General features: G+C 48.5%; 3 protein-coding genes across 12 annotated transcripts in view; 2 read left to right on the top strand and 1 right to left on the bottom strand.

Annotated features, from left to right (window-relative positions):
* The window catches only part of CFAP57 (cilia and flagella associated protein 57), a 146218-nt gene extending 136224 nt beyond the window's left edge, over nucleotides 1–9994 (top strand). For 3 of the 5 annotated variants that reach the window (XM_043491334.1, XM_043491336.1, XM_043491338.1), the window contains exons 20-21: nucleotides 6931–7063; nucleotides 8779–9971. In XM_043491334.1, coding sequence (XP_043347269.1) covers nucleotides 6931–7063; nucleotides 8779–8990 — 345 coding nt within the window. In that variant the 3' untranslated portion in view covers nucleotides 8991–9971. Of the gene's footprint in view, nucleotides 1–6930; nucleotides 7064–8778 lie in introns of all 5 variants that reach the window. The other 2 variants (XM_038412189.1, XM_043491337.1) reach the window with 2 other exon arrangements.
* An 11914-nt stretch (nucleotides 9995–21908) lies between these two features.
* Nucleotides 21909–32208, top strand: TMEM125 (transmembrane protein 125). Of its 3 annotated transcripts, XR_006273923.1 has the most exons (3): nucleotides 28214–28848; nucleotides 29017–30776; nucleotides 31397–32208. XR_006273923.1 is itself a non-coding variant. In XM_038412205.2 (2 exons), the coding sequence occupies exon 2, from the start codon at nucleotides 29410–29412 to the stop codon at nucleotides 30070–30072; it is 663 nt and encodes a 220-aa protein (XP_038268133.1). In that variant the 5' UTR covers nucleotides 21909–22394; nucleotides 29017–29409; the 3' UTR covers nucleotides 30073–32208. The 3 variants fall into 3 exon arrangements, 2 of the variants coding, with proteins under 2 accessions (XP_038268133.1, XP_038268132.1); XM_038412205.2 differs by lacking the exon at nucleotides 28214–28848 and adding an exon at nucleotides 21909–22394 and having other exon boundaries at nucleotides 29017–32208; XM_038412204.2 differs by having other exon boundaries at nucleotides 28071–28848; nucleotides 29017–32208.
* Nucleotides 32209–41494: 9286 nt separating this feature from the next.
* On the bottom strand, nucleotides 41495–69904 carry LOC119860602 (E3 ubiquitin-protein ligase TRIM56-like). Of its 4 annotated transcripts, none has more exons than XM_043491331.1 (2): nucleotides 69749–69904; nucleotides 41495–44793 (listed from the first exon to the last, which is right to left on the bottom strand). In XM_043491331.1, exons 1-2 carry the CDS (start codon nucleotides 69766–69768, stop codon nucleotides 42717–42719), a joined length of 2097 nt encoding a protein of 698 aa, XP_043347266.1. In that variant the 5' UTR covers nucleotides 69769–69904; the 3' UTR covers nucleotides 41495–42716. The 4 variants fall into 4 exon arrangements, with proteins under 4 accessions (XP_043347266.1, XP_043347268.1, XP_038270437.1 ...); XM_043491333.1 differs by lacking the exon at nucleotides 69749–69904 and adding an exon at nucleotides 67054–67073; XM_038414509.2 differs by lacking the exon at nucleotides 69749–69904 and adding an exon at nucleotides 45893–46014.
* Nucleotides 69905–70572: the final 668 nt, after the last annotated feature.

The following is a 70572-nucleotide window of genomic DNA, read 5'->3' as shown; positions in this document are numbered from 1 at the left end:
CCCTCTGTTAAGGTCCATCTGTCTGTAACTTCAGCATACTGTGTTCCTGTAAACAATAAATCAGTGTTTGTTCATGTTGTAGTTAAGAAATTCTTTAAAGATCTTAATAATCTGTATCCACTGGTGAGAGACCCTGTACCTTCTTCGGCTCTAATTTATTTTTTATACAATGGATGCAAAACCCATTTGAACTCGTACAGGATTGCACATTTTTCCATTTACCTATTATAAAAGCTTTCTTTAATAGATAGTGCCCTCAGCAAGATGAATAAGCAAGTGTTAATGGCAGAGCCACCTTTTTACTGTCCTTTATAAAGACAAAATAACATTGCATCCTCACCTGAGGCTTTTGCTTACGGTGGTATCTGATTTTTATATTAATCGATTAATTTATTGGTGTTTTTTGCCAAACCTCATACCTATGTGGGTGAGGCTAAACTGCATATATTAGATGCCAGAAGGGTTTTAGCATGCTATTTGGACAGAACTAATCATTTCAGACAATCACCTAATAAGGTCATCTCTAATAAGGAAAGAAACAAAGGCCGAGCTGTTATTGTTCAAACTCTATTTAAATGAGTGAGACTCTATATTAAAGAAGTATATACACTAATGACTATCCCACTTCCTGAAGCAGTTAGAGCACGCTCTTCTACAGCAAAGGCATTCTCAATGGTTTTTACTAAACACATTCCTCTAGTGGAGATTCGTATAGCAGCTCCATGGAGTTCAGTTCAGATGTTTACTAAGCACTATCTGTTAGACTTAGAGTCTAGATCAAATGCTAAGTTTTGTTCACAATCACTGAGGGGAGCGGTGAGGGAGTTATGTGAGTGCTCCAACAGGCACTGCTAGCTAAGGTTCTGCTGTCCAGCTGCACTGGTCAGAGCATCCCAGGAGTGTGAATATGCAGAATCCATCTCAAAGAGCTCTGGTTAAAGGTAAATAACCTTCAATTTATAATAAAACAAATAGCATTTGTGATTTCCATGGTAGCAAAGTTTCACAAGCCTGAATACCAAGCTATACTAACTCTATAGTGTTTATTTAGGAACCAGATATGCCAACAAAGAAATCACTGTAAAAATAAGCAAGGATTCCAATCCCATACATGCCACTCTGTGTTCAAGAGAACTTGCCGGCTTTCTGCATCCAGATTTTCTCAGGATGTTCAGTAACAGCTGGTGAATTTGTCCCTTGGTTGCAAAATCTTGTTTATGAGGAATCTTTGTGCTGTCTAAAACAAAATAAACCTAGGGCCAATGGGACCAAATTCCTCATGTCCTCCTAAGTTAGAGTGTCCAGTGCCCCATAGCAGCAATTTGAGAGACACTACCTCCTTAGCGCACCCCTGCCACTTGATCTTCTTCCTCAGACTTCACTCTTCCCCCACCCCATAGCACTTTCCCCACTATCACTTCAACCTGCTTCCTCAGGTTCCATATAACCCAGTCCCTTTCCTTGTGGCCCTTCTCCATTCCATTAACTCCTTTGTTTTTAGCCCTTTTATAGTAGTCCTCCTGCAGCCCCAGGCAGCTTTCTTATCTTTCCAGGCACTATTGCTATTTCCTTTTCCCCTGTCTGGAGAAAGCTAGAGGTTTTCTTCTGGCACAGGAAGAAATCACTTCATACAGTACCCTGTGCCCCTCCTGACAGATATACAGTGAAAGATGGTGCTGATCCAGATGGCATCCCAGTTCAGTAAGTCTTATCTCTGTATCAGAAAAATTGGTTGAAATGATAATTAAAAACAGAATAGTAAAACATCTGGAAGATCATGATATGATAGGGTCTAACCAGCTTGATCTCTGCAAAGGAAAATGTCTCATTAGTCTATTAGAATTCATAGATTTTAAGGCCAGAAGGGACTGTTATGATCATCTAGTCTGACCTTCTGCATAACACAGGCCACAGAGCCTCATGCAGTAACTTCTGGTTGAGTTAGAGCAGATCTTTTAGAAAGATTGAGGCTTGATTTAAAGTCTTCAAGTGATGGGGAAGCCACCCACATCCCTACACAAGTTGTTCCAAAGGTTAATTACCCTGACAGTTAAAAAATTGTGCTGTATTTTTAGTCTGAATATGTCTAACTTCAGCTTTGTACTTGGAGCTCTTGTTCAGTTGTTTGTCCAATTTAACTCCTAATTCCTTTTCAAGATACAGTATGACCTGCATTCTTTGTTCCTAGATGTATGACATTGCATTTGGCTGTATTAAAACACATATTTAAGTGAGCACACCTTGCCAACTGATTCAGATTGTTCTGTACACCTGCCCTGTCCCCATCATTAATGCCACTCTGCCGATCTTTTTGTCATTTGTAAACTTTACTAGCCATGTTTTTATATTTTCTTCCAGATCATTGATAAAGATATTGAATAGCATTATTCCAAGGACAGACTCCTGCAGGATCTCACTAGCAATTATGGTTCATCATTTATAATTACTTTTTGAGATTTATCAATTAACCATTTTTTAATCCATCTCATCTGAACAACATTGCTTTTTATATAGTGCTACTTTGTTCATCAGTATGTCATGTTGGGACAAAGTCAAATGCCTTACAGAAGTCTAAGTATATTATGTAAACACTATTACCTTTTATCAATCAAACTTGTAATCTTATCAAAAAACAATATCAAATTTGCTTGACAACACCTTGGTTTGACTTGATACCGCATGACATTTTGATTAAAAAAACTGGAATGATATCAAATTAACATGGCACACATTAAATGGATTAAAAGCTGGCTAACTGATAGGTCTCAAAATGTAATTGTAAATGGGGAATCATCATCATATGCATGTGTTTGTAATGGGATCCCATTCTTGGCCCTGTGCTATTAATGACCTAGAAGAAAAAACAAAATCATCACTGATAAAGTTTGCAGATGACACAAAAATTAGGGAACTGGTAAATAATGAAGTGGAGAGGTCACTGTTATGGAGCAATCTGAATCACTTGGTAAACTGGGTACAAGCAAACAGTGTTTTAATATGGCTACATGTAAACGTTTACATCTAGGAACAAAGAATATTGGCCATACTTACAGGATGGGGAACTCTGTCCTGGGAAGCAGTGACTCTGAAAAAGATTTGGGGGTCATGATGAATAATCAGATAAATAGAAGCTCCCAGTGTGAGGCTGTGGTCAAAAGAGCTAATGCAATCCTGGGATCCATAAACAGGGGAATCTTGGTAGGAGTAGAGAGGTTATTTTACCTCTGTATTTGGAACTGATCCTGCTGTGGAATACTGTGTCCAGTTTGGTATCCACACGTCAAGAAAGATGTTGATAAATTAGAGAGAGTTCAGAGAAGAGCCACGAGAATGATTAAAATATTAGAAAACATGGTTTATAGTGATGGACTCAAATAGAAGGGTAAGGGCTGACTTGATTATAATCTATGAATAGCTACATGGGAACAAATATTTACTCACTGGCTCTTCAGTCTATCAGAGAAAGGTATAACATGATCCAATGGTTTGAAATTGAAGCTAGTCAAATTCAGACAGGAAATAAGGTGTAAATTTTAACGGTGAGGGTAATTAACCACTGAACCAACTTACCAAGTGTCACGGTGGATTCTCCATTACTGACAATTTTTAGGTCAAGATTTGATGTTTTTCAAAAAGATCTGCTCTAGGAATTATTTTGGGGAAGTTCTCTGGCCTGTGCTATAGAGGAGGTCAGACTAGATTATCACAATGTTCCCTTCTGACCTTGCAAAAAGAAAAGGAGTACTTGTGGCACCTTAGAGACTAACAAATTTATTTGAGCATAAGCTTTCGTGAGCTACACGAAAGCTTATGCTCAAATAAATTCGTTAGTTTCTTTAGGTGCCACAAGTACTCCTTTTCTTTTTGCGAATATAGACTAACACGGCTGCTACTCTGAAACTTCTGACCTTGGAATCTATGAATCTGGGACCTGTTCTCCATGCAGCCATACTGCTTGGATATGTTTATGCCACCAACCTTATTCTTTCTTGATTGTGTCCCAGATCATCCTTTACATCAGTGGTTCTCAAAGCTGGTCCACCGCTTCTTCAGGGAAAGCCCCTGGCGGGCTGGACCGGTTTGTTTACCTGCCACATCTGCAGGTTCGGCCAATTGTGGCTCCCACTGGCCGCAGTTCACTGCTCCAGGCCAATGGGGGCTGTGGGAAGGGCGGCAAGCATGTCCCTTGGCCCACGCCGTTTCCCGCAGCCCCCATTGGCCTGGAGCGGCAAACCACAGCCAGTGGGAGCCGCAATCAGCCGAACCTGCGGACGCAGCAGGTAAACAAACCAGTCTGGCCCACCAGGGGCTTTCTCTGAACAAGCAACGGACCGGCTTTGAGAACCACTGCTTTACATGGTTTTGCCTAAAATGCATGTCAGGCTAACCAGCCCAGTGTTACCTTTGGGCCATTTCTTTTTCTTAAAGATTGGCATGTGGTAGCTTTTTAACCCCTCTCTGGAACTTCCCTAATGTTCTAAGTTTTGATTAAAATCAACACTAATGGTTGATAGAGCTCCTTTGTCAATTCTTTAAATACTCTTGCATGCAAATTATCCAGTCCTGCTGATTTAAAAATGTTTAACTTTAATAGTTGCTTTTTAACATCTTCCCTAGTTAGAGATGGAACAGAAGGTATTCCATTATCAATGTAAGATGTGAATACATCATCCTGCTTCTTTATGAATACAGAATAGAAATATTTATTGAATATTTTTCCTTTTTTGCATCATTCTTGACAAATTTACTGTCCTTGTCTAGCATTAGGCATGTACTATTGCTATTGAATCCTTTGAATGTGTCAATAGAGCAGTGAATAAAGGAGAACTGGCTGACATTTATCTACATTTTCAAAAAGACTTTGACAAAATGCCTTACAAGAGGCTACTAAAGAAACTAAGTAGTCAGGAGGGTAAGAGCTAAAGTATTGTCATTGATCAAAAACTGGCCAAGAGAAGGAAACAAAAGAATAGAAATAATCTATCAGTTTTCCTCATGGCAAAAGGTTAACATCAGGTGTCTCAAGCTTCCATACTAGGTCCTGTGTTAAATATATTTATTAATGAGTTTGAAAGGTGGAGGTGAGTAATAAGGTAGCAAAATTTGCAGATTCTACAATGCTAATTAAGTTAGTCAAGATCAGAGAGAACTATGAGGAACATTAGAGAGACCTAAATAATATAGGTGAGTGAGCAACACAGTGGCAAATGACATTCATTGTTCATAAATGCAAAATAATATAAATTGCCGGGAAAAAATTATTTTTTCGTATACGGGGCATGGTTCTAAATTAACTGTATCAACTCCAGAAAACGACCTGGACCACTGTAGTTGGCTCAATGGAGACCTCTGCTCAATGTATAGCTGTGGTCAAAAAAGCAAAACAGATGTTAGGATAAGAACATAAACATGGTCATACTGGGTCAGACCAAAGGTCCATCTAGCTCAGTATCCTGTCTTCCAACAGTGGCTAATGCCAGGTGCTCCAGAGGGAATGAACAGATCAGGTAACCATCAAGTGATCCATCCCCTGTTCCCCATTCCCAGCTTTTGGCAAACAGAGGCTAGGGACACCAACCCTGCCCATCTTGTCCAATAGCCATTGATGGACCTATCCTTCATGAATTTATCTAGTTCTTTTTTGAACCCTATTATAGTCTTGGTCTTCACAACATCCTCTAGCAAAGAGTTCCACATGTTGATGCATAAGGAATGCAATGATGAATAATAGTACAGAGACTATTATAATGCCTTTATATAAACCAGTGATGCGGACTAATCTGTATACTGTGTGCAGGACTGTCACCCCATCTCAAAAAGAATATTGCAGAATTAGAGGGGGTTCAGTGAAGAGTGATAAGAATGATGAAGGGCCTAGAAAATTCATACCAGAAGAGATTGAAAAGATGGGGTTTGAATTATCTTAGGAGAGGAATAACAGGAGACACAGCAGTATATAAAGTAATGAACAATCTAAAGGAGGTAGATCAGGAACTACAGTTCTCCTTGTTTTGTAACACAACAAGAAGACATTTATTGAAACTACAAAAGATGGCCACTACAAAACTGATAAAAGGAAATACATTTTCTTAGAATGTGTAATTAGACTGGTACTGACTGCCACAGGAAGTTGCTGAGGCCAAGAACTTAGCAAGAATCAGAAAGGGATCAGACATTTATGTGAATAACAAGAATATCCAGAAAGAAAAGGAGTACTTGTGGCACCTTAAAGTCTAACAAATTTATTAGAGCATAAGCTTTCATGAGCTACAGCTCACTTCATCGGATGCATCTGATTTGTTACTTGTTTTGTTATTTGTTGACTAAATTTGTTAGTCTCTAAGGTGCCACAAGTACTCCTTTTCTTTTTGCGAATACAGACTAACACGGCTGCTACTCTGAAACCTAAGAATATCCAGAGTTATTTTTATAACAAAAATGTCATGCTTCAGGACCTAAACCAATCTCTAACTATTGGGGATCCGGATGAGCCCTAATATGGGCGGGAAAATTATCTCATACCTGGCTATTGCAAGGGTTTTTGTGCCTTCCCCTGAAGCATCTGGTACTGCCTACTCACTGAGAAAGATGTCTAAATTAGATGACTCTCAGGTCTGATCCAGTATAGCAATCCCTATGTTTCAGTTACAGCTCTGACCCATATGATACCCAATGTTCCTTCCTCCATGGGTATGGTGCTACCTACTTTTGACCCAGATGTAGGGTGATCAGATAGCAAGTGTAAAAAATTGGGACAGAGGGTTGCGGGGGTATAGGTGTCTATATAAGACAAAGCCCCAACATATTGGGACTGTCCCTATAAAATCGGGACATTGGTCTTCTTAATCGGAAGGTACCTAATGCCCTTTCCCACAGTGATACCATGATACAAATATGTCAATTGAAAATCTGAGTATATTGTTGCTACAGGAAAATGTGAGTCTGATTAAGGAAATTAATGAATTGCGGAGGGAACTGAAGGTGACCCGCACCCACGTGCATGATCTCCAATCAGCACTAGGACTAAACAGAAAAAACAAGAAGCAAGGGATCCCAGACACAGGTGATTATTACAGTTCTCCCTGTATCTCTCCATATTATCAGTTTTCATTTTAAAGCCTCCTGTCTCCCTTTGCCAGCATGTGAGTTTCTCTCCCTTTGGCTGGTATTAGTCATTAAACTCTCTGGTTGACTGGAAGATGCCTATACAATGTACAGTGGTATTCAACTATAGTTCACTTATTAAGCACTTCAGAGCCTTCTCCTTTAGATCTCTCTCCCCTGTGCCAAGAGATGCATGTCCTAGCTCTTTCTTCAAGAGTACATAGAGCCTGGCTAGCTGGTGTGACGGGTTGGATCACAGAAACCCCCTGGGGGTTGCCACCTGATGTGCCAAGACTACTTCTCCTCCCGCTTGCCTGCCCTGTCAGCTTAGGACTTCAGTGCCCTGCCTGGTTTGAGCCAGACCCACAAGCCTGCTGCAAACCAGACCCAGGTCTGAACCACGTCCCCTAACAGCTGCAGGCTTAATAGAAAGCAACTTAGGAAGTGTTCCTGCCTTTAACATTCAGATGTGCAACTCCCAATGGGGTCCAAACCCTAAATAAATCTGTTTTATCCTGTATAAAGCTTATACAGAGTAAACTCATAAAGTGTTTGCCCTCTATAACACTGATAGAGACATATGCACAGCTGTTTGCCCCCCCCCCAAGTATTAATACATACGCTGGGTTAATTAATAAATAAAAAGTGATTTTATTAAATACAGAACGTAGGCTTTAAGTGGTTCCAAGTAGTAACAGACAGAACAAAGTGAATTACCAAGCAAAATGAACTAAAACACACAAATCTAAGCCTATAAAACTGAATAGAGATAAAATCTCACCTCAAAGATGTTTCAATAAGTTTCTTTCACAGACTGGACACCTTTCTAGTCTGGGCACAATCTTTTCCCCTGGTACAGCTCTTGTTCCAGCTCAGGCGGCAGCTAGGGGATCCCTCTTGATGGCTGCCTCACCTTGTTCATTCATCGGATGCTCACAAAAGCTTGTGCTCAAATAAATTTGTTAGTCTCTAAGGTGCTACAAGTACTCCTTTTCTTTTAGGAATGCATCCGATGAAGTGAGCTGTAGCTCACGAAAGCTTATGCTCAAATAAATTTGTTAGTCTCTAAGGTGCCACAGGTACTCCTTTTCTTTTTGCGAATACAGACTAACACGGCTGCTACTCTGAAACCTGTCACCTTGTTCTGTTCCACACACTTATATATCTTTTGCATAAGGTGGGAATCCTTTGTCCCTCTGGGTTCCCACCCCTCCTTCTAGTGGAAAAGCACCAGGTTAAAGATGGATTCCAGTTCAGGTGACATGATCACATGTCACTGTAAGACTTCATTACCCACTTGTCAGCACACACGTATACAGGAAGACTTACAAGTAAAACAGAGCCATCTGCAGTCAATTGTCCTGGTTGATGGGAGCCATCAAGATACCAAACCATCATTAATGGCCCACATTTTGCATAATTACAATAGGCCCTCAGAGTTATATTTCATATTTCTAGTTTCAGATACAAGAGTGATACGTTTATACAAATAGGATGACCACACCCAGTAGATTATAAACTTTGTAATGATACCTTACAAGAGACCTTTTGCATGAAGTATATTCCAGTTACATTATATTCACACTCATTAGCATATTTTCATAAAATCATATAGAGTGCAACGTCTCAGCTGGAACCCTCATTGTTATACACTCTGGCTACTGTTTTCTCTAGTTCCTTTCCGTGAACTGCTGCCCAGTCCCGGTGTGCTGAGGTTGAATGTAGAGGAGGAAACAGAAAGAATCATAGAAATGCAACGGCTGGAAATCAAACGTCTTCGAGACCAAATCCAAGGGCAGGAGCAAGTCATTGCTCTTCGGCCTCTGTCAGGTGGGAGGCTTCCCACGCTGGAGATTGAAAGGAGCCATGAGACACAGCCACAATGATGCAATCTAAGGAAATTCTACAAGATTGCTTTCTACTGACAAGATTAGAAATCCTGGAACCAGATCAGACTATTTTTGCCTGTTCTGTCCTGTAACCTTCCCTGTTAACCAAATACTCCCCCACTAAACACACTCTGTGCCTTAATCTCCTTCCCTCTGAGAAAGACACACCCCAAACACGGACACACACCTTCTCTGTGCTGCAGTCACCTCTCTGAACAGGAGGCTCCCCGCACACACACATACGCTTTGCTGCACTCTCCCTTCTGAACAGAAGCTGAGCTGAGAGGAACGAAAATAATAAACATGCGAATTCAGATAGTGCCATCTGTCTGGTGTGTGTGCAGATGTCTGGGGAAGCAAGGGTCACTGAAAAATTAGATGCCACAGTTCAGAGGGGTTGGATAAATATGGCAAACCGCTTTTGGTTTAGTGTGATATAGTGTTGGCAGGTTCTCCAGAGCCCTTTATTCTGAAATGCTGAATGACTAGTCAATGCACAGTGACATCCACACAGGACATAAGAGAGATGGGAATAAGAACAGTGAAATCTGTTCTAAGTAACTTCCCAAATTACTGGCAAAAATTTATCGCCCTGTAAAGATGGTCTTTAGCTAATGGTCAGACAAAATCAGCCAACAGTCTGTATGGTCTGGTACCTCCTATAAGTGTATCAGCTCACTCACTGCAGAGCAGTCATCACCCACAAAATATGCCGTGAGTCAGGAAAGAGCCCCAGTATCAGCATAGAAAATCTGATCTCAACCCAAGCCTCTTATTTCACCTCTTCTGTTACATTGATCTGCTTATTTCCATGCCTTCCTGCTAACACCTAAAGCTCCCTTTTGTCACAAATATACAGGAAAACCACTCTTGCTTTTTTCAAACTGTTTTTGAAGAGTCAGTTCTCAATGTAACCCCATTTTTTAAAGTTCTGTCACAAACCTAACAATGAATAAAAACCACAAGCTTTCTACATTTTCAGATTTCCTCAGTGCATGATGTCTGACTTTCATTGCCTACACTAGCTGAAGAGCAGTGTGGATTGGAAGGGTGGCAGGTATTTTTATGAGGTTTTGGGGCAAGGTGTTACAGGGGTTTGGAGGAGCTGCATCTGGGAGCCTAGTCAGTGTCCTGAGAGTTAGTGCATAACAATTCAAGACAGGAAATGGAAATGAGAAGAGGCAGGTGCCTCCTAAATACTTGTAATACTAATAATAATATCTTTAAGGATGAATACGATGCCCAAACTGATTTACTTATTAACCTCACTACCTTTTAGAGGAACCATAATCTTTACCAGACCAATACTTCCTTGGATAATTTACTGCAGGTGTGCCTATGGACTAGAATGCTATTCCTGCTAAGGTTGAATGGTTCAGTCAGTGCATAGGCAATAAATAGGGGCCTATCAAATTCACAGTCCATTTTGGTCAATATCACAGTCATAAGAACATAAGAATGGACATACTGGGTCAGACCAAAGGTCCATCCAGCCCAGTATCCCTGTCTACCGACAGTGGCCAATGTCAGGTGCCCCAGAGAAGTGAACCTAACAGGTAATGATCAAGTGATCGCTCTCCTGCCATCCATCTCCACCCTCTGACAAACAGAGGCTAGGGACACCATTCCTTACCCAGCCTGGCTAATAGCCATTAATGGACTTAACCTCCATGAATTTATCCAGTTCTCTTTTAAACCCTGTTATAGTCCTAGCCTTCACAACCTCCTCAGGCAAGGAGTTCCACAGGATGACTATGCACTGAGTGAAGAACTTCCTTTTATTTGTTTAAAACCTGCTACCCATTAATTTAATTTGGTGGATCCTAGTTCTTATATTATGGGAACAAGTAAATAACTTCCTTATTCATTTTCTCCACACCACTCATGATTTTATATACCTCTATCATATTCCCCCTTAGTCTTCTCTTTTCCAAGATGAAAAATCCTAGCCTCTTTAATCTCTTCTCTTATGGGACCGTTCCAAACCCCTAATAATTTTAGTTACCCTTTTCCGAACCTTTTCTAATGCCAGTATATCTTTTTTGAGATGAGGGGACCACATCTGTACACAGAATTCAAGATGTGGGCAATAAGATATTCTGCGTCTTATTCTCTATCCCTTTTTTAATGATTCCTAACATCCCGTTTGCTTTTTTGACTGCCATTGCACACTGTGTGGACATCTTTAGAGAACTATCCACGATGACTCCAAGATCTTTCTCCTGATTAGTTGTAGCTAAATTAGCCCCCATCATATTGTTTGTATAGTTGAGGTTATTTTTTCCAATGTGCATTACTTTACATTTATCCACATTAAATTTCATTTGCCATTTTGTTGCCTAGTCACTTAGTTTTGTGAGATCTTTTTGAAGTTCTTCACAGTCTGCTTTGGTCTTAACTATCTTGAGCAGTTTAGTATCATCTGCAAACTTTGTCACCTCACTGTTTACCCCTTTCTCCAGATCATAGGATTTTAAAAATCACAAATGTCATGATTTTAGCTTTTTAAATCTGGAATTTCACGGTGTTGTAATTGTAGGGGTCCTGACCCAAAAAGGTGTTGTGGAAGGCCCTCAAAGCTATGGGGATTGCAGTACTATTACCCTTACTTCTGCACTGCTGCTGGTGGGGCACTGCCTTCATAGCTGGGTGCCCAGACAACATCTGCCGCTCTCTGGCCACACAGCTCTGTAGGCAGTGCAGAAGTAAGGGTGGCACCCCCTAAAAAACCTTGCAACCCCCCTGCAACTCCCTTTTGGGTCAAGACCTCCCAAAAACACTGGTCTCCCCCGTGAAATCTGGTCTTTTGTGTGTTTTTACCTATACTATACAGATTTCACGGTCCGTGATGTGTTTTTCTGGCTGTGAATTTGGTAGGGCCCTAACAATGAATCTGGCACCTCAATTTTATTGTTCATATTTAACCAGGATAAGACACCAACTTGGAAGATGCCAAAGGAAGAAATAGAACTGGTGCACATTAGCTTGATGGGGTGCTGTCTCCACCACCTAATGTTGTCATCCTGATGCTTCCTGTGTAGGAAGAGGATGTAATTAATCCAATTTGCAAGTACTTTTGAATAGGTATAGTATAGGTAAAAACACACAAAAGACCAGATTTCATGGGGGAGACCAATGTTTCTCTAATTGGAGGTCCTGACCCAAAAGGGAGTTGCAGGGGGGTTGCAAGGTTATTTTGGGGGGGAGGGTCACAATAGTGCCACCCTTACTTCTGCACTGCCTACAGAGTTGTGTGGCCAGAGAGCAGCAGCTGTTGTCTGGGCACCCAGCTCTGAAGGCAGTGCCCCGCCTGCAGCAGCGCAGAAGTAAGGGTGGCAATACCATATCATGTCATGCCACCCTTACCTCTGTGCTGCTGCCTTCAGGGCTGGGTGGCTGGAGAGTGGCGGCTGCTGACTTAAGGTGCTTTTGAAACTAGTTTCTTTCTGACAGTCTTCGGAACATACACATTGCTGGGGCCCACTATGCTGTAGTTCTGCCCTCCCTTTGGCTGGTATAAATGGAGTGATAGAAGAAAATGCCATTTGGGGGGCATCGTTTAGCGAGATTGAATCAAAATCTTTACAAAGAAAAAGGATCTCATCCTCATCATGCTCAGAGTAAGAAGTATTTCCAGCTGAAGAGCTGTCTCACAGTGGTGATGAAGAAACTTAAGGGCATGTCTTATGAGTCAGCCTCTCTGGAAAGATATGATTTCCAAAGGTAATATAAAGCCTACCACATGATTCTGATGTAAACAGTGAACACTCAGGGAAATCAAGACATCGTATTTAGGGTGGGTGTTGGAGTCTGATATTGGGTGGGACTTTGCACCTGACGTGTTTATAGTGTTTATAGTGGAAAGTTTCCTAATATCCAACCTAGACCTCTCCCACTGCAACTTGAGACCATTGCTTCTTGTTCTATCACCTGCCACCACTGGAACAGCCTAGCTCCATCCTCTTTGGAACCCACCTTCAGGTAGTTGAAGGCTGCTATCAAATCCCTCCTCACTCTTCCTTCTGCAGACTAAATAAGCCCAGTTCTCTCAGCCTCTCCTCATTAGTCATGTGCCCCAACCCCCTAATCATTTTCGTTGCCTTCTGCTGGACTCTTTCCAAATTGTCCACATCCTTTCTGTAGTGGGGGACCCAAAACTGGACACTATACTCCAAATGTGGCCTCACCAGTGCCGAATAGAGGGGGAATAATCATTTCCTTTGATCTGCTGGCAGTGCTCCTACTAATGCAGCCCAATATGCCATTAGCCTTCTTGGCAATAAGGGCACACTGTTGACTCATATCCAACTTCTCATCCACTGTAATCCCCAGGTCCTTTTCTGCAGAACTGCTGCTTAGCCAGTTGGTGCCCAGCCTGGAGCGGTGCATGAGATTCTTCCGTCCTAAGAGCAAGACTCTGTACTTGTCCTTGTTGAACCTCATCAGACTTCTTTTGGCCTAATCCTCCAATTTGTCTAGCGTCATCCACCTATCTATCTGTTCCCACAGTTTAGTATCCTCTGCAAACTTGCTGAGGGTGCAATCCATCCCATCATCCAGATCATTAATGAAGCTGTTGAACAAAACCGGCCCCAGGACCAAACCCTGGGGCCCTCCGCTTGATACCGGGTGGCAACCAGACATCGAGCCATTGATCACTACCTGCTGAGCCTGATGATCTAGCCACTTTTCTGTCCACCTTATAGTCCATTCGTCCAATCCAAACTTTAATTTGCTGGCAAGAATACTGTGGAAGACTGTATCAAAAGCTTTGCTAATGGCAAGCTCTATCGCGTCCACCAGAGCCAGTTATCTCGTCATAGAAGGCAATCAGGTTAGTCAGGCATGACTTGCCCTTGGTGAATCCATGTTGACTGTTCCTGATCACCTTCTTCTCCTACAAGTGCTTTAAAATGGATTTGTCAGAGTTTATGTTCCTTTCTATTTTCCTCATTAAGATATAACTTCCACTTTTTAAAGGATGCCTTTTTGCCTGTCACTGCCTCTTATACTTTGTTGTTCAGCCACAGTGGCACTGTTTTGGTTCTCTTACTATATTTTTTAATTTCAGGTATAAATTTAAGTTGAGCCTCTATTATGGTGTCTTTAAAAAGTTTCCATACAGTTTTCAGGGATTTTACTTTTGGTGCTGTAACATCTACCATATGAGGACAGATTAATAAGACTGGGACTTTTCAGCTTTGAAAAAAGACTAAAGGGAGATATGATAGAGGTCTATAAAATCATGACTGGTGTGGAGAAGCAAATAGGGAATGTTATTTACTCCTCATAACACAAGAACTAGGAGTCACCAAATGAAATTAATAGGCAGCAGGTTTAAAACAAACAAAAGGAAGTATTTTTTCACACAACACACAGTCAACCTGTGGAACTCTTTGCCAGAGGATGTTGTGAAGGCCAAGACTATAACAGGGTTCAAAAAAGAACTAGATAAATTTATGGAGGATAAGTCCATCAATGGCTATTAGCCAGGTGGGCAGAAATGGTGTCCCTAGACTCTGTTTGTCAGAAGCTGGGAATGGGCAATAAGGGATGGATCAATTGATGATTACTTGTTCTGTTCATTCACTCTGGGGCACCTGGCATTGGCCATTGTTGGAAGACAGGATATATATATGGACTTTTGGTCTGATCCAGTATGGTCCTTCTTAGGTTCTTATATTCATTGCATTCTTCTGGGGGGTGGGGTTTGGAACAGGTGCCCCTAGGGTAGAAGGGTCTTTCCCTGCTGCATTCCTGTGCACCCCTTTTGCTGACCAGAGCTTCCTGCAGAGTACATTCCATCTTGGCCATGAGGGCGCTAAAGTTACATACACAAACTCTGCAAAGGGCTTTCTAAAACACAACCATACTTTACTCTTAGACAGCATACACATCTATTGAAAAACAACAAACTGCACACAAATACCTGCCTCAGGGCATGTCTACAATACAAAGTTAAGTCAACTTTATGTAAGTTGACATTGAGCCTCCAATTTAAGCAAGTCGATCTTGCGTGTCCCCACTATGCTCATTGTGTCAGTGGTGTGCATCTTCACTAGCAGGGCTTGCATCGACGCACGAAGCGCTGCACTGTGGGTAGCTATCCCACAGTGCAGGTAGCCGAGTGGAATTGTGAGTTGGGCTTGCAATGCCTTATGGGACCAAAACATTTGCACAGGTGGTTATGGGAACATGGTATTAGCCTCCCATGCTGCACTTACCGCCCTCCCTCCCTCCCTGAAATCAATGGCAAACAAACCAAGCCTTTTTCACGCCTTTTTTCCTAAGCCTGGGTTACCCGCGCAGATGCCATAGCACGGTAAACATGGACCCTGCTCAGTTGTACACTGTTATTATGAGCATTACAAACACCTCACGCCTTATCCTGCAGTATTTACTCAGCTGACGAAAGAGACATTGCACGGAGCAATGTGATACCACGCAAGCTGGATGCCATAGAGAGGAGCAATTCGCAGTTGTTGGCAACAGTTGTGCATCACCTTAACATGGTGGAGTGCCACTTTTGGGCCCGGGAAACAAGCAGTGACTGGTGATCCCATCATTATGTGATAGAGCAGTGGCTGCAGAACTTTCAAATGTGTAAGGCCACTTTCATGGAACTGTGTGAAGAGCTTTCCCCCGCCCTGAAGTGCAGCAATACTAAAATGAGAGCTGCTCTGACAGTTGAGAAGTGAGTAGCGATAGCTCTGTGGAAGCTTGCAATGCCAGAATGCTACCAGTCAGTGGGGAATCAATTCAGAGTGGGTAAATCTACTGGGGGGGATCTGTTGTGGGTGAGATTCTGTGGCCTGCGTTGTGCAGGAGGTCAGACTAGATAAACAGAATGGTCCCTTCTGACCTCAGTATCTATGTATCTATGTACGCAAAAAGAAAAGGAGTACTTGTGGCACCTTAGAGACTAACAAATTTATTTGAGCATAAGCTTTCGTGAGCTACAGCTCACTTCATCGGATGCATTTGGTGGAAAATACAGAGGCTACGGCTAAATTCAGTGCCTTGCATAATGAAGTGAGCTGTAGCTCACGAAAGCTTATGATCAAATAAATTTGTTAGTCTCTAAGGTGCCACAAGTACTCCTTTTCTTTTTGCGAATACAGACTAACACGGCTGCTACTCTGAAACCTGTATCTATGTTGTGATCCAAGTTTGCAGGGCAATCAATAGACTTCTGCTAAGAAGGGTAGTGACTCTGGGCAACGTGCAGGACATAGTGGATGGTTTTGCCACGATGCAGTTCCCTAACTGCGGTGGGGTTATAGACGGAATGCATATCTCTATCTTGGCACCAGACCACTTTGCCAAAGAGTACATAAACCGAAAGGGGTACTTCTCAATGGTCTTGCAAGTGCTAGTGAATCAGGGACTGTTTCACTGACATCAACTTAGGATGGTTGGGAAAAGAGCATGATGCACGCATCTTTAGGAACTCCAGACTGTTCAGAAAGCTGCAAACAGGGACTTTCTTTCCAGACTGCAAAAAAAACCATTGGTGATGTTGAAATGCCAATTGTGATCCTGGGATACCCCTTGTTCCCATGGCTCATGAAGCCGTATTCGGGCAGCCTGGACAGCAGTAAGGCGTGGAACAACCATAGGCTAAGCAAGTGCAGAATGATGGTGGAATGTACCTTTGGACATTTAAAAGGCTGCTTGCATTGTTTGCTTACTAGGTTAGACCTCAGTGAAAGCAATATTCCCATTGTTATTGCTGCTTGCTGTTTGCTCTATAATCTCTGTGAAACAAAGGGAGAAAAGTTTCCGGTGGGGTGGGGAGGTTGAGGCAGATCACCTGGCAGCCAATTTTGAGCAGCCAGACACCAGGGCAATAAGAAGAGCACATTGAGAGGCTCTGCATGTGTGTGAGGCTTTGAAAACCAGTTTCAGCAATGACCCACAGTAATGTGATAAGAAAAGGAGTACTTGTGGCACCTTAGAGACTAACAAATTTATTTGAGCATAAGCTCAAATGCATCCGATGAAGTGAGCTGTAGCTCACGTAAGCTTATGTTCTAATAAATTTGTTAGTCTCTAAGGTGCCACAAGTACTCCTTTTCTTTTTGTGAATACAGACTAACACGGCTGCTACTCTGAAACCTGTCAGTAATGTGATACTTACCTGTGTTGTTCCGTACCGAGCTGTCCCTTCACTGCATTTTCTCCCCTGTAAATGCCAACCTCACTAACCACAGTGTGCTGAATGGATAAAGAGCCTTTTCTCCTCAGTCTGTTAGGTCTTATTATGCTCACAAACACATAGAAACAACAAAGAAGAGTAAGATAACCTGGGGCAAAAGGGCTGATAACAGTGGCGGAGGGGCAGGGGACAAGAACTGCTTGCTTACAATTGCAATCAAAGGTGTGCCTTCTGGTCCTTGTACTCACCCCTGGAGTTGAATGCAAAAGATACCGGACTTCCCCCACACTCCCATCCCTCCACATCCCAGGATGTTTGGGAGGGGAGGATTTGGGATTTGGCGAGGATGGCAGCAGGTTTAGCAAAGGCTGCAGAGGAACTCTGGCATCCAGCTGCCTTTCTTGAACTTCAACCAGATGACTCAAAATGTCTGATTGCTCCTTCATAATCTGCAGCATCTCTTTCTGTGCAGCACGCTCTTGTTCCCTGCATGCTCTCTTGTCCTCCCACAGGTTGTTGCACAGTGCAATCCTCCATTCTCTGAGCTCCGTCTTGTCACTCTCAGAGGTGTGCATTAATTCATTGAACATGTCTTCCCGAGTCTTTTTTTTCCGCTTTCTAATCTAGGAAAGTCTCTGTCCCAGTATGGAGGATGTGCCGACAGACAAAGTTTCCGCTGCAAAGAATACAAAGCACAAGGGTAGTATTGACAGTGCATACATTGCTTCTGGTGCAAGGTTAATTCTTTTTATAAAAGAAACACCCCTCAATGCATGTCCCTGCAAGCCAAAGGTAATCACAACTGCTGGCTATTGCAAAAGTTGTTTTGCTGCTACAGCCATGGTGAGTAAGGCCATGAGGCATGGGTGATAGGTCTTGTACTGCAGCGTTTGTGAAGACATCCTTGGGATCCTAGGTTGCAACTTCAGAAAAGCCCCCTTTCCCCTAGCAACCTGGATGGTGCGTGAGGACAGGCACTAGCGTTAAGCCCTCCAAATAGTTTGATTTTTACAACAGTGGCACTGGGTTGGGGGGAAGGGAGACAAACAGGAAGCCACCCCCACCCCTTTTTAAATGCCTGGTTGCAATACACAGTGATCCCTTCCAACCATAGCCAGGGCATACTTGGGAAAGTGTGTGACCCAGAATTGTGTGACCCAGAAGTCACCAAAAGGGCAGCTTACTTGTTGAGTTGCTTGCGGTTTAAAGGGTAGCATTTAAAACTTCCCCCATTTCCCCTAGCTGACCATATATGATATCATTCTCCTGAGGGTAACAGAGGCAGAAAGGGAGCAGATGCTGCAAGTGTCTGAGTATAGACCTGGTGTGACGAAGCGGGACTGTTCTTAATGTTTCCTCTGAATAGTGTGGGAGTGCCTCAGTTTTCCCATGCAGTTCTTAAGTATCTAGGTGGTGGGATAAGGGTTTATGATCATTGCAGAGCCCTAGAGGGCAGGTGTGTGCAGGGGTCTGGACACAGAGAAGGGTCAACATGCTGTTTCCTGGCAACTGATGGCCTGGGGCCTTCCCCCCTGCAAGGTGAGAGCTAAAGGGTTGGAGAACAAAGCCCAGAGGAGGAGGGGCTGGAGAGAGTTTCAGTTTGGGGCTGGCTGGGAACGAGGAGTGAAGTGCAGATGTGGTTGTCTGGCTCACTGCCCCCCAAAATGGACCCAGCTGCAAGGTCCTGTTCTCTGCACCTACAAGCTCTGTGTTAGACCATGTTCCTGTTGTCTAATAAACCTCTGTTTTACTGGCTGGCTGAGAGTCATGTCTGATTCAGAGTTGGGGTGCAGGACACTCTGGCTTCCCTATGACCCCGCCTGGGCGGACTCGCTGTGGGAAGCGCACGGAGGGGCAGAGGATGCTGAATGCTCCCAGGTCAGACCCAGGAAGGTGGAAACTGTGTGAGCTGTGTGTCCTGAAGACAGGCTGCTCACAGAAAGGAGACTTCCCCAGAGTCCTGACTGGCTTCATGGGGAGCAGTTCCAGAGCATCACCCAGGGACTCCGTGACACCTGATCCTTATGCTGCAATGCTGTGTGCCACAATGATGCCAGAAGAGTTAATACTGTAGTGGCATGGGAAAGTGTCCTACCATTGTGGACGAAATAAGGCAGCCCTTCCCAGAAACCTTCTGCAAAGCATTGCAGAGTACCTCCCTGAAAGTTTCCTAGAGATCTCCATGGAGGATTCCAGGGCAATCCCTGTGTACATAAACAGTCTTTTTCGGAGAGCACCCTCTGCGTAGCTGGAGTGGCCACCGATACCCATTACACCTACTTTTTTGTTCAGATTCAACATTAAACATAATAGCATGTAACCCTACAGTTTGATTGGAAATGTATCCAATGAAGTGAGCTGTAGCTCACGAAAGCTTATGCTCAAATAAATTTGTTAGTCTCTAAGGTGCCACAAGTACTCCTTTTCTTTTTGCGAATACAGACTAACACGGCTGCTACTCTGAAACCTGTCATTGGAAATGTGGACTCCCCAGAGGTGCCTTCCCTAATTTCATGCTCTGCCAACAATTGGTCCTGTGAGGGTATGGGCTACAGGGTTAAAAACAATTCTTGGCTGTCGGGGAGAATGGATCCTCGGCTTGCCTGCCTCGTATTCTCCTCCTCATCATCATCATCATCAACAATGTCCTCCTCGTTGTTCCTCAAGGTTGCCCGGGGCTCCTGGGAAGTATACACTGAGTATTTTGGGGTAGTGGTGGGGTTGCCGCCAAGAATCGCATGCAGCATCTCATAGAAGGGGCATGTCTGTGGGTCAGAACCAGATCGACTGTTCACTTCCTTTGTCTTCTGGTACGCTTGCCGAAGCTCCTTTATACTCAAACGGCACTGCTGCAGTAGCCCTTCGCCCCCATGCCCCATACTATTTTGGTATAGATGTCAGCATTTTTTCTGCTGAATCAGAGCTCTACCTGCACAGACTCTTCTCCCCACACAGCAATAAGATTCAGCACCTCCTGTGTGCTCCATGGTGGAGCACATTTGCAGCCATTAGTCTCAGCTGTGCTGAAGTGCTTTCCATGCTGAGCAAACTGGAAATGAAAATTCAAAAGTTCTCGGGGCTTTAACGGGGGGGGGGGTGTCTATTTCCTGTGTACCTGGCTGATGTGCAGTGGAGTTGAAAGTGCTCTCCAGAGCGGTCACAGCTGAGCACTGTGGGACACCTCCTGGAGGCCAATTCATTCAAATTGCACAGTGTAGGGTTTACACTATCCTCATATCGACCGGTGAATGTTGAATCAAGTGCTACACCTCTTGCGGAGGTGCAGTACAGAAGTTGACTTTACAGACCACTTAGGTCAGCAGAAGGGACTCAGTAGTGTAGACATATACATTATTAAATCGACCTAACGCAGACCAGGACTTAGTTTCCTCACAACTCCAAGAGCTCTTTGGGAGCCAAATATTTGGATTTAAGCAGTATCATATCAGGGTCCCTGGATGACCCTCTCTCCGTCGCCTGCTCTCTCTTGACTACTTGTGGCACCTTAGAGACTAACAAATTTATCTGAGCATAAGCTTTCAATGAAGTGAGCTGTAGCTCACGAAAGCTTATGCTCAAATAAATTTGTTAGTCTCTAAAGTGCCACAAGTACTCCTTTTCTTTTTGCGAATACAGACTAACACGGCTGCTACTCTGAAATCTCTCTTGACTGTGGCTGCTTCTGGTCTCTTTTCTTTCTAAAAGGGATAGTGAGAGAGTCCTTTATAAAGTTGCAGTACCTTTTACCAGGTGACCCTCCTGGTCTGCCACAAAGCCCCCTCTCAGCTCCTCCCACAGGTAGGTGATCTCTTTAGTTACCAACTCACCTGGAAGGATTGTTTTCGCTAGCCAGTGGCTAACTCATTGTACAAAGGTGTTCGTATTTGAATAAGGGACCCTCCGGTTAATGCACCTCCATTGTTCCAGCCCTGGTAGTAAATGGATGATTTCGTATGCACTGTGGCATTAAATAACCCATCAGTTTAATAAAATCAACCAGAATTCATGTTTTACATAGACAAATTATCCAGACTCTGTTATCTAGAGTCATTATAGAATATCCTGACCTAAGGCTCCCACACACTGCCCAGAAACCAGTGTTTTACTTTGCTAGTGCACCTCCAGCCCGTCACCCATTTGCACAGGAGATGTGATATGGAAGTCATGATCAACTAAATATTTTCTTCTCCCCATCTAGCCTCCATCCCCCAAAGAGCTGTCAGCTTCCCCCAAGCACAGCAGTGAATCATCTCCCTTTAGCCCTGAGGCCAGTCACCTAAGGATTCTAAGGGAGGGATGTGCCCTGAATACACTTAACTCAATTTTCTCCCTCCTGCCTGGCAGCAGCCCCATCTCTTCCTGTGCCCTCTCTTGAACAAACTCTTCAGGTTCCCTGACCTCTGCAAACACCAGAGCAGCACCCTTTCCAAACTGAACAGGCAGAGATGTTTCCTGTTCCCTACCTGCCTGTTGTTCAACATGGGATCTGCTGGGCTGCATGCCAGGCAGCCCCAACCACCTGCTGTTCTGTCCCAAGAGGGGGCTGAGCAGGCAGGATGCCCAAAGAAGAAGCCATTTGCAGCAAGGGAGAAAAGGACATGCTGGGAATGGCTCCGTGTCTCTGGGCCTGGCTTTGCTTCCTGCCTATCACAGCACTCCCAGATTGACCCCAGAGCACTCTGTAAAGGGCCAGTCCTAAAGGGGTCAAATGTCTTCTGCTCAGCCAGCATCTCTGGTAATCCTGCTTGGCTCTGCCAGCTCAGCCAGAAGCCTTGCTCCACCTGTTCACCACTCCCCACCGCTTCTGTCACTTGAGCCAGGGAGGAAATGTGAAATGAGACAACCTGCTCTGAGTGGGGAGGGTAACACCCACGCACCACAGTTACAGTCCTGGAATCTCTTCCAGGACAGCAGGATGTATTAAACCCCTCCCTGCTGGGGAATGTACCTGTCACAGTCCAAGTGAAAGGGTTGTGCTTGCTGCAGCCTATCAGAAGCCGGAAGCTGGCTGAACAGACCAAGGAAGGACAGCTGGAAGTTACACCTGTTGCCTGGCAGGCCGTTGCTGTTGGAAGAGAAGAAGCCAGATTCTACCCTTCAGCCGTATCCCAGGACCTGCCATGTTAGCTTGATTCCAATGGAAGGAGAGTGTGGCACAACCTCAGCTGCCAGTTGGGAACTCATACAAAGCTGGAGCGGCGGCTGAATTGTGCCTGAAGTTGGTGATTACTTGTCAGCTGTGGGTGAGTAAAGTCTGTAGCTGCATGCGAGCTGTTCGTTTCAAGCTCTGTCTCTCACACAGCTCATAATCTTCCCCGCTTGGGGGTGTTTGGGACTATGGGCTGCTTCATGAAAGCTAGCCAAACTGTTGCTGTGGTCTTCCCCTCTCACACGCATAGACTGTTCTAGGCATAGGCAAGCTAGGCAGCTGCCTCCTGCCGTACAGGGCCCTGGTGCGGCAGATTCACAGCGAGCTGTGATCTAGTCTGTACTCACCTGCTGCGGTGCAATCTAACTTGCCGTGTTCACCCTGCACATATTAACCGTTCCTTAATGCACTTTGCCGTAGGCCACTTTGAACCAGGACTAGATCAAAGTTCATTAATGAACAGTTAATGCACATCAGCAGGGTGTGCGCAGCAGCCTCGACAGGGACCATGTGGCTGGACACCCAGCTTAGCACAGGCAGCCCCAGGGTGGGGAACCCACAGCCTGGCCCAGCCCACGGTAGCCTCCCTCTGGAAAAGCTGAACGATGACGGACCCAGCATGGCCCCTCCCCCCAAGGTGAGTGGCAACCAGGTAAGTGGCACCCCCTTGCCGACCCCTATCCCCTGACCTAACCCACCTTCCCTTCTCAGCTCCCCTGTGTTCTTCCCACACTCCATCTGTGCCTGCCTCCCATTCCCCCATGTCCTAACACCCCTGCCCTCGTCTGCCTGTCCCCCTCCCATCTCTGGCTGTGTTCTAGCCCAGCTACTACCTGGGGGCCTGAGGCCTGAACCCCCACCCCATCTGTCTCTTGTGTTCTGGTCTCTTCCCAGGTCCTTGCCCCCAGTCCCACCCCTGTGCAGACTCCAGTCCTACTGTATGATTTCCCACACACACACACTCCATTCTTCCAACCTTAGATTCATGGCGCGCAGGCCAACAGGGACTATTGTGATCAGGCTGACCTCCTGTATAGCACAGGTCAGAGAACATTCCCAAAATAATTCCTAGAGCAGATTTTTTAGAAAAACGTCCATGTGGTGCATGGCTTTCCCACCCCCTTCCCTCGCAGCTTCATGTTAGGGACCAACCCCTGGCCTTGACACCCAGAAGGGCTCACTTGGGATTGGGGAGGGAAGATAGAGCCCCACAGCACAGGTCAAATGGTGCGCCTGGGGATAGACCCCAATGCCGGGGCTGGGCATGGCTGCTGTCTCTCGGGGTGGGGGGCCCCACTGGGAGGGGTGTCATCCTTCCAGGGACATCTGATTATGGAGGAGCATGCTGATATATTTGCTGCACTGTCACGCCAAAAGGGGGACTGACCGATGTGGGAGGGAGTGCTGGATGAGATCACTCCTGTCCCATGGGGCATCCCATTTGACCTGTGGGTGCTCTTTTAAAGAAGCTGCTTAGATCCCATATAGCCTTTCCAGGTCTGGGGAGGGGTCACTAACCCACCCAGGTCAGGCTGTACCCATGTTTAGTATAACAGTTCGAGCCAGTCTATGGCCAATTAAATTCAAATTTTTCTTTTACCTGAGGGGCTTCACTCCCCCCAGACATCCTACAGGGCTGTAACAAATATGTTACAAACCAGCACCTATGGTCAGGGACACCATAACAGAGTGGGGGAGGGCAAGGGCCAATGGCTCTCCCACTTTTTACAAGTGGATGGGCCTGGCCCATCCACTTTTCATCATGGGCCTCAGTCCTCTCCCTCCTCTTCCCTCTGAGGCTCCACCTCCTGGCCAGGCCAGCAGCTGGAGCCTGGCCGGGGAGCCCCTGCAGCTGTGGGGAGCTGCAGACCCTCCACCTGCCCTGGGCGAAGGACCCAAGAGTCAGGGACATGGGCTGGGGGGCTGCTTTCACCCTCCCCCCACCCCCGGCAGGTGGAGGGTTTGGGGCTCCCTGGCCAGGCCCAGGTCAGGGCCTCAGGGGGAAAAGGAGGGGCAGGGCTAGGACCACAGCAGGGCCCCTGGATCCCCCACTTTTGGGAAGGCTCTTCTGCCCCTGCCTTTGGTAAGGAATTTATGCAGGGTGTACCCCTGCTTGCCCACACTAACAGGTCCTTAGTGTGCTTTGATCTAGGCCCATTTTATGTAGACGGTTTATGGTCAATTCATCTCTCTTAAATTATGGCTATGGGATTGCTGAGGGGCGGGGCTCAGCATGCTGAAGTTCTGCCTAGGACAGCTGATTGTCTGGAGTAGCCTCTGCCCTACCTCACCCTTTTCTGCCTGACATTTCAGCTTCAGGTTGTTCTTGTTGCTTCATGGGCCTCATTCAGCAAGATCTGCACTGGAATAGGTGCTCTGGTATCATGATGGTGGGGTCTGTTTAAGCACTTAGCAGAGCAATCATGAACCGTTTTGATTAAGTGAATCAAACCTAATCTACTTGGCTATAGAAGGCTGCCACATACTGAGCCCAATAACCATGAGCCCTCCACTCTAAGCCCCACCCCAGGCATGATCAATCCACAAAATGCGTGTATGTGTGGCCGGGGGTGGGTGGGTGTCATACTGCCATCCCCATATGTGCTGTGCCTAGTCCTGACCAAGAAGGAAAAATTTTATATGGGGCGGGGAGGGAGGAGGGGCCATATTTAAGGACTGACACCATGATGACTGGAAGCTTAAAAATAACGTGCAACTTCCTGCAGCTTAGAAAATGTTAGGATGTTGCAAAATAGGAATTTTATGCAACAAATTCCTCTGGGATTCTGAGCCAGAATAACTATGCATCCCTACACCCAACATACTCCTATATTCCCTATCAGGCACATAAAACTGTACAAAAGAGTCCAAAAGCCAACAGCAGCACTGGAAACAATCCCATAACCTAGTAGTCTCTCTCCTCCGGTACATGGGGTTGGGGAGGAGCAGAGAGCGCCTCTGAATGTCTCCTGGGCTGACCTGAAGCCATACAACAGGAGAGTGTGTGGAAGTATTTTAACAACTGAGCCATCTGTGGCAGCTGAGCTGAAATCTCTTTCACTCTATGGGGTCTGGGCCCCTGTTTCTTCCTGTCCCATGTATAACAGCCGGAAACACTGAAGTCAAAAGTCTTCACTCAAACACAAGTTACTGGGCTCAATACAAGGGAGGGGTGACATTTAATGGTCTGTGATAGGACAGACTAGATGGTCTAATGGTTCCTTCTGGCCTTAAAATCGATGACTTTCTGAAGAGTGTCGGTATCCCTATTTATTCCATGCTAAGTTTGGAGGACACGGGGAATTGCTGCAAAGGGAAAGAGCTTTTCAGCATTTCCAGTCTATTGTGGAAAGAAGCTGTCCTCCTGTATGGAAGTGTGGAGATTCACATCCCTGCCCCCCTTCCCTCCCCCCCCATCTCAAGCAGACTATTCTGATGTGATGAGTGAGACAACAAAGGAGAAAAATAAAATGTAAAGAGTTAAACTCCTGCAACTCCTGCAGTCCAAAGGCCTCAAGGAAACTGTGTGAAAGGCATAATGGTGAGACAGCATAGCTCTGTTCCTAGAGCACAATGTGAGGGGAAAAGGGTGCTGTGATTTCGAGGCAGACATGCAGTTATGGTGCTGGTGTAATTGGGCTCTATGAGACTGGATGTTAGAATAATATTGAAACTGCAAGGGGGCTCTCAGACAGAAGCCCAGAGCTTACCCCTAACCCTGCACAGCTCAGCCCCCATCTAAACTAACCAGCTCAGAAATGTCCCCTGGAGTCAGACAGGCCCTTGCAGGGCTGAATGCATTTACCTTGCAGGGTGCGTGCATCCCAGCAACACACAGCACACACTGTATAGGGGCAGGCAGCACGCAATGTCTTTTCTGTTGCTGTGTTTGCGAATAGCAGAGCTGATCCCAGGCAGACACAGCTGCTTCTCTGGCCACTAACTGGAGGATTGTAATTGTTTTGACTATAGCCACAGACTGTGAGTTTGATCAAAAATCCTACATGCCTCCAGACCAAGCAAAAATTCTCAGACTAGGAATTTCTGTGTTCTGGATCCAGTCACTCACAGGAGAGTCCAAACTCCACAGCTGCAGCAGAGGATTATCACAGAGCAAAGGTCATGCAACGCAACTAGCTACATGCCTGTGAGCAGAACAGCGCTCAGAATCCGCCCTGCCATGTGACCAACTGGTATAGAGCCTTGAACAATGGCTGTTGTGCTTATGGCTTTAACAGTGATCTCATGCTCCATCACAGCCAGGGCCGGAGCGTGGAAGCGATTGCCCTGACACTGTCAGGCAGTGTCTGGCTCCAGCACCCCCACTCCCTGCCCACCTGGCCTAGCTGAAGAGACGTCTCACGTGGCCACTGTTTAAGATGTCAAGCAAATCACTTTTTGCATCCAGAATGGTGCAGTCCCCCTCACCCATCTCCTGGCACGAGTCTGGGGTAATAAGGGGCGAATAGAGTGTATATAGAGCCCAAGCTAAGGAGGGAGAATGGGGCACACTGGTAGGGGAGGGTGGGGGCTACACAGAGCCCCTGGCATGCAGGTGGGGGTAGGGAGGAGGATTGTAGAGATGCCCTGACATGGAAGGGGATGACAGGGTGGCACACTGGGAGCCTGTGGGGGAGAATGGAGAGCTGCCAGGAGCCTCTAGTGTGTGCAGTGAGCTCAGCCTGCAGACCCAATCATGTGCTCAGCCCTCTGTTCTATAAGGGTCCCCAAAACTGGGACTGGAGCCTTGAATTGTATTTGAGACTGAAAATAGGAGCCAATGGAGTACACACAGCACCAAGGTACTATGGTCTTAGTGCTATTTGTATAACAGGCAGAGTGCTATGTGAGATGATTCCTTGCTGCTTTATAGCTGATGCTTAACTAGTTTCTGTGTGGCCTTCCCCTTCAGTCCCAGCCAGACACAGCTAACTGGACAACACCCAGTGCAAGGACCCAGGGGCAGGGTGGTACAAGGACCTTTCACAGTTGGTGAAGAGGTTGGGTGGAAGGAGAATTTGTAATTGGGAACTAAGGCTGGGCTTATGGCTAAGTTTCCCAGCTAGATCGCTGGCATTGTAGGTTCGGGTCCTGTCTCTGATATAAATTCCCTGTGTGTGACTGGGAAATGTCACAGGGTTCTCAGGTTTCAGTTCCCTACCTGTAAAATGGGGCTAATAATGCCCAGCCATACAGGGGTTGCGAAGGTGTCTCCATTACTGTCTCTGAAGTGTTTAGATACCATGAGCCAGAGTCTCTGTGTCAATTAAGTAGGAAAGAGAGGGCTAGCTGGGAGCCCAGTTATGGCTTCCTTAAAGTGATGGATGGTCCCTGGGGACTGCGCTAACCTGTGTAAGTGGAACTTGAACATGGATCCCAAGTTGTTGACCACAACTGAGCATAGCCATAGCCAATGTTCCCTCTAATTTTTGACAGGCCGTGTGTGAAAAAAATTTCTTCTGTGCAAACTGTTGTGTTTCGCCGTGTGCGCGGGGTTTAGGATCTGTGTGCGCGCACATGCGCACAACTTAGAAGGAACAGTGGCCATACTGTAACACATACCTGGCACCCTCTCCTCCACAGCTCTGGCATGCCCCTCCGTTTCCCAGCACACCTCGTATGGTGGGTAGCGTAGGCGCACCCCATGCTGGTTTTTACACCCACTGAGGCCTCTCACAGGCTGGGAATCTGCTGCTGGAGTAATGAAGGTGGTTTCTGCTTACAGTGCAGACTCTGCTCAACAGATGTCCCTAGCCAGAGACAGTGAGGTGTCCGGGAAGGGCAAGGCAGGGAGGAGCTGAGGGCTTGTTTGCATAGTCAAGTCCATAAGATTACGTAGCTTCCCCTCTGCACCCCACATGCTTTAAGTGTGTGTTCAAGTAGGCGACTGTGCACCAAGACTAGAAAATGCATGCAGAATTGCTGAGTCTTCTCGTCGCGCGCACATTGCATACCTGTCTGTCAAGCAGAGGGAGCTCTCTCCAGGGAAACTGCAGGGATGCGGGCGTGGAAACATGAGAAATAATCATTAATTGTATGTGGTGCAGTGTCTGGGGGAACGTGAGCGCCTTTACTGTCATCCTCGGCAGTAATCCAGGCTGAGCTAATGGCCTGAGACAATGATCCAAGGGAAGTGTGTTGGTGGCTCAGCCCAAGGATTGGAGTGACGGAAAAGCACAGCCAATTTAGCAGTTACTATTCATTTTTCCTCCATTGGTTGGGACTAGACTGTAAGAGTTAAGCCCAGGACCCAACCCTTTGCTGACAGTCTGGGCTGGCGAACCAGTTGGTGACAAGAGGCAGCTGCTGCTGAGAGAGCATGTGAGGCTGGGGCAGTGAATGGGGCTTTATCACAGCATGGGACCTGCCTCTGTCCGTGCTGCCAGTGCCCAGCTGCAGTCACAGTCCTGCTGAGGAACACACAGGGACACTTGAGCAGTCTCTGGACTCAGCAGCCCTGCAGCCACTGAGTCTGGAGAGACAGAAGACCCACAGCGGCAGTATCACCTGAGACAAGCTTCACTGAACAGGGATGCCCAGATGCATCAGTGAGTGGAGCCTCAGCACGGGGGGAGGTCCCCTGGCCTGTGCCACAGGGTGTGGGTTTCAGTGAGAAAGGTCTCTGACCCCAGCCCTGGGGACTGGGGTGGGGTGGGGGGTATTTGGGAGCAGGGGCTTTGGTCAATTACATTTTGTTCTTTTCTGGCCTTTTTCAGATGAAATAACTAGGACAAGGAGGGGGCTGGAGGACTCAGTACCAGCCACTCCCCATGACATTCTGGAGGTGCATCAGCTCACTACACTGGACACCGCAGATCAAGCTCTATTGTCCTGCCCCTCAGTCATAGTCTTTCCTGGCACATCCCGTGGTGTGCAGCCCGTAACTCACTAGGGGATGCAGTGATGGGCACCCCTGCTGTAATGGAGCTCTGACAGTCAGTGGCCACAGGGCATCAGAGGGCAAGAACAAAAGCTGCCTGCCTCCCAAGGAAATGCCACAGCCTTCACAGCTGCTGTGGCTTTGACCTCCCCGGCCAGGGACCCTGGTGCCATCTATGTGATCATCGCAGCACATCCCGCCCAGCCTAGAGGCCCCTCAGGCACCCACCATGCCTGAACTGGAGGAGCTCAGTGTGCCCAGGCCCCCTGCGGATGCTGGCCGTATTCAGAGGAACATCCTTGAGGAGCATGTCGAGCTGTGGTGGTTCAAGGACCCTAAGAAATCCATCTTGTGCTATGGGGTGGCTGTGGTGCTAATTCTGGCCTGTGGGACAGGAGGCATTGTCCTCCTCTATAGCACCAGCAGCTGGTCCGGGGAGTGGCGGCTGGCTGTGGGCACCACGCTCTGCCTCCTGGCCTTGCTAGTACTGCTGAAGCAGCTGCTGAGCTCTGCTATCCAGGACATGAATTGCATCCGGAGCCGGAACCAAATTGAGCTGCTGAAGAGTGGTGGCTTTTCGGACTGTGTGGTGCTGCTGCTTAGCGCTCTGGTGCTGCTGGTCTGTGGCGTGGTCCTCACTGTCCTCTCCACCACAACCATGCAGCTCAGCCCCTCACGGCCTCTGGCCAGCATGTTCACCAGTGGAGTCATCCTCATGACTGCTGGGGCTGCCATTCTACTCTGCCTGCTGCTTTACGTGCTCAGCACCTCCTGCTGCCCAGTTGCTCCCAGGAGCCTGGGCACAGGTGACATTAGCATCTTCACCATCTCCAGCCGGCTTGCTGTGAACCACCGGCTCGCCACCACCTCCAGCATGGCCAACCTGATCTAAGGCCTGGGCAGAGCCAACATGCCCTTCAGTATGGCAAATGTGCACTGACCCTGGGGCAGGGCAAGGCCATGTCCGCCACCCCTTCAGCATGGTCAAGCTAATCTTAACCTGGGGAAGAGCTGAAATTTGAGTGTTGCCTTGACCCAACTGCAGTTATCATTGAAAGTGGACTGGCATTTGCACTTTACTCAGGCCAATCGGCCTGAACCCTGGCAAAGACAAGGCAGTTCCTGAGTTGATTTGATTTAACTGGAACTTTACAAGTAGGACACTGGTCCTGTTTTATTTTTTACCTCAGCAAAGTCTTCTATGGCATTTGCTGTCTATCCCTCTGACACACTGGGATCCCTGCTCTGAAAGACAAAGAGGAAGGTGTGCATGTCCTGGGCCTGACCCTGTTGAGAAGCTCTTTCTTCTCTGGGGAGATCCTGAAGTGTTTGGCGCTAAAATAATCTGTTTCTTGTGTAAGAGTCTTCCGCTGTAGTGGTTGGCAGGGCTATGACTGCTGATGGTGGAGTCGTCTCCTACAGCTCTGGGGTAGAGCTGCTCCTTGGGGATCCAAGTCCTAGCAGGAATTGTTTCCTAACAAGCTGTGCCACTGTGAGTTTGTGCATGTGTCCCTGAGACACCAAGCCTGCTAGGTGACCTGTCCCAAGCTTCCCTCCAGCAGCTGAGCATGGAGCCATGTCCCCACCGCTAAAAGGGTGAGCAGTCTGCTGCGAGCGTTGATATCTGACAAAGAGAGGGGGCGCAGGTCCGAGCACTTTGTTGCCTGCTGGGTGTGAGTGCAGAGCTGTGTGCATGTGCATATCCATATGCATGACTGTGAGGTAGGGTGACCAGATAGCAAGTGTGAAAAATTGGGACGGGGTGGAGGGTAATAGGTGCCTATATAAGAAAAAGCCTCAAAAATCGGGACTGTTCCTATAAAATTGGGACATCTGGTTACCCTACTGTGGGGAGCTGGCACTGGGGAGGGATAGTGCATGTAGATAGCAGTGCAGATGGGGTGGATACATTGATGTGAGTGGCACAGATGAGTGCAAGTGCTGGGTATGTGCAAGAATGCATCTGTATGTGTGATGTCTTTTTGTGTTTGAGGGGATGTGTGACTGGTCTGCAAATTATAGCTGTGTACTAAGCACATGCCCTGACATGTATGGCTTGATTACAGTGAGGTATATTTGCAGCCCTTATGCAGGGTTCCCCCTCCCCCAGCCATTCTTCAACTAAACTAGACAGATTTAGCTGTCTCAGTTGCTCCCCCAAACTTGTCCCCTCTGCCCTGATCACTGATGCTCTTTGAAATCTCTTCAATTTGCAGATACTCTTTGTGGGGGTTGTGGTTCCTGGAACTGAATGCGGCATTTCAGGAGCAATTGTACTAGAGCCATATCCACACTGTATAGAGGAGCACTATTCCCGCTTTACTCTGGAACGATACTTCTGGGTACAACCCAAACCATGCTGGCTCATAATGCCGCGAGCTCATAGTGAAAACTCCTGTATCACTAGGTCTCTCCCAGCTCTCTCCCTGCCACTGAACCACTCTGTGATGTTCTGCCAGATTAATTACTTGCACATATCCAGGCAAACTCTCATTTTGTTAGTCCCTGCCTGGGTCTAAGCGCTGCAAGTCCCTCTCAGTCTTTTCTCCAGCCTGTCTGGGGCTTGCAGCTCTGTCCAGGTTAGGAGCATCTGCACCTTTTATTAAGATGTTGTTTCCTCCCTCTTCTTCGTCACTAATTAAGACAAGTCCTAAAAATCACCCTTTGCAGGCTCCCACCAGATGTTGCCTTCCCTTCATCCACCAATGCACGTCTGTCAAAAAAAGCAAGCCATTTTGTTATTTTTTGTTAGCTTAGCACTCAGAGACCTCAGGTGAGCTTGGGGCCCTGTTGTGCCAAATGCTGTACATACTGTAGTGAGACAGTCCGGGCCCAAAGAGCTTAGTCTGCATAGACACAACAAAGGTCAGGAAGAGAAACAGAGGCCCAGCGCAGCAATGACTTGCTCAAGGTCACACAGAGCTCATGACACAGCTGGGAATAGAATCTTGGCCATTTGTCTGGCAAAATCTATTATTTATAAAAACATCCACACTGCAGCTGAGCCACAGCCACATGTCTCTCTACGTCTGCCTGTCTGTGCGCAGTCATACCCCTCTGCTTATTATGGTTTGTGCATGAATGCATGTGTGTGCATATGTCTCCCTGCTTGTGCATGGTTCTACCCCTCTGAACACCTGTGCAGTTGCAGCTGTGTGCTTACGGGTCTGTGTCTCTACCTTCATTCACACCTGCATGAACATTCACGTCTGTGCCCCTGCTTGCGGCACCCAGTCTCTCCATACATGTGTCTGTGAAGATCCCACTGGAGGTCAGAGGCCATATAACAGGTTTACATTTCGCATGTGCACTAAGAACTGAACAGGCCACTCACAAAAGACAGCAAGAAGCTGTTTCCCTGGACACATCTGACTTGGGGGCAGGTATCCCTGAGTCAGCAACAGGGATACCAACAGCAACAGCAACAGACCCCTCCTAGGGCATCAGTGTTACTGTTTCATTCACTTCGGGTTTCCCCGCCCCCCCTTTGTTGTGTGAATAGAAAGATAATAAAGTCGTACTGAAACTGCATGTTGCAGTCTGGGACTATGTGCTGGATTCCTGCATGAGAGGGCTGAGCCCAGGAGCTGCACGCTTCTGCACCAGAGTCAGGCTGAATCAGAAGCATGAGCTGGGATGATTTATGGCCCAGTCTAGCAGGCTGCAGTTTAATCTGGCAGCAGTTTCAAGTCGGTCTCCTGGAGGGGTAAGCATGGTACAGGAAAGGCTGAATAGGGTGTGGCGGCCCTGCTGACAGACCTGTCTTCCCTTTCCCTCAAACACATGGGCTTGTTCCCCGCACATGCTCCCTCCCCATTTCATCTGTGTACATGCCCTCCTTCGTGTAATGCAGGCCTGTGTATATCAGGTTTCATCTGCCATTAACCTGGGCACACTCTGCATGCGTGTCATCCATGGCACCTTGCCCTGGTCCCCAAGGGAACTCACAAGAACGATGCAAAGCAGCCTGTGTTCTTATATGTGATTTTAACCTCAGGGTTTCTGTATAAATAGGATTTTCACCAAGAAGGGCGGTGGTGATTGGACAGCTAACATAGTGAATGTAAGTGAAAATCAGGTAGGATCAGAGGCTAAAATAGGAAAAGAACAGGTTAAAAATTACTTAGACAAGTTAGATGTCTTCACATCATCAGGAGCTGATGGAATACATCCTAGAATACTCAGTGAGGTGACTGAGGAGATATCTGAGCCATTAGCAATTATCTTTGAAAAGTGATGGAAGACGGGAGAGATTCCAGAAGACTGGAAAAGGGCAAATATAGTCACAATCTATACAAAGGGGAATAAGGACAACTTGGGGAATTACAGACCAGTCAGCTTAACTTCTGTATCCAGAAAGATAATGGAGCAAATAATTAAGCAATCAATTTGCAAACACCTAGAACATAATAAGGTGATAAATAACAGTCAGCATGGATTTTTCAAGAACAAATCACGTCAAACCGACCTGATAGCTTTCTTTGACAGGGTAACAAGCCTTGTGGATGCGGGGGGGGGGGGGGGGGGAAGCACTAGACATGGTGTATCTTGACTTTAGTAAAGTCTTTGATACTGTCTCACATGACCGTCTCATAAACAAACCAAGGAAATGCAACCTAGATGGAGCTACAAAAAGGTGAGTGCAAAACTGGTTGGAAAGCCGTTGCGAGAGAGTAGTTATCAGTGGTTCATAGTCATGCTGGAAGAGCATAACAAGTGGGGTCCTGCAGGGATCAGTTCTGGGTCTGGTTCTGTTCAATATCTTCAGCAATGATTTAAATAATGATATAGAGAGTACACACATGAAGTCTGTGGATGATACTAAGCTGAGAGGGGTTGCAAGTGCTTTGGAGGACAGGATTAAAATTCAAAATAATCTGAACAAACTGGAGAAATGGTCTGAAGTAAATAGGATGAAATTCAATAAAGACAAATGCAAAGTACTCCATTTAGGAAGGAACAATCAGTTGCACATACACAAACTGGAAAATGACTGCCTAGGAAGAAGTACTGCAGAAAGTAATCTCCGACCATAAGCTAAATATGGGTCAAAAGTGTAATACTGTTCAAAAAAATCAACATCATTCTGGGATGTAGTAGCAGGAGTGTTCTAAGCAAGACACGAGAAGTAATTCTTCCGCTCTACTCTGCACTGATTAGGCCTCAGCTGGAGTATTGTGTTCAGTTCTGGGTGCCACATTTCAAGAAAGATGTGCAGAAACTGGAGAAAGTCCAGAGAAGAGCAACAAAAATGATTAAAAGGTCAAGAAAACATGACCTATGTGGGAAGATTGAAAAAAATTGGGTTTGTTTAGTCTGAAGAAGAGAAGAATGAGAGGGGACATGATAACAGTTTTCAAGTACATACAAGGTTGTTACAAGGAGGAGGGAAAAGAATTGTTCTTAACATCTGAGGACAGGACAAGCAGCAATAGGCTTAAATTGCAGCAAGGGCGGTTTAGGTTGGACGTTCGGAAAAATGTCCTGTCAGGGTGGTTAAGCACTGGAATAAATTGCCCAGGGAGGTTGTGAAATCTCCAACATTGGGGATTTTTAAGAGCAGGTTGGACAAACCCGTCAGGGATGGTCTAGATAATACCTAGTCCTGCCAGGAGTGCCAGGGACTGGACTAGACAACCTGTCGAGGTCCCTTCCAGTCCTATGCTGCTACGAATACCAGCCCTTTTCCTGAGTCTCTGAGCTGAGCTCTACCAGGGCATGTGTTGCCCCCAAGTGAGACTAGAACCAGCTCACAATTAGGGCTACAGTTTTGTCAGAGGTCATGGAATGCATAACTTGATCCCGTGGTTCCTGGGAGCTGCAGAGTCACCCACAGCCCATGGTGGCTGGGAACTGCAGGTGCCCCAAGCTCCCAGATGCTGGGGGGTGAGGAAGGGGGCAGTGCCCCAGAGTTCTGAGTCACAGGCAGCTGGGGTGCCCCACACTGGGAGCCACGGGCAGTGGGGGGGGGTCGCAGCTCTGAGCTATTATGCATATTGTAAGTAAATGTCACACATGGGCTTCCATTAGTTTTTCTTTATTGCCCATGACCTGTGACTTTTACTAAAAATATGCATGACAAAATCTTAGCCTTATTTATGATTGCACCTGTCCCATCCTATGCATCAGCTGTACTGCAAACATACAATACTGGGGATAGAACTAGGGATCTTTGTCTGCAGATGAAAGCCTCTACCTGGTAAGCTAAAGATCCTGCGGGCTGCTGGTAGGAACAGTACTTCCATCAGCCCCTAGAGCACAGCAGTGCAAATATACATTATCCAGCATGTATGAGACATAATCCCAGTCACGCACTCCCACTTGCTTTACTTTTGTCTTTCACATTTGCTTTTCCTAGAGCAGACAATGTGCATGGATAAAATGTCAGTGACTTGTTCTTTTGTGAGAGGGAGCTCCGCTATTGCACACAATCTTCCATGGTGTTTATCCCAAATCTGTTCAACAACCCCCGCAGGCAAAACAGCAGTTCTTTAATCATGTGTTTGGAAATGAATCCAGTGGGAAGAAACAGTGGATTTTGGATTAAAGAGTTAGTTTTTAACTTTCCTCAGGTCCCAATATAATCTCTGATCCACAGAGATGTCAAAAATTCTCTAGGCCTCCTCTTTGGCAAAGTAAGCACTTGTCTGTTCTCTGCCTCAGAGTGAGCACAGTGACGACTCAAGGCAACTTATAGTCACTTAGCAAATGCCTCCTTAATGGCAGCTATTACTCTGCTAGTGTTCCCAGAGGAAGCAGGAAGCAAGCTGAGGCTCTGCTGGCCAGAGAAAAGGGCTGTGCTACTCAAATCTCTTTCCATGTAACTTAGGTGTATGAGGCTTGTGAATGCTAAGGCATAGCAGGGGAATCCAATGCTAAAAAATTAATTTTTAGTATATGAAGTGTAAAATTTTGTCTCAACTGCTTCCTGGAATGAACTCTGGATGAGCTGCTTCTGAGATAGCTCCTGACCGCTCTCCTTGTTCCTCCTATGTTCCAAGAGGAGCAATATCATGTTTTAATCTGCTAGGCAAAAGACAGCCTCTAGGACCCCAAAAAGTCCCCATATGCCTCCTGATTATTTAGCTTGAGGAGTTAGGCCCAGGACTGAATATGCTGATAATAAGTGGCTTGAGACATACAGGCAGTAAATTTTTCCACACCTATACATTATCTTCAAAACAATCTTTAATTTTAAACATCTGTCATTTTTTAATTAGCAGATATAGCCCAAATGCCCCTTAAAAGAAAAATATAAATTCAGAAATAAAGACCTAGGAATTTATTTTAAAAATATAAAAACATGAAAAAGCAAATTTGGAATTCAGTCTCCTTATTACATTAAAAGCAGGCACAAACCATACTATTAAAAAAAATCTAAACGTAGGCCCTAGGGGAGCAGGCAGGACGTCAGAGAGTTACTATTCAACAAGTTTCAATGCCTGAAAGTTTATATAGATTCATAGATACTAAGGTCAGAAGGGACCATTATGATCATCTAGTCTGACATCCTGCACAACGCAGGCCACAGAATTTCACCCACCCACTCCTGCGAAAAACCTCTCACCTATGTCTGAGCTATTGAAGTCCTCAAATCGTGTTTTAAAAACTTCAAGGAGAATCCTCCAGCAAGTGACCCATGCCCCATGCTACAGAGGAAGGCGAAAAACCTCCAGGGCCTCTTCCAATCTGCCTTGGAGGAAAATTCCTTCCCAACCCCAATTTGTCCAGACTTGGACCCCCGCATGGAAAAGTCAGGCTAATCCTACATGCTAGCCTGGCTGCCCTGGCATGCAAGAGGGGAGGGATGTAGTCACCCATGGGTCTGAACGCTGCTCCCTCGTAGAACTCAGTGATGCCCTGCCGCCTCATCTTTTGTGTGAAAGTGATTTGATTATTGTAACTCCAAGACCTATAATTTGGACCCCACATAAACGGTGAGGTTTGACTTTTAGACCAGTTCTTCTTTCCGGAGCATGGGAAGCAGTGCACCTGCTGACCTCCCTAGTTATGCTATCTCCAGCAACACCACCTCTCCCCAGGAGAGGCAGCTCAGCCATCAATAATAGTCCCTGGTTTTCTAGATATGGTGTTTTATGTTGGCTTCACTCTGGCAAAACAGGCTACGATCTTACATACTGAGATGCAAAGGCCATTTTCCCAACTATACTGAGAAACATCAGAGATCTGTTCCTTGGGGGAGAAGGGTGATAGAAGGTAAATCTCATCTGTATATGGAGCATTTCTTGTTCAAAAGTTCCAGAACTGTAGGTCTCCCCTGCTACCTCCTCCCGGCACTCAGCTGCAGCTCCTGTTCTCAATCTGTCACTCTGACCGAATAACTGATGAGGGACTAGCTCTCCCCCTCCTGTAGCTACTGGCAGGGTGGTTGAATCCAGCTACTACTGAGAGAGAGAGAGAATTAATACAAAACAGAGAAACCTTAAAGAGGCTGTTTGTCTCCTGCCTGGAATTACCGCATTAAAAGGCAGCGGCCCAGGTAGGGAAACCATAAGCGGGACCATCTGAATCTGCCACCAACAGAGCAAGGAGTGGCCAGTAAGACTATTTTGGGTGCACACCCTCCTGCAGCACTGTCTCATCATCCCCTCCTTCCTTTCTTCATCAGGCAATCTGCTCACCAGCCCTTAGCTCCAGGGGATGGTCAGGAATTCTACATGGAAGAGAGAATGGAATCTCCCCCCAGGAAGAAATTCCTTCTTGGATTAGGGAGCTCCTGAATTTGGTGCAAAAAGTGCCTTTACCTCAGCAATCACCAACCTGTAAGCCCCAGGCAACAGCAGCAGTGTCCCCGTATAGTATGCACTCTCAAAAAGGCAAATATAGGAGATGCCTGACAGCAGAAGAGGTTTGCAGAAATCTCATCTGACTCAGTGGAGGTGGCGATTGAGAACCTAAGGAGTAAAATTTTAAAAATGTGGAAAGGGTTCAAGAAATTACCTCAGACACAAGAGAAAACTGGCTGATTCTTCTGGGGATAATAGTTCTTCATTCATCATGAGAGCTAACAGTTTGCACACAAGGTTCTCATACATGGAAAGAAAAAGATTAATAAAAAAACTGTTTGTGGCTGTTCTTCATTGTCATTTATTTTAATCATAATCTTGATAGACATCAAAAAAGGAAAAAGAAGGCTGGAAAATCTGTACAATCCAAGCCTAAGAGAGAAACAAAGAAGTCAAGAGAAAAGTCAGGATCATCTTCACAGGAGGAAGGTGAACTCACTCTCTCTCTCTCTCACAGAGCCTGAATTGCAGGATGAAACAAAGCAAGAGGATCTTTTTCCAATCACTTGAGAACACATTACGAATGGTGATTAGATACCTGGGTATCCTGTCAGATGAGCCCATTAGAAAAGATTCTGGGGAGGAGGAAGAAAGGACAGACATAGAAATTACAAAAAAATATTTTCCAGCTGGTTCAAAATCTGAACTACACATTCCCTTTCAGGACTTTTTGGAAAAGTGATTAAGGCTGAATGGGAAACACCAGCAAAATCTATTAGATTGTCCAGGCATGCCAAAAAATTCTACAGTGTGCACCACAGCAAAGCAGATTTTATCTCTCGTCCCAAAATGGACAAAGCAGATTCAGCACTAGTCAAAGACACTACTATCCAACGGAAAGGGGCTCTTTCCCAAAAGAACCGGACTGCAGAATAGAAATATCCCTGTGTAATAATATGTCTGAGGCTGCATCTTCCTCTCTGAGGGTTTCTGCTGGGGCAACATGTTTTGCAAGAGCAGTACTTGCCTGGACTGACAAATTTGGCAGCTAGATGGCCACAAAAGGCTAGGAAATCATGATTAGGTTTGGACTTAAAGAAAAACTCAATGGCTTCAACCTTCATTGTCGCTGCAACCAGGGATACTTTGATGTTTTTAGCGCATGCCATGGCCTCCAATGTGGTGACCAGACAGCACCTCTGGTTATGAGCTTGGAAGCACTATATACAAGCCAAAGTCATGTTGAAATATTTAGGAAGTTGGTTATTTGGGAAGCCATTAGACCGAGTGCTGGTGGAAATCTCAGATAAATCAAAAAAGAACTCTCCCAACTCCAAATCCAGAAAAAGGGACAACTGTCCTTATTACAGGTCTACATATCCTTTTTGTGACTACTCCTATAGGAACGAAAGAAAAAACTACAGCAAAGGCAAATGAAACTAGTCCAAGCCTGTAAAGGGGAGAGACCATTCTTCCTGCCATGCAAATTTCAACACTGGAAGCAATGCCTGAATACAATCAAGAGAGTTCAGATGAGCAACACCTATGGGGGGAGACTATTAAAATTCAAGGACCAATGACCTCTCTTCACATTGGACAGATGGGTCCTGAATGTGGTTCACTGAATTTTCAAAGATTCCAAATCATCATTTTCTCCCTTCTCCAGCATCAGCAAGAGGCAAAATATGCTAAAGGCCACAGATCAGCTTCTGCAATTCCATGTAACAGAGAGAGTTCCTGAGGTAGAGATGTTCTCTGGCCACTACTTAATCTTGTTTCTGATACCCAAAAGATCTGAGGAGGACAGAGCAGTGTTGGACTTAAAACACCTGAACAAGTTCGTAAGAAAGACCAGATTTAAGATGGAGACTTTGAAGTCCATAGCAGTGGCCATCTACCAAGGGAATTACTTTATATCAATTGATTTGAAGGCCTATCTTCATGTGCCAATCCACTGGAAACACAAGAGATTTCTGTGATTCGCTCATGGGACCAATGATTTTCCATACAAAGCACTGCCTTTCAGACTGTCATCCTCACGAGTGTTCATAAAAGTCCTCACTGTTCTGGTGGCTTTTCTCAGGCAAAAGGGGACAGAGGAATAGTCTTTCCTGGATAGAAAGAAAAGGAGTACTTGTGGCACCTTAGAGACTAACAAATTTATTTGAGCATAAGCTTTCGTGAGCTATAGCTCACTTCATCGGATGCATTCAGTGGAAAACAGTGGGGAGATTTATATACCTATAAATAAATATATAAATCTCCCCACTATATTTTCTACTGAATGCATCCGATGAAGTGAGCTGTAGCTCTCGAAAGCTTATGCTCAAATAAATTTGTTAGTCTCTAAGGTGCCACAAGTCCTCCTTTTCTTTTTGCGAATACAGACTAACACAGCTGCTACTCTGAAATCTTTCCTGGATGACATTCTAGGCAGAGCCCTATCCAAGGAGGGGTCCACTCGAGCAACTTAGCCAACGATCCGAACATTGCAACAGCATGGATTTATTGTCAATTGCTGAAAGAGTGATCTTCAACCATCTCAGCACCTCGTCCATCTTGGAGTGTTGACAGAATGACACACACAGCCCACAAAATCTATCAGCCAAAACACAGGGCAAGATCAGATCAGCAATTACTCTCATGAGGAGGTGCCTGAGGACATCAGAACACTCATTAGAATGCCCACAAAGAATGATCAGATCCTGCACAAGGATAGTTCCTATGAGGCTTCTCGAGTTTCCTGTTGTCCCTTCCCTGCCATTTGCTGATTTTTTCCATTCTGAGCCTTTTCCAATTCCAATACATCTTTTTTGAGATGTAGGCAACCACATCTGCACACAATATTCAAGATGTGGGCGTACCATGGATTTATATAGAGGCAACATGATATTTTCTGTCCTATTATCTATCCCTTTCTTAATTATTCCCAGCATTTTGTTTGCTTTTTTGACCGACGCTGCACATTGAGTGGATGTTTTCAGAGAACTATCCACGACTCCAAGAGCTCTTTCTTGAGTGGTAACAGCTAATTTAGACCCCATCATTTTATATGTATAGTTGGGATTATGCTTTCCAATGTGCATTACTTTGCATTTATCCACATTAAATTTCATCTGCCATTTTGTTGCCCAGTCATCCAGTTTTGAGAGATCCTTTTGTAGCTCTTTGCAGTCTGCATGGGTCTTAACTATCTTTAGTAATTTTGTGTCATTTTGTATGCATACACATGAATACTAATGTGTGTGCGTGCATGAGTGTGTGAGAAAATACACGTCTACATGACAATGTACGTGGCTAGGTCCCTGAGAATCCGTGTAAGAGAGCACACTTGCCAGCAAGTGTTAAAACGAAGCCCAAAGACAAATGCCTGAATAGCTCCCACCGAGCTGCTCTGTAAGAGCCTGAACATTTCTTGCCAACACAGTGAAAGAAACTAGTGAATGTACTCTCATCCTGTCCTGCATACAGGGAAAGGCTCCAGCAAACATCCCTTGTGTTCAGGTCACTGTGAGGACTCAGTGCCAGAGTCATGCCCTGGACCTTTAGTGAGGCCTGCCATACTCATAATTGCACCAGGCTTTATTAAAGCAAAACAAGAAGAAAAATTGGAAAACAATTCATAAGGGAAAGCATGAGGCTCTATTAATTATCCAAATGCATAGAAGTGTTAATGCTCAAACAGAAATGACTGTTTTACACTAACAGTAGGATGAGCTGGAATGCAATAGGAATCTTTAGTCTGTATCCCTAAATATAAACAAAAGCTGAGACTTGCTCAAGCACTGACTGCTCTTCCTGGATTAAACAGGCTAAACAGAAAAGGAATGCAACAGGCTGCATCACCCATTGAACTGAGCCGACTGCCACCTCTTTTCCAATGGATTCACTAACCAGTCCTTGGCTGCAGCAAGGCTGGGTGCTTTCTGCTTGGGATATTTAGATACAGTTCTAGCTGTTTTTACCTTTTCACACTTGTGGGACTGATCAGGTTCCCTGGATGCTTCCAATGCTCAGACCAGGTTCCCACAGCCTCTGGCAGGTGTCAGGTTCCTTTGTGATGTTTGGTCATCCTGCTCAAGGAGGACTATGACTCGGGGGGGGGGGGTAGGAGGGAGAGAAATTCAGTGGCTGGCTGGGCTAAGATGGCAAAGGGGATGCTGAGAGATAGAAGTAGGTCATTTTTCTGAACATTCCCTTAATCTGGGACACACTCCAGAACAGCTAAAGTGAAAGTCAGAGTTCTATCAGCTCACAGCTCTGATGCAGGGGGTAGGTGGGCAGGGGAAGAGATGTTACTTTAAAGTGAAACAGTTCAAAGGCACCTGTCATCGATCAATGCCAACTACCAAATGCACATTAAGCAAAGGCATTTCCTTTCTGCCATTTCTTTAGAGCTGGCCATTATTCCCATCTCTCCAGCTGTTGACCTCAGGCACTGACAGCACTGACTATAACATTGCAGTACCCCTGCAGAAACTGTCAGGTGAGCTGGGAGAGCGTAGAAAGTTTTGGCAATATGAATCTCATCTGAGTTAGTGAAATAATATTTCTACCTCCAGCTCCCTTGGGCTCTGAGCATTTTCAAAACACTTGAAGCACAAAGACTCCTGCCCAGACATGTCTGCTCCACTGACACCCAGAGTCAGGGCTAAAGCTCTTTTACACATCTGGAGGTGATAGTACCAGTGGGATTACTCTGGCGCACTATTAACACAAAGGTTTGGGACCTGAGGTTACAGAACTAGCTACTTTGGGGCACTCAGCCCACGTTCTCCAAGGGTGTGAACTAGAAGCAATAAATGTGGACGTAACCATCCTCTTGCACCAGAACAAGGCGCCCGCTGTCGTCCACAGCAAGGACACGGGGTCTCTTCAGCCGACTTTGGTTGCTCAACACTACCTCCCCTGTCTCACCATCTGGTGAAAATTTAATCACCTTCAACTGATCGACCACAAAAATGTTACTGGACGCATCCACGCATACACTGAACGGCTTTGTCAACAGTGAGTGTGAGGTCTTCAGCACATTGAGGATCAGCCCAGACTTCTCAATGATGACAATCTGCTTCTTGATGAAGTCTGAAACAATGAATTCCTCCCAGTCATTGACAGCAATGAAAAGGAACTTCCCTCCATGGTAGTCTGTGGGTGCCACCCTGCCCACGCAGTGTCCTGAAGGGCTGTAAAGGGAGATGGAGCAGAGTGTGCCTTCACTCACGGCAATATAGGAGTCCTCATAGGAGGTGATGGCATAGGAAGACTCGGATCCCCTTAGCAGCAACTTGCGCAGAAACTTGCCCTCAAGGGTCAGGAAGAAGAGGAAGGAATCTGAAGAGCAAGCTAGGACATCTCCACAGAGTGAAATGCCACAGAAGACACCATCTGAGTCTGGCAGAGGTATTGATTGCTGAAAGTGCCCACCAGCGCTGTACTGCTTTATCTCATCATTCTCCTGATCTAACAGGAGAATGCCACCAGCTTGAGGCAGAACAGCAATCCCTGTGATATTGGGCTTTACTTGGGAGCAGCACTGGTCTACCTCAAAAGTGCACATGCGCTTAGGCCTTTTTCTGCGCCTGCTGCAACAAGAGGGGTTCGTGTCGGGAGCGTCAGGAGCACTCTCTTCAGAGCTTGGACAGGAGTCTTCTTGGTCTTCTGAGTCCAAGGGCAAGTCTGGGTCATCCTCAGACTCCTCACTGGGGGAAGCAGATGCCTCGCTATCTGGCTCAAAAACAGTTTCCATGTCTCCTTCAGGCTGTTCCCTGGGAAACACTAGACTGAAGAGTACTGCCTCTGACAGCATTTCCGGCTGATCCCAAGCTATGGCCAATTCAGGGATCTGGCTCTCTAGTTTCCGTGGGATATATGTCTGGAGCTCCTGAATCCGATTCCTTATCATGCCCTCCAGGTGTAAGATCTCATAGTCCTTTCCCACATAAAGGACCCTTTGAGAGAACTCCCTGGTGCTGATTGCTTTATCTCTTTGGCTCTGGAGCTCCTCTTTCACCAGGCGACAACTTTCCATTTGCTGAGTTAGAAAAGCAGACAGCTCACCCAGAATGGCTTCCTTTTGGGCCAGAAGGTAGGAGATAATGTCATCTACATATTTGGTGATCCTCTCCTTTATGTTCTCTCCTGATGTTTTCAACTTATCTATTGTCTCCTCCACAGCTTTTTCCTGCTCAGAGATGCATGTTATCGTTCCTGCCAGGCTGTCAATTAGCTGCTCAACAGAAGGCCTTTCCCTCTGCACAGCATTTGCCATAGAGACCACCTTGTGCTGGAAATGGTCTAGCATACGGCAGTCCCTGCAGATAGGAGCACTGCAGGTGTCACAGAAGAATCGCAGAGCTTCCTGCTGATGGTCCTGGCAGCACAGCTCCTGCAGCAGCCTCATCTCAGCATCATATTCCCCAGCTAGAAACTCCTCAAGCTTCACCACCTTATGATGAAGAGTGAGACGGGAGCAGCAATGGCCCTGAGTGCAGGACTGGCACAAGAAATCCTTGCAGTCTAGGCAACGGGCAGTGGCAGTCAAGATCTTCTGGGCATCTGAGCAGACTGTGCAGGCCAAATCCCTGTTGTGTTTAATCTGGAATAACTCCAGGAGGCTGTTGATGAAGAAGTTGGTTTTCAGACTTGAGGCACCTCCTGGGACATCTGTTTGCAGCCGGCACTCAGGACACTGGAGCGCTCCATCCCTCACTAGTGGTTCCAGGCAATGCTGGCAGTAACTGTGCAGACATGGAAGGATCTTTGGCACTGTGTAGAGATCATAGCAGATTTTACAGGTCAGGAAATCCTCCCTGATTAATTCTTGTAAGGACATGAAGGTTAAAGCCATTGTCCCATCCAAACAAGGCCTGGAAACAAAACAAAGAGAAGAATCAAAATGCACTCATCTTATTTCTAAACCCATCACCTGAGTGACAGCCCTGCTGAAAAGCTGCAATCCCAGGAAAAAGACAGGCTGACACATGGGAGGAACAAAGGGAAAGAGAGAAGCAGCTGGGTGGGCAAGAGGAGGAGATGGGGTCACTATCTGGCCTGTATCATATTTCTGTCCTTGTGCATGCTTCTGTTTAGCTGGATGTGTATCTTTAGTGAGCACCTGTGGAAATTTTTGCTTCCTGACACTAAGCAGAAATGTTTGACTCTATTCACTCTGGGGACATAGACAAGAAAGAGTTGAGCATCCAGGAATTTTATCCCCAAAATTACTAAAATGTATAGTCTAGACAGACACAAGGAATGGCAGGTGAGAGAACTAGGCTAATTTAAGGAAGGAGCTATCCGGGATCTGAGTTGGATCAGCTGATACACTGACGTTCTCTAGGGCTCTGACCCAAATTACTTACTGAAGGAACTCATGTTTTTTATGAATTTTAGAACATACCACAAAGATTAGGCTATTACAAATTCTAACAAACCAAATATGGACAAAACAATGGAATTATCATATCGAGGCTAGAAATAAGGTTCATTAGCAGCAACACTGGCATTAAATCATCAGTTTGATCAAACCATGAAATTAACACAGCAAATAATCACCTAATGCTTTCCTCCCAGAACTTCACAGTAAGATAGTGGTTTCTGGCACTTAATGCTTTTTGCCAGTGGATGTAAAGTAAAAATGGGTCCACCTCTGATGGAGACACTTTTCTCTAGGTAAGTGAAGACGCAAACAGATTATTCTTCAAAATCAGTAGTGAATCCTGTCTTGGTGTATCATAGATATCTGGGACAACTTAAAAGACACCCGCCTCAGGCAGAGACCGGGAGGGGAACGGACAGCAGGGTCCCCCGCCCCAGGCACAGACCGGGGGGGGCACCAGGGTCCCCCGCCCCAGGCAGAGACGGGGGGGCCGGCGCGAGGGGAACGAGGTGGGGGGCGCCGCACACGGCAGGTTTCAGGGCTCTGGCCCGCGCCGAGCCAGGCCGCCACGTTCCCACCCGACTCACCCGCCGCCGGCCCAGCCTCGCCGCTCTCGCCGCTACCGGGACCGGGCCATTTCCGCCCACAAGCTGCGCAGGCCCGGCCAGCGGGGGCCCATCGCACTTCCGGGAGCCGCTCCGCGCGCGCTCCCGGCCCGAGCCTCGCGCCGACAAGGGCGGGGGACTAGGGGAGGGGGAGGACTGGGGGGGGGAGAGGGCAGCGGGTGAGGGGTCTGGAGGACTGGGGGGGAGGAAGGGCAGCGGGTGAGGGGTGGGGCAGACTGGGGAGGAAGGGCAGTGGGTGAGGGGTGGGGAGGACTGGGGGGAGGGAGGGCAGCGGGTGAGGGGTCTGGAGGACTGGGGGGGAGGAAGGGCAGCGGGTGAGGGGTGGGGCAGACTGGGGAGGGAGGGCAGCGGGTGAGGGGTCGGGTGGACTGGGGGGGAGGGAGGAAGGGCAGCGGGTGAGGGGTGGGGAGGACTGGGGGGAGGGAGGGCAGCGGGTGAGGGGTCGGGTGGACTGGGGGGGGAAGGAGGGCAGCGGGTGAGGGGTGGGGCAGACTGGGGAGGAGGGCAGCGGGTGAGGGGTGGGGAGGACTGGGGGGGAGGGAGGGCAGCGGGTGAGGGGTCGGGTGGACTGGGGGGGAGGGAGGGCAGCGGGTGAGGGGTGGGGCAGACTGGGGAGGAAGGGCAGTGGGTGAGGGGTGGGGAGGACTGGGGAGGAAGGGCAGTGGGTGAGGGGTGGGAGGACTGGAGGACGGAGGGAGGAAGGGCAGTGGGTGAGGGGTGGGAGGACTGGAGGACGGAGGGAGGAAGGGCAGTGGGTGAGGGGTGGGAGGACTGGAGGACGGAGGGAGGAAGAACAGCGGGTGAGGGGTGGGGAGGACTGAGTGGCAGAGACACAGTGGGCAGGGCAGCCACATTTTCAGATCATGGTGTCCATGCCCAGCTGCTACCAGCTGCACACACAGGCCAGGGCTGTACTAAAGGGTAAAGGTGACAAGCTGCCTTGCATTAGCCTAGGTATGAAGTGTCTTCTCTTAAATTTGGCTCCTAAGAGTCTCTCAGTTAGTTAGCTGAGTTAGTCATGCCACCTCCCCGAGAGGCGTGGAGTCAGCCTCAGAAACAACTCTGACATTATAATCAAAGGGGCTGACAAATGAGGTGCTGTAGTCATCATGAACAAGTCCGATCATGAACAGGAGGGTGCCAGGCAACTGTCCAACACCACATTCTACAGACCATTATCTTCTGATCCGACTGAAGAATACCAAGAAAAACTACACTGTCTGCTCAAGAAACTTCCCTGCTATATCACAGGAACAAATCTACACAGACACACTCCTAGAGCCCCGACCAGGGATATTCTATCTGCTACCCAAGATCAATAAACCTGGAAATCCTGGATACCCCATCATCTCAGGCATTGATACTCTTATAGCAGGATTATCTGGCTATTTGGACTCTCTCCTCAGACCCTACGGTACCAGCACTCCTAGCTATTTTCAAGACACCACCGAATTCCTGAGGAAATTACAATGCATTGGTGATCTTCCTGAAAACACTATTCTGGCCACCATGGATGTAGAAACTCTTTACATCAATATTCCACATGAGGATGGACTACAAGCTGTCAGGAATAGTATCCCTGATGAGGCCACGGCACACCTGGTGGCTGAGCTTTGTGACTTTATCCTCACCCACAACTATTTCAGATTTGGGGACAACTTATACCTTCAAGTCAGCTGCACTGCTATGGGTACCTGCATGGCCCCACAGTATGCCAACATTTTTATGGCTGACTTAGAACAACGTTTCCTCAGCTCTCATCCCCTAGCTCCCTCCTCTATTTGCACGACATTGATGACATCTTCATCATATGAACCCACGGGAAAGAGGCCCTTGAAGAATTCCTCCTGGATTTCAACAATTTCCACCCCACCATCAACCTCAGCCTAGACCAGTCCACACAGAAGATCCACTTCCTGGACACTTCAATGCAAGTAAGTGATGATAACATAAACACCAACCTATACCGGAAACCAACTGACTGCTATACTTACCTACATGCCTCCAGCTTCCATCCAGGACACATAACATGACTCATTATCTACAGCCAAGCCCTAAGATACAACCGCATTTGCTCCAATCCCTAAGACAGAAACAAACACCTACAAGATCTTTATCAAGCATTCTTAAAACTATTGTACCCACCTAGGGAAGTGAGGAAACAGATTGACAGAGCGAGACGGATACCCAGAAGTCACCTACTACAGGACAGGCCCAATAAGGAAAAGAACATCAGAAGGCCATCACGTACAGCCCCCAGCTAAAACCTCTCCAGAACATCATCAACGATCTACAACCTTTCCTGGAAAATGATCCCTCACTCTCACAGACCTTGGGAGACAGGCCAGTCCTCGCTTACAGACAGCCCCCCAACCTCAAGCAAATACTCACCAGCAACTACATACCTCACCACAGAAACACTAACCTGGGAACCAATCCCTGTAACAAACCCCATTGCCTACTCTGTCCACATACTCTACTCTAGCAACACCATCAGAGGACCTAACCACATCAGCCACACCATCAGGGCCTCATTCACCTGCACATCTACTAATGTAGATATATGCCATCATGTGCTAGATATGTGCCAGCAATGCCCCTCTGCCATGTACATTGGCCAAACTAATGTATCCCAGACAGTCTCTAAGTAAAAGAATAAATGGACACAAATCAGAAATCAGGAATGGTAACATACAAAAGCCAGTAGGAGAACACTTCAGTCTCCCTGGACATTCAATAACAGATTTAAAAGTAAAAAGAAAAGGAGTACTTGTGGCATCTTAGAGACTAACAAATTTGAGCATAAGCTTTCGTGAGCTACAGCTCACTTCATCGGATGCATTATTTGTTAGTCTCTAAGGTGCCACAAGTACTCTTTTTTTTTTTTTTTTTGCATCCGATGAAGTGAGCTGTAGCTCACGAAAGCTTATGCTCAAATTTGTTAGTCTCTAAGGTGCCACAAGTACTCCTTTTCTTTTTGCGAATACAGACTAACATGGCTGCTACTCTGAAACCTGAGATTTAAAAGTAGCCATCCTTCAACAAAAAAGCTTCAAAAACAGACTTCAAAGAGAAACTGCAGAGCTACAATTCATTTGCAGACTTAACACCATTAATTTGGGCTTGAATAGGGACTGGGAGTGGCTGGCTTACTACAAAAGCAATTTCCCCTCTCTTGGTATTGACACTTCTTCATCAATTATTGGGAGTGGACTACATCCATCGTGACTGAATTGGCCTGGTCAACACTGGTTCTCCACTTGTAAGGTAACTCCTTTCTCTTCATGTGCCAGTATATTTATGCCTATATCTGTAATTTTCACTCCATGTATCTGAAGGGGGTGGGGGTTTATCCACGAAAGCTTATGCTCAAATGAATCTGTTAGTCTTTAAGGTGCCACCGGACTCCTTGTTGTTTTTGTGGATATGGACTTACATGGATACCCCTTTGAAGCTGTAGATGTGATCCAGAGGGATTTTCAAGCTGGCAAACTCACCAATACTGCTAGGAACCTGATATATGGACTTTGAAGTCTTTGTATGTATGTAACTGCTTTACCATTTAACATCTCTCTTCTTGTTCTTCCTTTTTACTTTATAAATGGCTGGTATTTTGGGTAAGCTCCAAACCTATACTGACCTGGTAATTTGGCTGACCCTTTTGAGGTCAGAAGAACATTTTGCATATGTGAGCAGAGTTTAAAATAACTTCTCACTGTACTGGACCTAGGAGCTGACTGGGGGCCAGAGACTGGAATGCAATAAAGGGAGCTGTGTGATTTCTTTTTTTCCTTCTTGATAACCAGTGTGGGGGATCAGAAGCGCAGTTTGTGACTTGTTGGGAGGTTTAACTTCAGTGTTACCCACCAATCTTGGGAGTATCTGCTCTCCCTTTTGCAGCCTGCCCTGACCTTGGCATTACCAGTGAGGGCTGCCCCAGGCACCATGGGTCACAGACCTAGCCTAGGGAAAACTGTTGGACAAATAAGGGGCTCTAACCAATAACCTCTCTCTGAAATGGGACTTTGATACATTTTGATTAGGATTGTTTTGCAGTTTAGTTTCAAAATGCTCTATTTTGTTTTGGATTTTTTTCTGTGTATTTTAATCAATAATTCTCCAAATTTTGCCATTAATTTTCTAGTGTGTTTGCCATGGAACTAAGGCCTGGTTTACACTTTAAAATTTGTAGCAGCAAAGCTATGTCAATTAAGGGTGTGGAGGTTTTATGGGTATAAGCCCAAATGTTACATACACTTATACCCTCATAAAAGTGCTTTTGCCAGTGTAGCTTATTCTAGTCAGGGAACCTGTATAAGCTATATTGACAGAAGCTCTTCTATGCCAGTAAAGTCTTCATCTACACTAGTAGTAGTTGCTAGTCCTAAGCAAGCCACGTTCTCTGTACTCAAAACACCAAACCATGTTGTACAGTGACGGGTCATGTTAACACCTTTGACTCTGAGCCCATTTATTCCATCGGAATTAACACATCTCCCGTCAAACACAATTCACGTGATTCTAGGAGCTGGGACTTTAAAGAAAACACCAAATATCATGAGTCATGATAAAATCAGGATAGTTGGCACCAATGCTTTCCCAGTAGTTAATTATGTTGGAACAAGCCAGACTGGGAAGGCAATTTTAAGAGTAGAAACAGACTCACTTTGAATCCCAGCCCTGTAATTCTCTTTCTGATGGAATCATGCTAAGGGGAGATGGCAGGTCAGAGATGACGTCAGAATCGCAGGTCTGTGGGAAGAGGGGATTCCAGCTGGGGATAGTTAGAAATCCCTAATGGTGTCCCTAACCCCCTAAAAGGTGGCTAGTTTCTTAGTGGTATCCATCCTGGATTTTTTTCCCAAAGGATTAAAAATTTCAGAACCCTTTGTTTTAAGGAGTGGAGTATTAACCCCAGTGTTTTGGCCCAGTTCTAATTCTGGGACTTCCATCCTGTTCCATTAATCTGTTTGATTATTTAATATTTGCATATAGCATTCTACAGAGGAAACAAAGACATAAGGAGTGTAACCCCCAAGGAGATTACACAGATTCCTGGGACCCTGTCTGCTGGCAGCTCAAGGAGAGGCACACTGTCCCTGGCAGGGAAAGGGAGCCAAGGCAGACTCAGGGAGTTGAGACAAGGGGAGAAGCCATGTTGGAGTGAGTCTGGAGCCAGCCAGGAAAAGGGCAGGACTGGCTGTGTGGGGAGCTGGTGAATCCCAGGCCTGCATGCAGGGTTCCCCCTGAGAACAGAACGCTGAGGATCTGACAGCAGATCCCTCAGCGGGGTTTTTCCTTCCCCACTGAAGATTCACAATTTGTAGAGTTTGCTAGGAAACTTCCCCAGCCAGGCTGAGTTCGCCCTCCAGCTCCCTAGGTGAGAACAGTCACCATATGGTCAGCGCTGCTCACGTCTGCTAGTCCAGGGCTGCTGCCTGCACACTGTATGTCTGGAGGTTGGGCTAGGAGACTACAGTTTGGATGTTAGTGTAGTTGTGTATCCTACTACACCAGGAGCCCTGCACCCCTTTGTGGTGAGGGGAAATCCTGGGACTGACATAGCCTGACTCCTGCCTGAAAAGGATCCCTGCCAGCAGAGAGCAGCCCCTCTGCAGTGACTGAGGAGTCCAGAGTCATCTTCGAATCTGAGGATCATTCATGGAGTTTGTGAGTGCACCATCTTTTAGTTAGTCAGGTAATTTGTTTTGGGGACCTCCTACTCCCTGAACTGTGTCCTCAAGCCAGGGAGTAAGAGTTTGAGGATTTTATAACTTGCTGCATATTACACCTGTGGAAGGATTTACCACCTTCTCCCACTTCTGAGTCCTTTGGGCTGTATTGAACCTAGTCAGCCACCCTGCTAAACCACTGTAAAGAAGAATTTTGTGGTTATAGGTCATCAAGGGCCGCAGCAAAGTATGCGTAGCAGTGGGACACTAATTTTACATTTGCTACATCAAGTCATGGGTATTGTGATGGGGCAAGGCCAGATAACTATAGAAAAGTAGTCCTTTTGGGATCTGGGAAGTGGGCGGGCGAAGCCCATCCACTGCTAAAGAATTCACCCCCAGCCTAGAAGGAAGATCCACAGGACCTAGATTCCAATTAATTTCAGGGAACAACTAATAAAATAACAGGGACAGGGGTGTGGTCAAAGGGTCAAACGAAGGGAACTGGACGGGGACACCGAGCAGAGAACCCCAGACAGCGCCTGCTGCTCCTCAAAGACGTCAAGGGAGTCAGAGGACGCCGCCCAGAGGAACTCTGCCCGGATACGTGAACAGACCAAGGATCGGAAATAGGCCCCACAGTCACAGGAGACTCCCATCGGCCAACCTCCTCACTCTGGTTTTATAGATGGCCATTTTAGCTAGGGTCAGGAGGAGGTAGACCAGGAGGTCCCGTGACTTTGTGGAGCTACAGATAGGGAGTGCATAAATGAGAAGGTGAGGGGAAAAGTGCAACCAAAAGTGTAATAAAATATTGGTGAGGAGCCGGAATAAGGGCTGTAGCCTGGCACACTCCAGGTATATATGTGCCAGGGTTTCCCTCACGCCGCAAAGGGGCAGGTGTCTGGGATTAAGGTGAACTGTGCCAAGTACACGCCCTTGCTCACGGCTCCGTGAAGGAGCCGCCAACTGACATCCCCGGCGGGTCTCGGGACTAAGGTGGAATATAGGCTGGCCCACCGGGGCTCCTCACCCTCCAAAGGTGGCAGGAGTTCCCGCCATTTTGTATCGGGGCGGGACACGAGGGTGAAGGCATGAAGGGTGTGGAGCAGGAGCGTGTAGAGATGTTTTCTTCGCACGGTTTGAAAGCAGACTGGCTGCATCTCGTGCAGCCGGCTTCCGGTGAAGGGGTCGGTTCGGTCCACAGGGCAGGGGTCCAATTGAAAGGTCTGGCGGGCCTGGGGTAGCGAGTGTGCGGGGCATGTCCTCGTGCAGGACCCGGTCGAGATAAACCCCAGCAGCGGGCGGCAAAGCGGCCTTCACCTCCTGAAGTATGCGCTGGAGAGTACAAGGTCAGGAGGGCCCCATGCGCTGAGCGAGCGTCAGGGGATCCAGACAGTCTCCTCGGTCATAGTCCAGGAGGTCTCCGACTCTTGTAACCTCTGCCAGGACCAACCTCTGGCGCACCGAGCGGGAATCCGCCACCTGCACACGGAGCTGGGGGTTGTGTAGCAGGGGCTCCGCGAGGAGATCTGCCTCCTCGGTGGCCGCCACAGACCTGGTCGTTGAAAAAAGTTTCCAGGTCCGGAGGAGGTCCTGGTAGGAGACCGGCAGCCTGGAGAGGTCTCGCGGAAGACCTCTCGGATGGAGATAAAGGAGCTGCCGGTCGTATCGAAGCCCTCGGAAGCGGCGCAGGAAGGCGTGCGCCACTATGCTCCATGCCGGACTACCTGCACCATAAAGGAGCCTCTGCAGGGTCTGGAGGCGGAAGACATGGACTTGAGCGAGCAGACATTTTAGGCCCTGCCCTCCCTCCTCCAGAGGTAGATGAAGAACCTCTGCAGGGACCCAGTGCAGTCCTGACCAAAAGAACTCCAGAATCGATGTCCGGAGGTTGGCCAGGAAAGCCGGGGCCGGGACCAGAGTGTTGAGCCGGTACCATAGAATCATAGAATCATAGAATATCAGGGTTGGAAGGGACCCCAGAAGGTCATCTAGTCCAACCCCCTGCTCAAAGCAGGACCAAGTCCCAGTTAAATCATCCCAGCCAGGGCTTTGTCAAGCCTGACCTTAAAAACCTCTAAGGAAGGAGATTCTACCACCTCCCTAGGTAACGCATTCCAGTGTTTCACCACCCTCTTAGTGAAAAAGTTTTTCCTAATATCCAATCTAAACCTCCCCCATTGCAACTTGAGACCATTACTCCTCGTTCTGTCATCTGCTACCATTGAGAACAGTCTAGAGCCATCCTCTTTGAAACCCCCTTTCAGGTAGTTGAAAGCAGCTATCAAATCCCCCCTCATTCTTCTCTTCTGCAGACTAAACAATCCCAGCTCCCTCAGCCTCTCCTCATAAGTCATGTGCTCTAGACCCCTAATCATTTTCGTTGCCCTTCGTTGTACTCTTTCCAATTTATCCACATCCTTCCTGTAGTGTGGGGCCCAGAGCATGGACAGGACTAGTTGATTAAGCACTAACGCTCTCCCTCGAAGGGAGAGGCACCGGAGTAGACCTGTCCATTTCCGGAGCTGCTCTATCACCCCGCCCTCTAAATTCTGCCAGTTCTCCGGCGGAGAGGGATGCGTGGCAGAAAGGTAAACGCCCAGATAGAGCAGCGGACCCGTGCTCCACTGGATGGCCTGAAGCGCGGGTGGGAGGGAGCTCGCATGCCGCCAGTCCCCTACCACCAAGCCAGAACTCTTGACCCAGTTGACCCGCGCGGAGGAGGCTGCCAAATAGATGGCCTGGCAAGCCTCCACCCTCGCCAAGTCGCCCGGGTCCTGGACCACAAGGAGCACGTCATCAGCGTACGCCGACAGGACCGGCCACAGCTCCGGCTCCCGCAGCACCAACCCTGTCAACCTCCTTCGGAGGAGACAGAGGAAGGGCTCGATCGCCAGAGCGTACAGCTGGCCTGAGAGGGGGCACCCCGCCGTACTCCTCGCCCGAAGCTGACCGGTTCGATCAGGGTCCAGTTGAGCCTGACCAAACACTCTGCGGAGGCGTACAGCACCCGGAGAAAATTCACAAACCTGGGTCCGAAGCCAAACGCTTGTAGAGTGCTCAGGAGATACCCGTGATCCACCCTGTCGAATGCCTTCTCCTGATCTAAAGACAGGAGGGCAAACAACAGACCATCCCTACACCCAAGTTCCAATAGGTCCCGGACCAGATATAGGTTGTCGAAGATGCTGCGGCCCGGGACGGTGTAGGTCTGCTCTGGGTGGACCATGTCCGCCAGCACGGACCCTAGCCTCAGGGAGATGGCTTTTGCCACGACTTTGTAGTCCGTGCTGAGGAGCGAGACTGGACGCCAATTTCATAAATCGCGGAGGTCCCCCTTCTTCGGCAATAAGGCCAGCACGGCTCGCTTGCACGAAAGAGGGAGGACCCCGCTCTGCAAAGACTCAGCCCAGACGGTGACTAGGTCTGGGCCCAGGACGTCCCAGAACATGCGGTAGAACTCCACGGTCAGCCCGTCCATGCCCGGAGATTTATTGGTGGGCAGGCGACGGAGGGCTTCCGAGAACTTGGCCAGAGTGAGAGGCAGCTCGAGCCGGTCTCGGTCGCCCACGCTGACCTTCGGGAGCTCCTCCCAAAGCACTCTGCAAGCGTTAGGATCGGTCGGATTCGGGGAGAAAAGGCTTGCGTAGAAGGCTCTTGCTCTCCCGCACATCTCCACCGGATCCGTGAGGGGGGTGCCATCTTCTGCCAGTAGGCAGATGACATGTTTTTTAGCCCCTCTCTTTTTCTCCAGGGCGTAGAAGAAGCGGGAGCCGTGATCCATCTCCCGAAGGAGACGGATGCGGGATCGAACAAAGGCACCCCGGGCCCGATGGTCCTCGAGGGTCCGGAGCTCCTCCCGCTTCTCCCGGCACGCTCCGCAGAGGGGTGGATCCTCGGGGCTGGCGGCCAGACGCCTCTCCAGCTCTAAGACCTCCCGTTCCAACTGCTCTATCACCGCGTCCCTCCGTCGGCTGGCGCCCCGGGTGTAGTCGTGGCAGAAGAGCTTGGCGCGCACCTTCCCTAGGTCCCACCACCTCCGCGCCGAGGGAAAGGCACGCCGCTGCCCTCGCCAGGCCAGCCAGAACTCCCGGAAGGACGCCACGAAGCCCGCATCCTCCAGCAAGCTGTTGTTAAAATGCCAATAGGCCGGCCCCGGCCTCTCCGCGCAGAGGAAGGCTGTCACGGTGGCTATATGATGGTCAGAAAATGGGGCCGGCCGGATGCTGGAAGAGTGGGCTCGTGAAAGATGAAAGCGTGATAAATAAATACGGTCCAACCAGGAGTGGCGCGACCGATGGGCCTCCACCCGGACAAAGGTGAACGTGGAAGTGTCATCCGGGTGGTGGTCATGCCAGACGTCCACCGGGGAGTGGTGTTCGACTATCTCCTGGAGGACGGCGACGGCGGCCGGGCTCTGCTCAGTCCCCGAGCGGTCCCGCTCCTCAAGGGTGATGTTAAAGTCCCCTCCCAGGACCAGGCACTCCTGAGGATCCAAGGTTCCGAGGAAGGCGGATGCCTGCTGATAGAATTGCAGCCGCTCCAGGCTCGCTGCTGGGGCATAGATGTTGACGAGGTTGACTACAAGCCTCTGCATGCGGACCCGGAGGTGCAGCAGGCGGCCCGGCACAGCCTTGGCGACCCCCAGCACCTCGGGCCGTAGGTCAGGGGAGAACAGGGTCGCCACTCCAGCCGTACGAACTGTGAGGTGGCTAAAGTAGACCCTGTCCCCCCAATCCAGCCGCCAGCTGTCTTCGGCGGTCGGATCCCTATGGGTCTCCTGCAGGAAAACCACAGAGTACCTCCCCTCCCGAAGGAAGGAGAGCACCTGGGACCTGCGGAGACCCATCCTACAGCCGCAGGTGTTCAATGTTGCGATGGTAAAGGGTGCCATGAGGAGGGCTGGGGGGGATCCTCGCCAGCAGGGATGCTCGTGGCTCCCGGCGGGCCGCGCAGCAGTCCGTGACCCACCCCGTAGGTGAGTGAGGAGTCACGGAAGAGGCGGACCCGCTGGTAGGCCGCGGCGCCCTGCCTCCCGGTCCTTTTCCCCTCCCCCATGAGGGCCCTTGCGGCCCGGAGGATTTGATTAAAGTCCCCCCATCGGTGGAGGGCAAGTTGGACTTTGTTGCGGGAACCACGGACGTCTTCTAGAAACTCCCGCAACTCCTCTCGCAGGACATAGGGGCTGGGGTTACGGTCTGGTTACTCCCCGACGGGGCCCTTGCTACAGCCCCGTGGCCCACCGAGACGGGCAGACAGGGTGTGGACCCCCGACGGGGCTCCTGCTGGGTTGACCTGAATGCTGGGGCGATAAGGGGTGGCGGAGGGAGGATAGCAGCCCCTGGTGGGTCGGGACGGGTAAACATAAAGGGCGCTCCCTGGGAGTCATCTGTTGGAAAGGGGAAGGAGACAGTCCCAGGGGCGACAATAACATCTCGGGAGGTGGACAGGATAAGGGCAGGGGCAGGGGTAGAGGTGAGAGTCTGGGCGGGGAGCGGGCTGTCAGTGATGCCGGGCACAAGCTCTCTGGTGGATTTGGCAGCCATGGCATCAGGAGGTGGACTCTTTTCTGTAGGGCCCTCTCCTGGGAAGGAGGTCGAATGCTCCTCACCAGTGAGGAGTGCCCCTGGTGGTTCAGGTCCCGGCCGCGTGGCACTGGCCGTCACCTCAACGGGCTCGGCGGCTCTCAGCGGGGTGCCCTCTGCAGCCGGGTTGATGGAGGAGTCCAGGGGCTCCTCGGAGGTGGGAGTGGAAGCAACGGTTAGGTGGAGGGAACAGGGGAAAGGGGGGCTGGAGTGAAGTCGCCCAGATCAAGGCCCGCTGGCATAGGGTCGAACTCCCCCTGGGTGACCGGGGTCAGACTCAGGGCCTCGATCTCCTCATATATAGATGGGAAATTGTTTTCTGCTGCCCCGGGATTCTCCCCGCCGGCACCTGATGTGACGATTGCTTCGGGGCACACTGGGGTTTCAGATGGTGCCTCGGGGGTCTTGGAGGAGAGGGACTCCCGTGGAGGGGAGATACCGCCTTCCAGTGCTGCCACGTCTTCCCCAGCCGGCTCTGGTGGATGGAGCACACCCGTGGGTAGAGCGGAAGGCTCGGCATCAGTGCCCCCCTTCCTGGTCTTCCGGGGGGCCTCCGTGTCAGATGGGAGGAGCGGAGCTTGAGCCTTCCGCTTGCCCCGCTTCCCCTGGACTAGGGCCCAGCCCTCCATGGCATCATCTGGGGGCTGGCTAGCAGGGGTTGTGTCAGGGGGCAGAAGCGATGGCTCAGGGACTTGAGGGGGTAACGGTGGAGCAGCACAAGGGAGGGAAGATTCCCCTTGGGGCGGGCTCGCTCCCATGCCCGGCGGTGTCCCTGCCGCACCCTCCTCCACAGGCCCCGCCAGATTGCAAGCAGCGGGGGCGGGCCTCTCCCGCTCGTCTGGGCATAGTTGGGGAGGTGCCCCTTGGCCCCGAGCGGGAGCAATGGTGGACTGGAAAGGAGGAGGAGTGGTTTCGGGCGCCGGGCAGCCAGGGGTGCCGGCGATGACGGGGCCGGTGCCCTGCCGGGGCTCGGGAATCCCGGATGCCCCTCCTTGCCAGGCCAAGGGGCAGTCCCTCCGGACGTGCCCCATCGCCCGGCAGAGGTAGCACCGGGCCTCCCCCGTGGAATAATGCACCCGGTAATGGGCCTCCTGGTAGGGGACTAGGAAGGACCCCTCCAGCGCCTCTCCGTCACGCGCCGCCGGCGGCAGTTGAAGCTGCACTTGCCAGCGGAACGAGAGGACGTGACGAAGGGCGGGGTCTTTGTAGCCCAATGGGAGAGGCCTGATGACAGAGATGGGCTTCCCCAGGGTAGAGAGGGCGGGTAACAGGGCGGCATTGGGGAGAAAGGGAGGGACGGAGGTCAGAACCAGGCGGACGCCCAGGTCCTCTAGCGGCTCTAAGGGGACGAACACGCCCCCCACTGCCAGGCCCTTCTCCACCGCCTCCTGGGCGGCGGCCTCTGATGTTAAGAAGAAGACGACCTTGCCATACATTTTGGAGGCCGCCACAATGGCCGTGGGCCCCACCACCCTCGCCAACGCCCGCACATAGGACTCCACGTGGGGCAAGGCGGGCACCAGGAGGCAACGGACGCCGTGCTTCCTGGTCATGGTGGGAAAGGAGCCCCGGCTGCTATAGATGGTAGCAGAGCCGGTGGGCTGGAGAGATGACGTAGCGGTAGGCAGGGGGGCTGCTGCCACCTGGGCATATGCCCTGGGGGCCAGGGGAGGGACACTCGCAGAGCTGGTGGAGGGAACAGTGGGGAGGGACGCCCCAGCCGGCGGTGGGGTCGGGGCATTGGGGGCAGCCCCTGCCATGGAGAGCCTGGTCTTCTTAGCGGGGCCCTTCCCCTTCTTCTCCCCTGGCCCTTCCCGCCGGCTGGGGGGGCTCCCCCCGAATAGATAGACATGGCAGCAGTAGAGGTCACCCCAATGCCTGTCGCTGCTGGTGCCCCAGCGGAGGCGATGGCAGATGGTTCGGCAGCGGAGGTAGAAGCTTGGGGGGGTGACGGAGGGGTAGGTGGGGGAGGGGGAGCTCGGGTTGCTGGAGGGGTCCCACCCATCTCATCCACCGCCATCATGAGCAAGGAGGGAAGGGGGGACACCAGAAGGAGGAGGGGAGAGGGGAAGCAGGTCGACCACTCCTCCCTGCTAGGCTGCGGGCAGGGGAGGAGGGTGCCAAAAGGGGTGGGCTGGACGGGGGGCAATCGGGTTAGGGGTCTGTCACCGACACAAGGTGGAATTCCGGCTCCTCTTGGTGCACTAGGGGAGGGGGGGATACAACAACATTGGGGGTGCAGTGCAGAGGGTTGCAACTAAAATGGGGAATTGCACAAGCGCATGGGAGGGGGCATGGGCACACGGAGCGAGGGGCGGAGCGAGGGGCTAAGCGGTCTGGAGGTAGAACAGGGAAACCAAGGGGCTAGCTTCAGAGGCGGGGGCAGGGCAAACAAACAAAGGCTGCAGAAGGAAATGGGCGGGGCAGGTAAACAAACTGAAGCTAGTAAGGGGGGCTGGAGCAACAGAGGAGGCAAAGCAAGTGGCAAATGGGGCAGGTAGTAAAGGGCAAAGCTGGGGGGTAGGCAGTCCGGGGGGGGCACATGTGCCCATGTGCACTTGCATGAGTCTTTTTTTGGCTGGCTGCTGCTGCTGGCCCAAAGGGTGGAAATAGGGCGTGGCAAGCCAAGCAAGCAGCTGAGTCCAGAGGCAGGAGCTGAGGCAGATGGTATACAGCCAGTGGGGGTGGTGGAGGAGGCAGCGGTGGTGGTAATAGTGATGGGGATTGGGGGGGGACACACAGATGGATCAGGGGGCAGTTCCACGCCACACCCCTTGTGTCCCTACAAACACAGTCAAAACCCCCACCACAAGACCACAGTTTGAAAATTACTTAGTCTTAGGGCCCCCTCCACGGTGGTCTGCAAAGTCTCTAGGTGCTGCCCCACTGGCAGATGATCCTCTTCTTCTCCTCCTCAGGCTTCAGCAGCTCCAGGCAGTGGCCTCTGCAGCAGCAGCAGCAGTTTCAGGAACTCCAGGTGGTGGTCCAGGCAGGCAGAAAGGACCCCTCTCAGGTGGTGGTGGTGGTGGTGGTGGTATCCATAACAGCAGTGGCTGGGGTCCCTCACTCCTCCTCTCTGGGGAGTGGGCTAGCAGTCCCCCCCCCCCCCCGGGGCTGCAGTTGGAGCAGTAGCAGCACCCGAGAGTGGGAGGTCCAGCAACCAGATAGCAGAGAACAGGGGTGGGGTGTCTGGCCCAGCCAGGGGAGCAGCTGGAGCAGCAGGGAGAGCTTAGGTCCTATCAGCAGCAGGAGGAGTAGCAGCTTCCCACCTCTCTCCAAGGTGGAAGGCTATGAGAGAGAGAGAGATTCGTGAAATTCGCTCCAGGCTAAACAAATCCCTGGTACCAGGTTAAGTGAAATGGCAGCTGCTCCAGGTCAATTAAGACACCTGGGGCCAATTAAGAACTTTCCAGAAGGCAGGGAGAAGGCTAGGTTGATTGGGACACCTGAAGGCAATCAGGGGCTGGCTGAAACTAGTTAAAAGCCTCCCAGTTAATCAGGTAGGTGTGTATGTCAGGACCTGTGGGAAGAAGTTGTATGGTTGGAGAGGCTGAGTAGTATACACCATATCAGGCACAAGGAAGGAGGCCCTGAGGTAAGGGTGAAGTGGAGCTTGAGGAAGTGAGGGCTGCTGTGGGGGAAGTAGCCCAGGGAATTGTACATGTCATGTTTCTAAAAGCTCAGCTACCATAGCTGATACTATTAGGGTCCCTGGGCTGGAGCCTGGAGTAGATGGTGAGCCTGGGCTCTCCCCCTGCCTCCCATTTGTCCCCTGATTAATCACTGAGACTGGGAGACAACAGAAACTGTGCTAGGAAGGATAACTTTTCCTCACCTCCCTCGCTGGCTTATGATGAAAATGGCTCAGTAGACTGTGACCCTTGTCTCTCTTGAGAGAAGGGTTATGTGGAGGGTCACAATGAGCCTCTGAGGCTAGTGATATCCGCCAGGAAACGCGGGACCCATGGAGGCATGGACAGAGCTTTGTCACAGTATTTTCAGAGTGGGTACCAGTGACCCTAAAAATAGTGTTTTATCCTGTTGTGTTGTATTTGTCTCCTGTTTAATATAATTATTGTATTGAATATATAGTATGTATTTGTGTTGTTTTTTGGAAGTTTCCAACTATCTGGCAAGTAAGTGGGGATTACCCTGTAGTTAGAATTTTCCACCCAAGCTGCCCTGGTGACCTCGCCAGAAAGGAGCGAGGGGGGTGGAGGCACCACCAAATAATTTCATGGGGAAAAAAGAAAGAAGATACACCCTGCTGAGTGGGTGGTGGGATCCAAAAGAACCCAGACCTGTAAGCAGATTAGCATTAAAGGAGGTAACCAGGTGGAGAGGGGGCGCTACAGGAATTTATGCTGTTCCACATGTATCACACCTGGTAACACTGGCAGGGAAGAAGGGATTTTTCACAAAATAACGAGAGAAAGCTGCTTGTCTTCACCCTGCACACAAAGTTTAAAAAAAAATGTGTATTTTATTAGGTTGACACATGCTTGTACAGTTTCTACTAGGCCAAGGATTCTCCTTTTCCTCCTGTTCTCTTAAACAGATGGCTGCCTTTCACCCTTGATGAAGCATCCCCACAGATGCAGCCTGTAAAGCTGGGACCCTTCAGGATAATGATAGGAATGAGGATAACATCACTGTGTGTTAGAGATTTCATCAATCTGGTTTCAAGACTCAGTAGCCAGTTTCTACTGCAAGTGCTGGGCCTTGTAACCAGGAGGGCAGCCAATCAAAAGGAATAAACCCAAACAAGGTCCAGCTCTGAAGTGGAAGGAGCCATGAGAGTGACCTGTGACACATGCTGTGCAGCCACATACAGTCAGGTTAAACAACAGAGCCCGTTTGGCACCACAGCCAGACACCTTCCCAGATGCTCCACTTATAACTGTCCCTGGCTTTTCCCCTCCTATGGCTTCTGAGCTCTCATATGACTTAGGATCGGAGAGCAGGCTTGATACACAGGTTAGTGGCTTTGTCATGTTGATGGGTGGTACCTCCCTCTCCAGAGCAGAGTCACTGGAGGCTGCAGAGAGACAAGGTCTCATGGGGGATGTTCTAGCCTTTGTCTTCTCTGTGCAATGTCCCCAGACTCAGGAGTATCTGTGCTGATGTGTGTCCGTCTCAGTGCTGGTCTTCTGGAGCTCTGGCTCAGGCAGGCGTGCGTGAGGCTGGTGCTGAGGATGGGGGTCTCTCCATGGCCTCATGCTAGGAGCAAAGGCTGCACCAGGCTGGCTTTCACTTTGCTTTATGGCATTTCAAATACTGAAGCAAAAATGTACAGATGAGTAAAGAGCAGTTTGTTTTCAGTGCCAAGACAGACCTCCCTGCACTTTGGGTTATACTCTTCCCTAGTGTAACACCATTGAAGTTGGTGCTGTTACACCAGGGATAAAATTGGACCCTAATAGCTTCCCAGTAAGCTCTGCTCGCATTAACTCCTCTCCCATGCCGACCCCTTCCTCATCACACCCTTCTCTCATGTCACTTCTCAGTTCCTTTTTTCATGTTGGCCCCACCCCCCAAGTTAAACAGTGGAAGCTAAAACAAGAATAGTGATGACTCAGTGGAGAAGGAAGGCTAGGAGTAGAGGTGGAGGTGGGCTGCTGAGGGCTGAAATGACAGGCCAGGAGTCGAAAGCCCTGGCCCCAGAAGATGAAGAGGGACAGCTGGGAGGGGAGCCTGGATGAAGTCCCAGCCTCAGAGGGAGAAATGTGGCTCCAATTCGTCTTCCTTCTGCATCTGTTCACTTGGCTGGATGTAGTTATCTTCAATGAAGCCATCATCATCCTCCAGTTGCAGCCCAGCAGCACTAGGTATGGATTGGTTCTCCCCCCAGGCAACCCCCCTTTCAACATGGCTGCCCCCCATCGAGCTGGTGTCAGGCAGTGGCTGGTGGCGGTAGCTGGCAAAGTTCATGTGGAATAATTTGCACTTTGCAGCCAGTGCAATCAGGATGGAGATGCCAACAGCTGATACAAGGAAGCCCACCAAATATGGCCAGCTGTTCCCTCCCTTCCCTGAAGGTGAGGTAGTGGTTGCTGCAGTGGTGATTGCTGCAGAGGAAAGAGAGATGGAGTAGTTCAAGGAATCCCCATGTCTCACCAGTATCTTCCTGATGGGTGAGGGATTGGCAGGCCCTACTACCATAGACATAGGGTGAATACTTGGGCTGATGCTCCATAAGCCACAATGGTGCTGCTTATGGTGCCTATCAGAATGGTACCATTTTATACCCACTTCACATTCTCTTTGCATGGGTGCAAATGATTGCATGGTGAATTGGGCCCAGTGTGTTCAGAACTGTGATTCTGAAGTTGCCTGTGCTGTTTAAATTTTCAGCCTAACAGAAAACACCATTAAAGCATGTACAGCTCTGTATGAAAGGAAATCGAGGGTTTAATTATTAAAGGGGAACAAGAGAGTTTATATATTAGTGAATTTGGAAGAGTTACTAATAGTTAACACCCTCAAACACTTTTTCTGAGATAATTTGGGTTGGTGACACACAATCCCATGTCTGGGAGACAATTTACCAAGGCTTTGTTTAGGTTAGGATTTAAAGGTATGTTGTTTGGCTCCATCTAATTAAAACCTTAAACTTTAGTCAAGACAAAGCAAATTATTCTTTAGCAAGTGCAAGCAGCACAAGTTAAAGTCTCAGCGGAGCAAGTGTTACAGTAAAATTTGCTTTGTCTTTAGCTTTGAAGGTTTTAATTAGATGGATCCAGATAATCTAGCACATCTTTAAATCCTAATTTTGGCTATGTCTTCACTGTTAAAAATAATAAATAAGTGAGGTCAGTCACAGGCAAGGGTATAGCTTAGCTGCCTTGTGGTAAATACTACAGTGCCTTGTTTCTACTAGGATTTTAAGGTGGGATGGTTAATGTGCCTTAGTTAACACTTTTTTGGGGCGGGAGGGGGACAGTGAAGATAAAGCCTAATAAAATTGGGAATGAGCAACAGGGGATGGATCACTTGATGATTCCCTGTTCTGTTCATTCCCTCTGGGGCACCTGGCACTGGCCACTGTCAGAAGACAGGTTTCAGAGTAGCAGCCGTGTTAGTCTGTATCCACAAAAAGAAAAGGAGGACTTGTGGCACCTTAGAGACAAACACATTTATTTGAGCATAAGCTTTCATGAGCTACAGCTCACTTCATCGGATGCATTCAGTGGAAAATACAGTGGGGAGATTTATATACATGGAGAACATGAAACAATGGGTGTTACCATACACACTGTAACGAGAGTGATCAGGTAAGGTGAGCTATTACCAGTAGGAGGGGGGGATGGGGAGGGGGGACCTTTTGTAGTGATAATCAAGGTGGGCCATTTCCAGCAGTTGATCTCTTCTCTCCCCCGCCCCTCCACTGTTCTTCAGAGGTTCCTGTCAACTGCTGGAAATGGCCCACCTTGATTATCACTACAAAAGGTGCCCCCTCCCCCCCCCCGCTGGTAATAGCTCACCTTACCTGATTGCTCTTGTTACAGTGTGTATGGTAACACCCATTGTTTCATGTTCTCTGTGTGTGTATATAAATCTCCCCACTGTATTTTCCACCAAATGCATCCGATGAAGTGAGCTGTAGCTCACAAAAGCTTATGCTCAAATAAATGTGTTAGTTTCTAAGGTGCCACAAGTCCTCCTTTTCTTTTTATCAGAAGACAGGATACTGGGCTAGATGGACCTTTGGCCTGAGTCAGTAGGGCCATTCTTATGCTCTTACGTTATGTTCTTATAACTTGAATGTAAAGTGCCAGGATTTGTGTAAATGGAATAATCCTGAGAAAAACAAAAGGGTGGTTCTACACTCTGTTGAATGGAATATAGGAATTTGCAAATGTTTTGTCAAGGAAACAGTATGGTGAGGAAGGAGTAATGTTTTGTTTCATTTAATTAAATACTGAGAAGCTGTTAAATAGCAGCTGTTCATTGGAATAAGTGGTGTAAACTGCCACAGTTTTGCTAATTTCAGAATAGCAGCCGTGTTAGTCTGTATTCGCAAAAAGAAAAGGAGTACTTGTGGCACCTTAGAGACTAACAAATTTATTAGAGCATAAGCTTTCGTGAGCTACAGCTCACTTCATCGAATGCATCCAATGAAGTGAGCTGTAGCTCACGAAAGCTTATGCTCTAATAAATTTGTTAGTCTCTAAGGTGCCACAAGTACTCCTTTTCTAGTTTTGCTAATGTAAAAGGTTTCTCTCAAGTGCTAACACTGGGTAGGTTCTGACCTTTTTGAAGAACTTTCTTCTAAAATCCTAGAAAGGGATAATCTGCAGCTCAACATAAGGTCTTGGGGGAGGGATAGTTATCCTGCTCAGATGGAAAGAGATCATTCAGATTTCATAAGTCTCCCACTAACTAGCCTCTGGGCTCCTGTATTGGTTCCCATCATGTAGTATCTGAGTCTCGAATAGTTTTGATGAGGTTAACCTTTATTTTGTTCTGTAAAATTACCTGGTGCTTTATCTGACAAGGAAGCATTTCTTAAATGCAGCCACCTGGGGCTTTTCCTGTGGCCACAACATCCTCCTGGGCGGTGATGAGGAGGGCACAAAACATCATCCCCTCTCCCTCCCTCCCTGTTGCTCCTGGATGTCCTGCCCTGCACCGCCTCTGGAGACAGGTGGGGCACAATGCTGCAGGAGCAAGGTGAGTTCTTGACCCACCATGGGTGGAGGGGCAGTGGGGTTTGGGTGGTTGTGCAGCAGGCTCCACCAGCAGGACTTTGAAGCCCCACAGCCAGGCTCCCAGGAGCAGATCCCCAGCTCCAGCCCCACACTCTGGCCTCTAACCACCAGGGGCTTGGGTGGTTGTGCAGCAGGCACCAACCTCTGGCTCTGCAGCAGCGGTGCTCGCCTCCCCACCCCCCCGCCATTGCCCTTGGTCCCAGCTTCCTCCCCCTCCAATCTCCCCCATCCAGCCTTTTATTTGTCCTGGTGGTTGCTGAGAAAAGTTATATGAAAAACATGTAAGTATCACTTTTCACAGCACACTTAGTAGGTAGCTGGGAGGCTGTGATAAGTGATATTAACAAACATACAAATATCACTTTTCACAGCATTCTTTTTAATTATTGAGTCTGCAATAAAAAAAACCCTACATAAATAAATTACAATGATTTGGACATGTATATGTGCATATTTATTTGTTTTTCCTAAAGTTAATTTAAGTATTTTAGGAAAAAGTGTCAATGTGGCCACCAGCAAGAGTTGGTGGCTGCACTCTGACAACAAAAATTTTGTTGTGAAGACCCCTGCTCTAAGAGTACATCTGTACCGCAATTAGACACTCATGGCTGGCCTCTGCCAGCTGACTTGGGCTCAGGCCAAGGAGCTGTTTAATTGTGATGCAGATGTTCCAGCTCAGGCTGCAGCCAAAGTTCTGGGACCATTGCAGGGTCCTAGAGCCCAGCCTCCAGCCCAAGCCCAACATCTACACCAGAACTGAACAGCCCCTTAGCCCGAGCCAGTTGACACCGGCCAGCTGTGGGTTTTTAATTACGGTGCAGACATACCCGATATGACTGTTACAGCCCTTGTCCCCAGCCAGGACACCACGCACTCACTCTGACAAAGTCCAGAGCAGAGCTCAGGGAGCATCTCCAGCTATTGATGCTGCCAGGAATGTTACTTACATTGAAGAGGAATACAAATCTAGCAGAACAGAGTGAACCAAAATCTCACGATGGGTTAGGTAGGAGGCAGAGCAGGAATTCAGACCTCTCGTACTGGATCAGTGGGGTATATACTTTGGGAATATGCCAATGATAGGAAAACTGATTAAATAGGGAGCTAGAGCGTTCACATGGGACCAGAGTTCCTGTAGCCGCACAACTTACTGTCATTTCTCTGCACTGTGGCCAGCAGTTTTCTTCTGACTGAAAGTGGAGTCTGAGGAAACCACTGTTTCCTCCTGCAGCCCAGATCCTGAAAGTTCAGGGTCTTGACCTCCTGGCCCTGGAGTTCTGGTGGGGAGGCACAGAGTACTTGCACACCTAGGAGACAAAACCTGACTCAGTTGCAGGAGGAGGGGCTCCACCTTCCCACCCATCCTGCCATCCCCATTTTGGAGGGAGGTCTTTACCCTTGCTCCTTATTATATAAAGGGCACAAGTGAGTGCCCCTGCTAATGCCCACCCACTTAGCCTGTTCTCAGCCTCTAGTGAAACCTAATGGAAGAAACAAGAGAAGAAATCACTAAATATGGAGCCATCAGCAACAAACAAAATTAGGGGGAGGAGTTGCTGTGAGTGTGAGCTGCCTGTTACCTGTAATGCACCAAATACCTTTAGGCTTGGTCTCCACTATAGGTAAGGTTGCCAACTTCCTGCTCACACAAACCTGAACACCCTTGCCCTGCCCCCTGCCCTGCCCCTTCTCTGAGGTCCCACCCCCAGCTCACACCATTGCCACCTCTCTTTGTTCACTGGGCTGGCTCGGGGTTGGGATGCAAGAGGGGGTGAGGGCTCTGGGGTGCAGGAGGGGGCTCCAGGCTGGGGGGTGGAGCCATGGGGTTCAGCCTATGGGAGGGGGCTCCAGGCTGAGGCAAAGGGTTGGGATGTGGGAGTGTGGATTCCAGGGTGGGGCCAGAAATGAGGGGTTCAGGGTGCAGGAGGGGGCTCTGGGCTGAGGGTTGGGGCGGGGGCTCTGGCGGGGGGTGCAGGCTCTGATGTGGGGCTGGGGATGAGGGATTCGGGGTTCAGGAGGGGGCTCCAGGCTGGGGATGAGGGATTTGGAGTGTGGGAAGGAGCTCTGGGCTGGGGCAGGGGGTTGGGATCCAGGGTGTGTGTGTGTGAGGGTTCTGGCTGCGGGTGCTGACTCAGATGGAGCTGGGAATGAGGGGCTTGGGGTTTAGGAGGGTGCTCTGGGCTGGGACTGAGGGGTTCAGAAGGTGGGAGGTGGATCAGGGCTGGGGAAGGGGGTTGGGATGTGGGAGGAGGTCAGTAAATGCAGGCTCCGGGCAGCGCTTACTTCAAGCAGCTCTTGAAAGCAGTGGCATGTCCCCACCTCTGGCTCCTATGCAGAGGCACGGCCAGCTGGCTCTGCACACTACCCCCTCCTCAGATGCCATCCTCACAGCTCCCATTGGCCATGGTTCCCTGCCAATAGGAGCTCCAGAGTCAGCTCTTGGGAAGTGTGCAGAGCCCCCTGGCTACCCCTATACGTAGGAGCCGGAGGAGGGACATGCCGCTGCTTCTGGGAGCCGCACGGAGCCACGGCAGGCAGGGACCCTGCCTTAGCCCTGCTTCGCCACCAACCAGACTTTTAACAACTCGGTCAGCAGTGCTGACCGGAGCTGCCAGGGTCCCTTTTTGACCAGGTGCTCCGGTCGAAAACCAGACTCCTGGCAACCCTAACTACAAACGTAGGTCGACATAAGGCAGCTTAAGTTGACCAAGTTCTGTAAGCATCTACACTACAATGTAGCTCCCACCAATGTAAGTCGCCTGCTATATCGCCTTAATAACTCCAAATCCGCAACAGGCGTAGCGTTCAAGTTAAGATAGATAGGGCGATGCAATGTCAGAGTAGACACTGAGTTACTTACATTGCTTTTTGGCTGTCAGCCCTGCATGGGGCTCACAGCCAGAGCCCCCCGCTGCCTAGCACTGACAGCCTCGGCTGTGAGCCTTGAGGTGGGAGCTTAGGCTGTGAGCCCCGGGCAGCGAGGGTGGGAGGGGGGAGTGGGGTCTGGCTGTGAGCCCCCCACACTGCCCCACTTAAGTCAGTGCAAGCACTCCTGGTGAGGATGTGCACCATCAGCAGAAGGAGGGTAGCATGGACATGAAAAACCACAGCCTGCATCCAACGAAGTGGGTATTTACCCACAAAAGCTTATGGTCCAATACGTCTATTAGTCCATAAGGTGCCACAGGATTCTTTGCCGCTTTTACAGATCCAGACTAACATGGCTAATTCTCTGATGCATGAAAAACCACAGTAATTTCTGTGGTGGCTGCATGATGACCTAACATAGATCAACTTAATTTGTAGTGTAGACAAGGTCTCACATTGTGATAGAAATGTCAATAGTTAAAGGGACACCGTCACCGTGAAATCTAGTCCCTTTCAAAAACCGGGCTCTGAGGTTTGAGGTCCTGCTCCCACTGAAATGGATAATAGGAACTGTTGAGCGGTTAGCACTTTTGAAATCTGGCCATTTATTCAGGTGCCTAAATGTAGATTAGGAGGTGAACTTTAGGTGCCCATTTTCCAAAATCTTAGCCAAACTGGAAAAAAAGCCTTTTCTCCAATGAATGATTTCTAGGAATCTTGGGCATTACTTGTAACCACAATACATAAAAACTTTCAGAGTGATTTTTAAGTTGATGTCCCTTAAAAAAGGATTAGAGAAACCCTAGAAAACAGTCTGCTGGAAATAACCTGCATTAATCAGAAGAGATGGAATAAAAGGGACCAAATAGGTTTTCTACATCTGTTACTCCTATAATCCTTCCCTGAACCCTTCCAGGGCATTTACCCTTCAGTCCCTCCTCTTTACCCATGGTAGCCCTGCCTCAGTTCTTCCCTCACCTCGTCTTTGTTGTTGCCATTGCTGGAAAGGATACATAGAGCAATTACAGACCCAGGGGTTCTCCTGAAGCAGGACCTGTTGGGTTCTTTCCATCAGCTGCAGGACTAGTGCATCCACAGAGAGCAGATCATTGTTCCGCAGATCCAGATGGACAAGGGCTCCGAAGGCAAGGAACACAGGCAGCTGCAGAATCTGAAGCTTATTGTTTTTCAGGAGCAGCGTGTCCAGGTTTCTCAAACCCTGGAAAGCTTCTGGGTGAAGGTGGGAGATATTACAGCTGCTCAAGTCCAGCAGATGAAGTACCCAGAGGTTAGAGAAGACTGCTGGATAGAGTGTGGGAATGATGTTGTAGGAGAGGTTTAGGGCATGCAAAGAAGGGAAGTGTATCAAGAAAGTCCGACTTCTGGGCATTGCCAAGGAGTTGAAGGAAAGGTCCAAGCTGGTGATGTTTCCAGGAAGGGAATCTGGAGTGTGTAGAAGGCTCCTTCCACTGCAGTCAGCCCATCCCTGAGAAAATATTGTCATCTATATGAGAGATTCTCCAGTGAGACTCTCAAAAATTTCAAACATAATTCATTACTTTGTTTGTTGCAGAGTTTGAGAGAAAAACAGAGAAAATTTTAGGAACATAAGAGCTAGCAGAGCAGATCACACCAATGATCGTTTTAGCCCAATATCCAGTCTCTGACACAGGCCAGTACAATTGGATAAAGACCAGCATAGATTGGGTCAGTGTGGGTCTATAATCACAACACAATTTACAGAGTGAGATGAACATGAGAAGAAAGGGGGGGTGGAGGAAGAAGCCCAGATACTGTAGATG

This window comes from Dermochelys coriacea, chromosome 8 (assembly GCF_009764565.3).
Source record: "Dermochelys coriacea isolate rDerCor1 chromosome 8, rDerCor1.pri.v4, whole genome shotgun sequence".
NCBI lineage: Eukaryota > Metazoa > Chordata > Testudines > Dermochelyidae > Dermochelys > Dermochelys coriacea.
This window is presented reverse-complemented; position numbering and strand designations above follow the sequence as displayed.

Excerpts from the sequence above, each read along its gene's own strand:
- TMEM125 (XM_038412205.2), top strand. The coding sequence starts at position 29,410 with ATGCCTGAACTGGAGGAGCTCAGTGTGCCCAGGCCCCCTGCGGATGCT.
- LOC119860602 (XM_043491331.1), bottom strand. The coding sequence starts at position 69,768 with ATGGCAACAACAAAGACGAG. Across the intron at positions 44,794-69,748 it reads ATGGCAACAACAAAGACGAG|GCCTTGTTTGGATGGGACAA; the intron begins GTGAGGGAAGAA and ends TTTTGTTTCCAG.